This window comes from Centroberyx affinis, unplaced genomic scaffold (genome assembly GCF_046629955.1).
Source record: "Centroberyx affinis isolate AG114_WGS23_722 - 3 ecotype Tasmania unplaced genomic scaffold, CSIRO-AGI_Caff_v1 ptg000053l_1, whole genome shotgun sequence".
Lineage (NCBI taxonomy): Eukaryota > Metazoa > Chordata > Actinopteri > Beryciformes > Berycidae > Centroberyx > Centroberyx affinis.
In genome coordinates this window covers 76440-137387 of record NW_027278765.1, presented here as the reverse complement: position 1 = coordinate 137387, position 60948 = coordinate 76440, and the positions used below count along the sequence as shown (strand labels likewise).

The window sequence follows — 60948 nt, the reverse complement described above, 5'->3', positions numbered from 1 at the left end:
TTCACCAACATAACTTTATGTTTAGACAGTTTATCACAAAATAGTTGACATAAGTCACAGTAGGCCAGTAGTATTAGACCTTACAAGCAAGACCTGCTTTCTTCTTCTCCTGTCATCGTCCTGCTGTCTATATGTTGCATGGATTGTCCAGATTGTAAGCAGGACATGTGTGAGTGTGTGTACATATGAATACACACTGCTGTATACAGTGATGTAGTGGTAAATACAAAAGATCATCATAAGGCAAACAACCACCAAAATAAACAAAAATCTAGTATATTTTCAGAAAAACATTGTTTTTTTTCCCCATTAGAAGACCTTATCTTCATACAAAAGACTGTGAAATTCATATTGATTTCTGTCAGTTAACAAATAAAAAGGTGGGTAAACTAAGACTGTCTGTGTTTACCCTCCACTACATCCCTGCCTTGATGTTTTTACAACAGTCACTGCAATCCATTAGTGGCTGCCAGCCAAGCAGACACATGATACACAGATATGGAGATGCATTAGCAGATGCAGATGAAGCTGGTCACTTTACTGCAGAGAGGAGAGGCTCATCCTCACATTTATGCAAACTGACTGACAGACTGTTGCAGGTCATTCCCCTGTCTCTCTCCACTGTAGACGATCCAATAAAGTTGAAAAGCCATTAAAAAAAACAACAGCATGGCTTCTTGGTGCCACTCTGTTCACTGACTCACACAGTGTAATGCTTATGACAACACATTCTATGCTGAGGTCACTTCCCTTCACTCGGGAAAGGAAAATATGTGCATTTCAAATGATAAGGAATCATACAATTATTTGGAAATTTTAGATAGATAGGTAGATAGATAGATATCAAAGGAAGGAGGCAAGGACCTTGATTTATAAAATAACCTACATCAAATCTGTTCTCATATGTGTGTCACATGACATATCACTCATACGCGTGACTGAACAAAACTTTTTCTCAAACTTGACCTGGAAATGATCAGATGAATTCTTCATGGTTTTCCAGGCTTTTCAGGCCTGTGGAAGAAAACCTGTTGATTGAGCAAGTGCACAAAGACAATGTTGCTTGTAAAAAGCAACAAATGATTGAAAAGTGGGAGGTTGCCATCTTAGTCATGACAAAGCTGTTTCAGTGAAGAAAGTTACAAGGATAGAGATTGATTGGTAAATGTTATCCATTCACACTGTCCTTCAGTCTTTCCATCTAAACATTCACTTCATTCATACATTTAACCAGTTCCATTAACAACAGGATTGTCCTTCATTCTTTCCATCTTCACTAGTGTTTCTTCTTTGGTAACACTGCTGCTTCATTTGACTTTTGATTCCACATCTGCTCTAAACATTAAGACTGCACTTTGTTGTGTTTTAGGGGGAAAATGGCCTCAGTTATACTGTCATATTAGTTTCACATTTTCTCTAGCAGCTTTCATAGACTTCCTGGAATGAATACACAAGAAATATTTCATTCATTCTTGGAAAAAAAAAACTTTATTCATTTTTGCAAACATTCACTTTGTTCACACATCCAATCACTAAAGCCTGGTAAAGGACTCTGGTTCAGTCTTTCCATCTACATATTAACTTCATCCACACAATCAATCTGTTAAACCAATATGTCATCACTGTGGAGGAAAACAATGAATGCTCTCCCTATTGATTATAATAATAATGATTACATTTGTAGTTCACTTTTCTCAACAAAGTTACAAGGGGCCAGGAACAAAATCAACATGTTAACAACTATTCAGCTATAATAAAGGGGAGACTTCTAGTGCTGCTCCATTAAGGCCCATGCAGTGGAACAGAAATAGCAGAAAATATTACAGCAACAATACAAATATACAACAGACATAAGGACTATATAGACCACACAACAGTTTATGTTTTCATATGAATAAATGTCAGTTTGGATACTCTCTATCACTGACTGATAAAACACAAAGAAAAGGAAAGAAAAAGAAAAGAGCGCCACCTACAGAAAGTCAAACTGCATCAACAGAAAATCCAAGGAAAAAGACGTGACAGTCCCGCCCACACTGTTTGATTGACAGGTGGGAACTGGGAAGTGCAGTGCAAAAACACCAAAGCAATGAGCGCTGAGCAACAAAGACGGAGACAAAAAATAATTTAAAAAAACAGAAAAAAACAGAATCTCACACATTGCTACTTTAATCACTCCTGTCTACTTGAGCTTACACAACTCAGCAGTGGCTCCATAATTACCAAGCCTAAATCCAGGATGGAGAGGCTGAGTGAATGTGGTCTGGACTCTGTGGAGGAGAGTCATGTTTTCAGAGACGCTGTAGAAGGACAGAATACCTGCTCTGTGATCCAGGTACACTCCTACTCTGGAGGACAGAGGGCCTGGGATGGGAGTTGTGATCTTGTTATGTATGAATTGATAACTATTGTTGTAATCATGTAATGCCCAAGACTTGTCACTGAATCTAAATTTACTTTCATCCCCTGTTCTGCTAATATCTTTATATGCGACTGCTATTGAAACTCCCTTCCCACTCCTCTTCACCTCCCAGTAACAACGTCCAGTCAGACTCTCTCTACTCAGGACCTGCCACCAGTTAATGAATCTGTCTGGGTGACTAAAATATAACTGTTCCTCTCTCATACATGTTACTTTTCTGTTCCCATCAGATAATGACAGCAGTGTGTTTGCTGTGTTTGGATCCAGTGTGATCTGATGTGAATATTGTAAGAATTCAGCTCTGGTCTTGGGCTCTGGTTGTGGCAGTAAAACATCCACTTCAGTCACTGTCCATGAGATCTTAGGCCATTCCTCTGTAAGAATGCCCTGTAGTTTATCTCTGGCCTCTGACACAGCTGCAGTCACATCCTCAAAGTAGCGCAGAGGACGGATATTGGTGCCGGGTGAGTCTGTAGATTCACTGAGACGTGACAGCGAGGGGTAACTGTGTAGAAAATGGATGTGATCCTCTGTGTGTGAGAGCTGCTCCAGCTCAGCGTCTTTCCTCCTCAGCTCAGCGATCTCCCGCTTCAGCTTCTCCTGAAGTTCTTCGGCCCGACTCGCTTCCTCTTTCTGCCGGGATCTGATCCGCTCCTTCGCATCAGAGCTTCTCTTCTCAATGAACCGGACCAGCTCAGTGAAGATCTTCTCACTGTCCTCCACCGCTTTATCAGCAGAGCCATTGATAGCCTCCGCCTGCTGTTGAAGCACCTTCACGTCTTTCTCTCTGTCCTGGATTCTCTGCTGGATTTTTTGCCGACTCACCCCGAGCTCTTTCTGCCTCTCGGTCCTTTCTGCTGCAACTGAGACTTTTTTGTGGCCTTCATGTTCATCCATGGAGCAGAGATAACAGATACACTGCTGATCAGTACGGCAGAAAACCTTCATCACCTCGTCATGACGAGCGCAGATGTTCTCCTGAAGCTTTACAGTGGCTTCCACCAGCTTGTGTTTCTTTAATGGAGCAACATCATAGTGAGGCTGGAGGTGCTGCTCACAGTAAGAGACCAGACACACCAGACAGGACTTGAGGGCTTTCAGCTTTCTCCCAGTGCAGACATCACAGGCCACATCTCCAGGTCCGGCATAGCAGAGATCAGGAGGAGCAGCTTGAAGTCCTGTCTTCCTCAGTTCCTCCACCAACTCTGCTAACATGGTGTTTTTCACCAGGACAGGCCTTGGTGTGAAGGTCTGTCTGCACTGGGGGCAGCTGTGGATTTTCCTCTGATCCTCTTCATCCCAGCAGCTTTTAATACATGCAGTAGCTGTGCCCACAGGGAATAGTCACCGGATCCTTCAGTAGATCCAGACAGATGGAACAGCAGAGTTTTGCCCCGTCCAGCTGAATTCCTCGCTGCGCCATTTCACTTCTCAGTGACAGTGAGTGTCAGATAGTTTCACTTTCTCTCATCAGAAGGAAGTTGGGCTCTGATCCAAACCAAACCTCTGTTCCTTTTCTTCATGTTCATGTGCTGATCTGCAGTGAATGGGCTTGTCAGCTCTTGCACTTCACAACATGCTCTTTACACCCATCTTTAAACTGGCAGATCTGTGAAAGGGGAGGGAACAGGAAATATGTGGGCAGAATGGAACTGGCTGTATTTGACTCCAGGAAGTAAAGGGAGGGGTTATCGGGGTTTGCTTGATTCCAGGAAGAGGAGCGGTTTTGAAGAGGCAGCGTGTGCTTAGCCCTTGTTTACAATATGAAGTGAAGATTATGACAAATAAAAATGGAATAGTTAAACTTGGGGTCAGTGATCTCAATGGGATATTAAAAAAGCACACAACTTTTGCTCTCTCTCTTTCTCTCTCTCTCTCTCTCTCTCTCTCTCTCTCTCTCTCTCTCTCATGCGTGGGCGTTTGCTGAGTGTGTGGAGAGTGTGTCAAATGGTGGTTGTGTGTTTTTACTTAAAGGTTATCAGGTTTTGCTTCATTTGCTTCAGTTTTATGTGTTCCTGTATGTATAGGCTAGTACACAAATGTTGTGTGTGTGTGTGTGTGTGTGTCTGTGAGAGAGAAGCTACATAATATAATACTGGGTTCTCAGTGGGGTACACACTGAGAACCACATCAGTTTTTCTCCAGGTAAATCCACTGCATTTGCTACTTGAGAGATTAAATTATATTGATTTCTTGGGAAGGTTTAGATTGTTACTCTTAGTTAATAGCACAAATAAAGAAGCTTTTTCAAAATAAATGTTTTTTTATCTCTAATCTCTCCTCATCTTTTACTTTATTTTTGAATGTTTATAATAATTTAATCTTTGAAACACAATGTATTGTTCATATAGGCTAGGTATTGCAGTAATCGTTACTGTCACTTTAAGAAACTCCCTTGCAACAACACACAGTGCTATGGCTTCATCAAATAAGAAACACAAGAGCCAATGAATTAGAATGAGTTCCTGAAAAGAGATGTAGGCCGACGGTTTTAATCAAAACGAATCTGATAAAGAAAATAAAAAAGGACCTTCTTGGAGACATTATGGTGGTTTTTGTTCAGAAAGTTGAACTACATGAAATCACATTGAAATGGTGGTTACTAATTCACTGCTTTGCAAGAAGAACACAACGTTTTTCTTCACAAGTGTGAGATATTCCTTCATCACTTCACACTAGTACAGCAGGTCTTCCTTGGACTTTACGTCTGGGAATGTCTGCTTCAGCACAGGCTTTCATTTTATCATTTTCCATGTTGTCATGTTAAAGACAGACAGTAATGCTGTAAATTCATGCTCAAGCCTCAAAGCCTTTTCCTTTCTGTCCACTAGGTGGCCTCACTTCATTTCTCAATGTACTAGCTGTATCCCTCCTGAACTCCGACTAAATGATGTTCACTTCACTGTCTACAGGACACAGAATACACATTCACATTCACCAACATAACTTTATGTTTGGACAGTTTATCACAAAATGGTTGACATAAGTCACAGTAGGCCAGTAGTATTAGACCTTACAAGCAAGACCTGCTTTCTTCTTCTCCTGTCATCGTCCTGCTGTCTATATGTTGCATGGATTGTCCAGATTGTAAGCAGGACATGTGTGAGTGTGTGTACATATGAATACACACTGCTGTATACAGTGATGTAGTGGTAAATACAAAAGATCATCATGAGGCAAACAACCACCAAAATAAACAAATATCTAGTATATTTTCAGAAAAACATTGCTTTTTTTCCCATTAGAAGACCTTATCTTCATACAACATATGAGTTTGATTCTACGAAACTATGAATTTATGAATGAATTCATATTGATTTCTGTCAGTTAAAACAAAAAAAAAGGTGGGTAAACTAAGACTGTCTGTGTTTACCCTCCACTACATCCCTGCTTGGATGTTTTTACAACAGTCACTGCAATCCATTAGTGGCTGCCAGCCAAGCAGACACATGATACACAGATATGGAGATGCATTAGCAGATGCAGATGAAGCTGGTCACTTTACTGCAGAGAGGAGAGGCTCATCCTCACATTTATGCAAACTGACTGACAGACTGTTACAGGTCATTCCCCTGTCTCTCTCCACTGTAGACGATCCAATAAAGTTGAAAAGCCATTAAAAAAAACAACTCTCTGTTCACTGACTCACACAGTGTAATGCTTATGGCAACACATCCTATGCTGAGGTCACTTCCCTTCACACGGGAAAAGAAAATATAATTATTTCAAATCATAAAGAATTACACAATTATTTGGAGATTTTAGATAGATAGTGTTGTGGAAATTCTGCAATAAAGGAGAGCGACAACAAACTTGACGTTGTCGGCAGGATAACTCGAGTGAATCCACCTGGACTCAGCGCTGACGGAGGAAGCTGTGCGCACGGTTGGGGTTAGAGTCCCGGTCACCCAACCTCCTCTGACAAACAGAGTGGAGAAGGGGAACCTGAAGCCTGAGGACGGAGCCGTGACACCGCAGTCATCCTGAACCTTTGGTGGAAGGAGAGGCACGGCACATTGTCATTTCTGGTAAGGTCAGCTGAGGAAGTGTGTTAAATTAGGAAAACACTGAAAGGAAGATTCTTGCACAGGGTGTATAACTGACGAGTTACTAGGGCAGGTCAGGAGACCGCTAGAGAATCTGGGTATATACCGAGGGGTGAATTAGGGCCACCCAACACCAGTAGGTCAGGAGACCATTAGATGAAAATCTAACAGTACTGGTAGGTCAGGAGACCACAAATTTAAAAGACAAAAGGGGATCCAATAATAGCAAAAAATTAAGGGACGTCCAGGAGGAAGAGAGAAAGAATACAAATGGTCCAAATGCCCAGTTTATGGAAAAGAATTTTCTGGGCAGTTGTGGACAGTTGGCGTTATGGGTAAAAGAGTGTGTTTTTCCCCCAGGGGGAAGTTTCAGTGTGAGACAGATAATACAGTTGAAGAAAATGTTAGAACAAAGGGAACAGGAAAGCAATGATACTCATAATAATATGTCTAAGAAAAAACAAAAGACTCACCAGCCGTTTAAAGCTGATTGGAAGGCATTTATGGAATGACATAATGAAGCTGTGGCCAGGGACAGAAAAAGTGAGACAGGGAAAGGTCAAACTAAACTGTCTCAGTGTCTGAAGTATGCAGATCCCGACCTTGACCCAACTCCGCCGCGGACCCAGCCACCACCGCCACCGGAGGAACCAGTGCCAGAAGAAAACCAAGGGCCGACAGGAGGTGTTGAACCCAGTGCGCCCTCAGAAACTCCCGGACCATCATCAACGAACTGGTTCGCGGGGCTCTTCAGCCCCCCTAAGACAAGGTCAGGAGCATCATATGGATCAGGCGAACAGTCGGCAGTCCAGATGCCAATCATCGAAGTGGCAGGCGGCGACGGGGCAGCCATGCTGGTTTAAAGACCATGGACAATGACTGAGATGAAGGAGGTAATGAAAGACTTACCCCCTCACCACAACAACAGTCCTGAATTTGTGAGACAATTGGAGGTCATGATCGCCCAGTTTAAACCCACCACCCAGGAAATGAGACAACTCCTCATGACTACCCTGGGATTGGGATGGGCCAGAGTAGAGGGAAATTTTCCCCTAGATGACATCCGCCAGTAGGTGGCAGGAGACAACGCCGCTTACAACGGGCCAGTGACTGAGTTAATGAACCGCATCAGAGACGCCTATCCAGTGAAAATGAACATCAGAAATCTGGCTGAATGTCACCAAGAACCAAAAGAAGGTGTCCGGAATTTCCTGGCCAGGCTAACTGAAGCCCACAACCTATACAGTGGCCTGCAAGCGCCAGCGGCGGGTGCAGGAGAACCAGATCTGACCCCATGGGAGGCCCACCTGAGAGACCGCTTCCTCATGGGACTCCGAAAGGACATTCGCGACCACGTTCGCACACACTGTGTGAACTGTGACACCGGGTGACTGACAGACATTGAAAACCATGCAGTCCATGCTGAAAAACTGTTCACTGAATGAGACAACAAGAAAAACACGAAAGATCAACAACGTCTCCAACTGGCCCAAATAGCACTCCTGGAGGGAGCAGCAGACAGAGGAGAAGGAAGAGGGCGAGGCCAAAGTCGAGGGGGACGGGGAGGACGAGGTGGAGGCCGTGGAAGAGGCAGAGGAAAGCCTGACAACGATGGAACCTGCTTCATCTGTGGTTCCAAGGACCATTGGGCCAAGAACTGTCCAAAGAAAAAGGGAAGAGAGAAGGGCAATGGTGGAGATTGACAGGACGCGGAGTCGGGGACAGGTCGGGAGGAATCTGCAGAAACAGCGACACGTGAGAACACCCAAACACTAACACAAATATTTTCAGAATGTCAGAACTTAAGAACTTAATTCAATTGGCAATTGAACATTTAGAACAAAAAGAAAATAGTGAAGCTGGTCAGGGAACGTTCACTTATTTGACACAGCTTACAAGGTTATGCCCAAAGTGACACTAATGGTCTCAGGTCAAATGATATCATTTCTGGTGGACTCAGGCTGACAGATAACGCGCCTGGGTCAGTGAATGATTTCCTGGTACAGCAAGCTCACACACACATGCCTTCCAAAAGGGGAACAGATTTCATGAAAAAGTTACATTGCACGACCACATATCAGAAGGAGCAGACGAAAGTTTTGAAAAAGATTGGTTCAGAAAAGGACAGGAGAGAGATAAATTAACTACAGATTGGCTATATTGGCGACCAAATAGGTGTGCAGTAGGGGTCATATTGACGGACACCCTGAAAAATACATTTTTCAATGTATGGGATTCCACGCCTCACATCTCCCTGGCCAAAGCCATGAATCAGAGATGGGAGGACCTGGGCCCATGGGTAAAAAGTGTAGAAAAGAAAAATATTGGAAAGATACTAAAACATCTGGGGCACAATATAATGAGAATTTTGACACCTATAGGAAAAGATGTCAAACAACCTTTTATGCTAAAAGAACTGTTGAACTGGTGCCAGAAGGGAAGCCTCACACAATGATGATGCTACAAGCCCTAACACCAGATTCACCTGAATTATCTAGTGTGCCGCAGACATTGTGGGCTCAACACAAATATGATGTTGGGTTATTAATTGGAGCTCAACCGGTTGAGGTAATGCCAAAGTCAACATACAGGCCCTGTAAACACCAATACCCGCTAAAACAAGAAGCCATAGATGGCATAACACCAGATTTGAATCACTAGTGAAAGCCGGCATAATAGTACCATGTGAAACTTCTCCTGTCAGAACACCAATTTTTCCTGTTAAAAAGATCAGAGCTGAAGGTGCCCCCGTGGAGTGGCGCTTCGTGCAAGATTTGCAAGCAGTAAACGATGCAGTGCGCGCTCGTGCACCTAATGTTCCGAACCCCCACACCATCTTATCACAAGTTCCACCTGAGAGTAAATTTTTCTCAATAGTGGACCTGGCAAATGCATTTTTCAGCATCCCGGTGTATCCAGATTCACAGTACTGGTTTGCTTTCTCATTTCAGGGTAAAACCTGGACATGGATGCGCCTATGTCAAGGTTACAATGAAAGCCCTGCAATTTATAACACAGCATTAAAAGAATGTCTTAATTCATTGGTTTTGCCAGCAGGAAGCGCGTTGTTACAATATGTTGATGATTTGATGGTGTGTTCTCCAACAGAGGAAGCATGCAAACAAGACACACTTGCGCTGTTGCAACACCCTAGCCAAAACAGGAAATAAAGCAAGCTTGAGTAAATTACAGTGGGTGCAATCCAAGATAAAGTTCCTGGGACATGACATAAGTGGGGAGGGCAAATCCTTATCCCCTGATCAAGTCCAGGCTATACAGCAGCTGCCTAAACCACAAACTAAAAGACAGGTTATGAGTTTCCTGGGAATGACATCATACTGCAGACAGTGGGTTCCAAATTATGCTGAAATAGAAGCACCATTAGCAGGAATAGCCCACGGTAAAGGACTGACCCCGACTCAGACAGTGACTTGGACACCAGAGGCAGAAAAAGCCTTTGTAGACCTTGAAGTGGCGTTACAAACGACGCCCACCCTAGGTTTACCTGACATGACCAGACTGTTCATACAGACTGTGGACGAAAGACAAGGGTTTATGACATCAGTACTGCTACAAGAGCATGGGGGTAAAATGAGACCAGTAGCGTACTTCTCATCCAAACTTGATGTTGTAGCCGCAGGGCTACCAAAATGCCTTAGAGCAGTAGCTGCAGCGGAGGCAGCAGTCACAGCATCCAGGGATCTGGTGGGTTATAATAATCTTACTCTCCTAGTTCCTCACACTGTGTCTATCATATTGCTTGAACAAAAGACCGCACATCTGTCTGCTGCCAGGTGGTTGAAGTACAACACAATACTGCTTGAAATGCCTAACATAACTGTTAAAAGATGTACTGTGCATAACCCTGCTACTCCTCTCCCAACTCCAGAGGATGGCGAGCCTCACGACTGTGTTGCAGCAATAACTGAAGTTTGTTCCCCCAGGCCGGACATGCAGGAAGTTCCCCTCCAGAATGCTGACTTAGAGCTGTTTGTGGATGGATCAGCTTCTTGCAACCCAGACACAGGCCTAAATCAAGCAGGCTATGCTGTGGTAACGTTACATGACACATGGAGGCAGAACCTCTGCCTGGCAATTACTCGGCACAAGCAGCCGAACTAGTGGCCATAACAAGAGCCAATGTGTTGGCTAAGGGCAAAATAGTTAACATCTATACTGATAGTCGTTATGCCTTTGGAGTAGTGCATGATTTTGGCACATTGTGGAAACACAGAAAATACTTAACATCCACAGGAAAACCAATTGCGCATCACAAACTAGTGTCTGAATTGCTTGAAGCTATCCAGTTGCCTGCACAAGTTGCAGTATGCAAGTGTGAGGCTCACACTAACCGAACAGACTCTGTTTCACAGGGAAACGCAAGGGCAGATGCAGCCGCCAAGGCAGCAGCCACACAGCAGATAACAACCATTTGCTTAGCCGAGTCAGAGCTGCCTGTAACACCAGTCGCTGAGTTACAGGAACTGCAAAGCATAGCATCAAAAGAGGAAGTCGCTCTGTGGGAAAAGAGTGGGTGTGCACAGAAAGATAAGGTATGGTATGGCCCTGATGACAAACCATGTCTGCCTAAATACTTATTCCCTTTCTATGCTAAGTTGACACATGGTAAATATCATGTGTCAAAAGCGGGGATGTATCAGGAATTAAGTAGATACTGGTACACAAAAGGCTTCACAAATTACTCACAAAAATTTTGTAAACAATGTGTAATCTGTGCTAAAAGCAACGCTGGGAGAAGACAGCAAATGCCTCCCAGCGCATATCCACCACCAGACAAGCCATTTGATCACCTTCAAATGGATTTCATTGAAGTCACACCAAGTGAAGGAAAGAAATATCATCTGGTAATAGTGGACATGTTCTCAAAATGGGTGGAAGCATTCCCTACATCAAAAGCAGATGCTGGAGCCGTAGCAAAGGCCCTAATAAGGGAAATTATTCCACGATGGGGAATACCAGTAAAAACCAGTAGCGACAACGGGACACATTTTGTGAACACGGCCTTAAGGCAGGTGGGAGAGTATTTGGGCAATGACATGAAACAACAATGTGCATACCACCCACAGAGTGGTGGCGCGGTAGAAAGAGAGAATGGCACCCTCAAAAACAAATTGGCAAAATGTTGCGAAGAAACAGGTTTGAATTGGACAAAGGCACTACCCCTAGTGTTAATGCAAATGAGAGCTAGACAGCGTAACAGGAGTGGGCTAAGTCCCTTCGAAATCCTGTTCGCTCGACCTCTCAACACGGGGATAGGGCCCACAACTGACCTATGTGAAGATGAAATGTTACGTTATTGTGCAAACCTCTCCTCTATGCTTTCTACTATCCATAGACAGGTTAAGGATGCCCTACCACAGCACACCGCTACACCTCTACATGACCTGAAGCCAGGAGACTGGGTCGTGGTGAAGACCTCCAAGCGGAAGAATTGGAGGCCCCAGAGGTGGAACGGACCATTCCAGGTGTTGCTGACCACGGAGACGGCAGTTAAGATCGCTGAGAGGGTTACCTGGATCCATGCCAGCCACTGCAAGAGAGTTAACCTAGACTCTCCACCAAGCGCAGATCAAACTCAATAACACACGTCTCCCAAACAATCAACAACGTAACACATTATCTGGGGTGAGCAGAGGCTACACTGCTGATAAGATGGCGCCAACAAACAGACCATGGCACCCGTTCAGACACCCAGGATGGAGCTTGAGAGGCACAACAGGTTGCTTACTCTTATTGTCCATAATGATACTTTTGCCCATCCTGGTCATATTTGAACGACCATGGGAAGACCGATCCCGTGTAGGCCCCAATTCCACACACCTACACATAACACATCCAGCCAATCACACTAGACGATCACTGAAAGTTGCAAGGAGAACAAACACATCCGATAGCCACTGGTACCAATATGCCCGATATACTGCACGAAGCCATAGCAATTATTCCTGTATTGTCTGCCTGAAGTCCTATGTGACACTGCTCCTCACCCCCACACCTTACAATTACACTGCCTGCGCCAGTTGGTTAAAGAACCAAAATACCAGCTCAACTGACTACTGTGCAGCCCAATGCTTGGACCACTATGGGTCCAGTCGATATCCACAGGCAGCCTCCAACGGGTGTCAGCAGTGGGGATTTAAATTCCTGAAGGACCCCCCACTGCCACCACGAGTAAGTCTGATGGTATTGCATAGCTCCCAGTTTGAATGCTATGAGGCTAAAGCAGGCAACACCAGCGTAGGCAGTTTTACAGGACAGTGCACTCACCTATGGTTAGTGAATCACACAGACACTACCGGCATCTTGGAAGATCAACTGAACAGCACCAGCGTCACCTCAGTGCCAGCAGCAAAAGCGCTAATCTGGGCAGATCGCACAGTGGCAGACATGCTCTGGTATTGTGGAAGAAAACTCCGCAACACTCTACCCCCGGGATGGAAAGGGCGCTGCGTGAGAGTCATGCTGACAATGCCGGCCAAGGTGATTCCCACCTCACCTACCCCCACATCACGTAGATGGTGTAGGAGCACGTTCCAGGAGGATCCCAGAATATGGATTGACTCCATAAGGGTCCCCCGAGGAGTCCCAGATGAGTATAAGGCTAGGAATCAGGTGGCAGCAGGGTTTGAGTCCGTCTTGTGTTTGTGGTGCACCATTAATAAGAATGTGGATTGGATAAATTACATTTATTTTAATCATCAGAGATTTGTTAATTACAAACGAGATGCGCTGATCGCCCTAGGTGAGCAAACACATGCCACATCCCAAATGGCATCGCAGAATAGAATGACCTTAGACATGTTGCTAGCAGAGAAGTTTTGCACCATGTTCGGTGATACCTGTTGCACATTCATTCCTAATAACACTGCACCCGATGGCTCCTTCACCAAAGCCATGACGAAGTTGGAAACTTTGGCGGTCGAATTGAAAGAAAATGCCGGACACGGTAGGTGGGACCCGGACTGGTTCGAGGGCACGTTTGGCAAATGGGGAGCCCTCCTGGCCAAAGTGGGCATAGGTATAGGGTTCCTCCTCTTGGCCATACTAGGATGTTGCATCTTTCCTTTTGTCAAAGGACTGCTTCTGAAAACAATTGGACAATACACACGCATATCCCAAATAGATGAATTTTCCGATTCCGGATTGGATTCCTCCCTATCAGGGGGTGGACAGTTTTGAAGAAGAAGATACTATTGTGTGAATAATGAATGTGTCACAAATAAAGCTTAAACGAATCGTTTCCTTATGGGATAAAACATAATCTGTCTGATCATGCCTTGCAAACCTTAAGCTGTGTGCGCTTTACAGATTTCTCTATAGCTAATTTTGAATTGTGTAAAATGTTTTTGGATACAGAAATACACTCAGTGGGACCACTGAAGTGTGAAAGAATTTCTTATCTATTAAGAGGGCAATATTGTTTGTGTTTTAAGGGAAAGATTTTTTATTGGAATCATGCACTCTGGACAAATTTTTACTATACTTTTAAATGATGATGTGTTATGGTGCTCTCATACAGACCTAAGAAGAGCTGGAGCCACACTTAGTGACTCAGGTATCAACAAAAACAGCATTTATGCATTATTGTGTGTGTTAACATACCAGACATTAGTCTGAGAAGGGTTTCCTAACACCCAGATATTTTAATGCCAGATTTCTTATACATCTGAGGAGGTTTCTTAGAACCTGGGGTTTCTTAACACCCTGTTACTTTTATATTTTCATACATTTGTATTTTTATAATTGTGTGAGCATTTATATGCTCAAAGTGGGGAGTTGTGCTGGAAAAATACAACTTAGACTGTGTACTCTACTGTACAAGTGGAAAACTGTATAAAGTTTCTGTATAATCACTTGTGTGACAAGGCCACAACAAGGCCACGACAGGTCACGTCGTGTCCGCATGAGCAGAACAAGTTTGAACGAGATCACCGCTCCCCAAGTGTCAGCTTGTCTGCTGTCTAGACTCTAGAGTCTAGACTCTATCCCTTATCTCTAGACTCTAGAGACTCTAGAGATAAGGGATAGGAGGAAGCTGTGATTGGGGTGTAGGTGTGAAACTGTTAGACTGTCTGAGGCGTAAATAGACAGACGACACGACTGGAGGAGATTATACTTTGTAGCAGTTCCTTTTCTTACAGGCTCACTGAGGTGTATAAATATACTGTGCTGAGAGCAGATCATTGCTCATTGCTGTGGGGACCTTTGCTCTCTGTATGCTTGAGCCCATTTATAAATGCTAAAATAAAACCAGAAAGACAAGTTTGTTGTTGCTCTCCTTTATTGCAGAATTTCCACAACAGATAGATAGATAGATAGATAGATAGATAGATAGATAGATAGATAGATAGATATCAAAGGAAGGAGGCAAGGACCTTGATTTATAAAATAACCTGCATCAAATCTGTGCTCATATGTGTCACATGACATCACTCATATGTGTGACTGAACAAACTTTTTTCACACATTTTATGCGATTCCCAAACTTGACCTGGAAATGATCAGATGAATTCTTCATGGTTTCCCAGGCTTTTCAGGCCTGTGGAAGAAAACCTGTTAATTGAGCAAGTGCACAAAGACAATGTTGCTTGTAAAAAGCAACAAATGATTGAAAAGTGGGAGGTTGCCAGCTTAGTCCTCCATGAAAAAGCTGTTTCAGTGAAGAAACTTACAAGGATAGAGATTGATTGGTAAATGTTATCCATTCACACTGTCCTTCAGTCTTTCCATCTAAACATTCACTTCAGTCATACATTTAACCAGTTCCATTAACAACAGGATTGTCCTTCATTCTTTCCATCTTCACTAGTGTTTCTTCTTTGGTAACACTGCTGCTTCATTTCACTTTTGATTCCACATCTGCTCTAAACATTCAGACTGCACTTTGTTGTGTTTTAGGGGGAAAATCGCCTCAGTTATACTGTCATATTAGTTTCACATTTTCTCTAGCAGCTTTCATAGACTTCCTGAAATGAATACACAATAAATATTTCATTCATTCTTGGAAAAAAACTTTATTCATTTTTGCAAACATTCACTTTGTTCACACATCCAATCACTAAAGCCTGGTAAAGGACTCTGGTTCAAACTTTCCATCTACATATTAACTTCATCCACATAATCAATCTGTTAAACCAGTATGTCATCACTGTGGAGGAAAACAATGAATGCTCTCCCTATTGATTATAATAATAATGATTACATTTGTAGTTCACTTTTCTCAACAAAGTTACAAGGGGCCGGGAACAAAATCAACATATTAACAACTATTCAGCTATAATAAAGGGGAGACTTCTAGTGCTGCTCCATTAAGGCCCATGCAGTGGAACAGAAATAGCAGAAAATATTACAACAATACAATTATGCAACAGACATAAGAACTATATAGACCACACAACAGTTTATGTTTTCATATGAATAAATGTCAGTTTGGATACTCTCTATCACCGACTGATATAACACAAAGAAAAGGAAAGACAAAGAAAAGTTTGATTGACAGGTGGGAAGTGGGAAGTGCAGTGCAAAAACACCAAAGCAATGAGCGCTGAGCAACAAAGATGGAGAAAAAAAATAATATAAAAAAACATAAAAACCAGAATCTCACACATTGCTGCTTTAATCACTCCTGTCTACTTGAGCTTACACAACTCAGCAGCGGCTCCAAAATACTGAAACCACATTCCAGGATGGAGAGGCTGAGTGAATGTGGTCTGGACTCTGTGGAGGAGAGTCATGGTTTCAGAGATGCTGTAGAAGGACAGAATACCTGCTCTGTGATCGAGGTACACTCCTACTCTGGAGGACAGAGGGCCTGGGATGGAAGTTTTGATATTGTTATGTATGAATTGATAACTATTTTTGTAATCATGTAATGCCCAAGACTTGTCATTGTATCCAAATTGACGTTCATTCCCTGTTCTGCTAATGAAGCATCGCGTTAGTTCAGGCAGGGCACGGACGTCACGCGTTGCTAGTCATCTACCAGCTGATCACCACACACACCAATCATACTCCATTCTCATAACAAGGCGGTCTATTTAAATGGCCTCCTCCTACACTGATTCCTGCTTCACAACTGCTGCACACTCTGCTGCTTGGTAAAGCTTTATGCTACTGCTGCTGTTACTGGTCATGTTGCTGTTCCTACCTGCTACAAGTTGCCGCTGGTCGCGCTGATTTCTCGGGCTCAAGATGTCTCACTTTCGTCAGATGAAGAATCTCAGGAGGCAGCACCATCGGCTTCCAAACCCACTGTCGGAGCTTCCATCTCGCAAAATACAGTCTTGTAATACCGCTTCAAGAAGGCATTGTCAAGGAAAGAATGGCGTTTGCGCGACTCATCCTGCCGCGACACTGCCGCGACTCTCGCAAAGGAGCGAGAGTCCGAACTCTGATTACTTCGAGCCGACGGCCGGTCATTATATCCAGCTCTCACTCGGTCGTGAATGTCCGCTTCAAGCCTGGAAACCGGTCTTTTCCTGCCAGCGTCAGCGGCCATTAGACCCCACCGTGGACCAGGGCATTCCCATGGGATTTCATTGCAAACAATGACGTCATGGTGCCGATAAGGATGCTGGGAGTTGTAGTTCCCATTGCTCCACTTCACCTAAGCTGAGTATTTGCATTGAATATTTGCTCTTATTATGGTGCAAGCATGCATCATTATGGCTGGCTGGGCGAGCTCCATTTTCGATTCAGTGTTGCTGTGTATTTAAGCATAATGCTGACATGCTGCTGCTTAGCTGGGATTGTAAGCTTGTACTACAATTGCTTGTTGCTTTACATGGGTCTGCAATAGTTCAATGCAGCTCATTTTAGTGAGAAGCAATTTTTTGTTTTGGGGGATTTTTTGCGCTCCTTAAAGAATCTCTCCCTTATATTCGACTGGACTCTTGATATTGTCTCAGCTCAAAGCCATGAGTGCATATAGCCTAATTGATACTATTGCTGTCGTCAATAAATTGCATATGACATAAGAGATGCTGCATAAGGTGGTTGACTGGGTTTCACTGCTCTGATTTAGGTAGTATGACCTCACACGGGATGCATGCTTGCATCCCTCCCAAGAAGCAGTAGGTGATAGCTGAGGTCTGCAGCAGGCTTGCTGCTCACATAGATATTTCACATAACTGTAGGATGGCCTCTTTCAGGATGCATGCTTGCATCCTTATTCTTCAGATAATGAATTTCTGAGGTCTGCAGCAGGCTTGCTGCTACACATAGGTATTACACATAACAGTAGAATGACCTATCAGGATGCATGCTTGCATCCTTTCATGTAGGCTCGTCTGGTGCCACTGCTTGAGGTCTGCAACAAGCTTGTTGCTACACATTGATCTTTCATTATTGATCAGCTGGTAACTTACTAAGAATCGGCTGCACCAGTTATGTTGCCATATGGTTCTGTTTGGGGGATTTGCATGGCGCCCCTGCTATACCTTCAGCATGCTTGCCGGGTAAGCAGGGAGCTGCTCGAGCAGGGCCATATCCGCCAAATATAACTGTATTACCATTAGTTGCAATTAATGGGTTCATCTGTGACTAAAGTGTTCCTGACTGAAATGAAGCATCGCGTTAGTTCAGGCAGGGCACGGACGTCACGCGTTGCTAGTCATCTACCAGCTGATCACCACACACACCAATCATACTCCATTCTCATAACAAGGCGGTCTATTTAAATGGCCTCCTCCTACACTGATTCCTGCTTCACAACTGCTGCACACTCTGCTGCTTGGTAAAGCTTTACCTCCACCTCCCCAGCCTCCACCTGTTATAGTCTATGCAATCGAGCCACGGTGGCTCTTAAATGTCAACACTACTGAGTATTGCTGCTCTGGCTCTGCTCTGTCCACTCCCATGGGGGGATTTGCATGGCGCCCCTGCTATACCTTCAGCATGCTTGCCGGGTAAGCAGGGAGCTGCTCGAGCAGGGCCATATCCGCCAAATATAACTGTATTACCATTAGTTGCAATTAATGGGTTCATCTGTGACTAAAGTGTTCCTGACTGAAATATCTTTATATGCGACTGCTACTGAAACTCTCTTCCCACTCCTCTCCACCTCCCAGTAACAACGTTCAGTCAGACTCTCTCTACTCAGGACCTGACAGCAGTTAATGAATCTGTCTGGGTGACTAGAATATAACTGTTCTTCTCTCATACATGTTACTTTTCTGTTCCCATCAGATAATGACAGATATGTGTGTGCTGTGTTTGGATCCAGTGTGATCTGATGTGAATATTGTAAGAATTCAGCTCTGGTCTTGGGCTCTGGTTGTGGCAGTAAAACATCCACTTCAGTCACTGTCAATGAGATCTTAGGCCATTCCTCTGTAAGAATGCCCTGTAGTTTATCTCTGGCCTCTGACACAGCTGCAGTCACATCCTCAAAGTAACGCAGAGGACGGATATTGGTGCCGGGTGAGTCTGTAGATTCACTGAGACGTGACAGCGAGGGGTAACTGTGTAGAAAATGGATGTGATCCTCTGTGTGTGAGAGCTGCTCCAGCTCAGCGTCTTTCCTCCTCAGCTCAGCGATCTCCCGCTTCAGCTTCTCCTGAAGTTCTTCGGCCCGACTCGCTTCCTCTTTCTGCCGGGATCTGATCCGCTCCTTCACATCAGAGCTTCTCTTCTCAATGAACCGGACCAGCTCAGTGAAGATCTTCTCACTGTCCTCCACCGCTTTATCAGCAGAGCGATTGATAGCCTCCGCCTGCTGTTGAAGCACCTTCATGTCTTTCTCTCTGTCCTGGATTCTCTGCTGGATTTGTTGCCGACTCACCCCGAGCTCTTCCTGCCTCTCGGCCCTTTCTGCTGCAACTGAGACTTTTTTGTGGCCTTCATGTTCATCCATGGAGCAGAGATAACAGATACACTGCTGATCAGTACGGCAGAAAACCTTCATCACCTCGTCATGACGAGAGCAGATGTTCTCCTGAAGTTTTACGGTGGCTTCCACCAGCTTGTGTTTCTTTAATGGAGCTACATCATAGTGACGCTGGAGGTGCTGCTCACAGTAAGAGACCAGACACACCAGACAGGACTTGAGGGCTTTCAGCTTTCTCCCAGTGCAGACATCACAGGCCACATCTGCAGATCCGGCATAGCAGAGATCAGGAGGAGCAGCTTGAAGTCCTGTCTTCCTCAGTTCCTCCACCAACTCGGCTAACATGGTGTTTTTCACCAGGACAGGCCTTGGTGTGAAGGTCTGTCTGCACTGGGGGCAGCTGTGGATTTTCCTCTGATCCTCTTCATCCCAGCAGCTTTTAATACAGCTCATGCAGTAGCTGTGCCCACAGGGAATAGTCACCGGATCCTTCAGTAGATCCAGACAGATGGAACAGCAGAATTTTGCCCCGTCCAGCTGAATTCCTCGCTGCGCCATTTCACTTCTCAGTGACAGTGAGTGTCAGATAGTTTCACTTTCTCTCAACAGGAAGAAGTTGGGCTCTGATCCAAACCAATCCTCTGTTCCTTTTCTTCATGTTCATTTGCTGATCTGCAGTGAATGGGCTTGTCAGCTCTTGCACTTCACAACATGCTCTTTACACCCATCTTTAAACTGGCAGATCTGTGAAAGGGGAGGGAACAGGAAATATGTGGGCAGAATGGAACTGGCTGTATTTGAGTCCAGGAAGAAGAGGGAGGGGTTATCAGGTTTTGCTTGATTCCAGGAAGAGGAGCGGTTTTGAAGAGGCAGTGTGTGTTTAGCCCTCGTTTACAATATGAAGTGAAGGTTATGACAAATAAAAATGGAATAGTTAATCTTGGGGTCAGTGATCTCAATGGGATATTAAAAAAACACACAGCTTTTTCTCTCTCTCTCTCTTCTCTCTCTCTCTCTCTCTCTCTCTCTCTCTCTCTCTCTCTCTCTCTCTCTCTCTCTCTCTCTCTCTCCTCTCTCTCTCTCTCTCTCTCTCTCTCTCTCTCTCTCTCTCTCTCTCTCTCTCTCTCTCTCTCTCTCCACACACACACGTGGGCGTTTGCTGATTGTGTGGAGAATGTGTCAGACGGTGGTTGTGTGTTTTTACTTAAAGGTTATCAGGATTTGCTTCAGTTTTATGTGTTCCTGTACATATAGGCTAGTACACAAATGTGTGTGTGTCTATGAGAGAGAGGCTACATAATATAATACTGGGTTCTCAATGGGGTACACACTGAGAACCACATCAGTTTTTCTCCAGGTAAATCCACTGCATTTACTACTTGAGAGATTCAATTATATTCATTTCTTGGGAAGGTTTAGATCGTTACTCTTAGTTAATAGCACAAATAAAGAAGCTTTTTCAAGATAAATGCTGATTTATCTCTAATCTCTCCTCATCCTTTATTTTTGAATGTTTATAATAATTTAATCTTTGAAACACGATGTATGGCTTCATCAGATAAGAAACACAAGAGCCAATGAATTAGAATGAGTTCCTGAAAAGAGATGTAGCCCAACAGTTTTAATCAAAACGAATCTGATAAAGAAAATAAAGTCAGTTACAGTGCATAGGCTAGGTATTGCAGTAATTGTTGTTGTCTATTTAAGAAACTACGCTGCCTGTGTTCTGTCCTCATGCATTTGTTTACTTACTTACTGAAGGCTAATGTTTATCCGGTATATTATAAATGTATTGTTGATGCCAAAAAAGGACTGGAGACATATGGTGGTTTTTGTTCAGAAAGTTGAACTACAAATCACATTGAAATGGTGGTTGCTAATTCACTGCTTTGCAACAAGAACACAATGTTTTTCTTCACAAGTGTGAGATATTCCTTCATCACTTCACACTAGTACAGCAGGTCTTCCTTGGACTTTATGTCTGGGAATATGTCTGCTTCAGCACAGCTTACATTTTATCATTTTCCATGTTGTCATGTTAAAGACAGACAGTAATGTTGTAGGAAAGCCACAAGGGGGCAGTATCATCATATTTTAGCTGCAGGCTCACACCAGCACTAAATTCATGCTCAAGCCTCAAAGCCTTTTCCTTTCTGTCCACTAGGTGGCCTCACTTCATTTCTCAATGTACTAGCTGTACCCCTCCTGAACTCTGACTAAATGATGTTCCCTTCACTGTCTACAGGACACAGAATACACATTCACATTCACCAACATAACTTTATGTTTGGACATACATATTTGGAATACACACTGCTGTATACAGTGATGTAGTGGTAAGTACAAAGGATCATCATATGGCAAACAACCACCGAAAAAAACAAAAATCAATTATATTTTCAGAAATCATTAATTTATAATTTTTTTCCATTCAAAGACCTTATCTTCATATAACTTTTGAGTTTAACTCTGTATGTAAACTATGAATTTATTAATGAATTCATATAGATGTATGCCAGTCTAGAAAGGTGGTAAACTAACAAATAAAAAAGTGGGTAAACGATTGTCACTACAATCCATTAGTGGCTGCCAGCCAAGCAGACACATGATACACAGATATCAGAATCAGCTTTATTGTCAGCTTGTATGTACACATACAAGGAACTTAACTCCGGTTTTTTGTTGCTAAGTAATATATACAGCTAAAAACAAGGACAACAAGATGAACACTGTGGAGATGCATTAGCAGATGCAGATGAAGCTGGTCACTTTACTGCAGAGAGGAGAGGCTCATCCTCACATTTATTCAAACTGACTGACAGATTGTTACAGGTCATTCCCCTGTCTCTCTCCACTGTAGACGATCCAATAAAGTTGAAAAAGCCATTAAAAAAAACAACAGCATGGCTTGTTGGTGCCTCTCTGTTCACTGACTCACACAGTGTAATGCTTATGGCAACACATCCTATGCTGAGGTCACTTCCCTTCACACGGGAAAAGAAAATAGAATTATTTCAAATTATAAAGAATTATACAATTATTTGGAGATTTTTAGATAGATAGTGTTGTGGAAATTCTGCAATAAAGGAGAGCAACAACAGACTTGGAGTTGTCGGCAGGATAACCCGAGTGAATCGACCCAGACTCAGTGGTGACGGAGGAAGCTGTGCGCACAGTCGGGGTTAGAGTCCCGGTCACCCAACCTCCTCTGACAAACAGAGTGGAGAAGGGGAACCTGAAGCCTGAGGACGGAGCCGTGACACCGCAGTTATCCTGAACCTTTGGTGGAAGGAGAGGCACGGCACATTGTCATTTCTGGTAAGGTCAGCTGAGGAAGTGTGTTAAATTAGGAAAACACTGAAAGGAAGATTCTTGCACAGGGTGTATAACTGACGAGTTACTAGGGCAGGTCAGGAGACCCCTAGAGAATCTGGGTATATACCGAGGGGTGAATTAGGGCCACCCAACACCAGTAGGTCAGGAGACCATTAGATGAAAATCTAACAGTACTGGTAGGTCAGGAGACCACAAATTTAAAAGACAAAATGGGATCCAATAATATTAAAAAATTAAGGGATGTCCAGGAGGAAGAGAGAAAGAATACAAATGGTCCAAATGCCCAGTTTATGGAAAAGAATTTTCCGGGCAGTTGTGGACAGTTGGCATTATGGGTGAAAGAGTGTGGTTTTCCCCCAGGGGGAAGTTTCAGTGTGAGACAGATAATACAGTTGAAGAAAATGTTAGAACAAAGGGAACAGGAAAGTAATGATACTCATAATAATATGTCTAAGAAAAAACAAAAGACTCACCAGTCATTTAAAGTTGATTGGAAGGCATTTATGGAATGGAATAATGAAGCTGTGGCCAGGGACAGAAAAAGTGAGGCAGGGAAAGGTCAAACTAAACTGTCTCAGTGTCTGAAGTATGCCGATCCCGACCTTGACCCAACTCCGCCGCGGACCAAGCCGCCACCGCCACCGCCGGAGGAACCAGTGCCAGAAGAAAACCAAGGGATGACAGGAGGTGTTGAACCAACTCCGACGAGGGTGTATCCCAGCCTCAACCCTTTCTACAGTGACCAAGAAAAGATTCAACCCCCTCCATATTCTCCGGTTTCCCCTGGGGCCCTGACAAGGGACCCAGCAGAACTAACCTGCCTCCTCCCATCTCCATCTAAACAAACACCCAGTGTGCCATCAGAAACTCCTGGACCATCATCAACGAACTGGTTCGCGGGGCTCTTCAGCCCCCCTAAGACAAGGTCGGGAGCATCATATGGATCAGGCGACCAGTCGGCGGTCCAGATGCCAATGATCGAAGTGGCAGGCGGCGACGGGGCAGCCATGCTGGTTTACAGACCATGGACAATGACTGAGATGAAGGAGGTAATGAAAGACTTACCCCCTCACCACAACAACGCTCCTGAATTTGTGAGACAATTGGAGGTCATGATCGCCCAGTCTAAACCCACCACCCAGGAATTGAGACAACTCCTCATGACTACCCTGGGATTGGGATGGGCCAGAGTAGAGGGAAATTTTCCCCTAGATGACATCTGCCAGTACGTGGCAGGAGACAACGCCGCTTACAACGCGCCAGTGACTGAGTTAATGAGCCGCATCAGAGATGCCTATCCAGTGAAAATGAACATCAGAAATCTGGATCGAAAGATCAACAACGTCTCCAACTGGCCCAAATAGCACTCCTGGAGGGAGCAGCAGACAGAGGAGAAGGAAGAGGGCGAGGCCAAAGTCGAGGGGGACGGGGAGGACGAGGTGGAGGCCGTGGAAGAGGCAGAGGAAAGCCTGACAACGATGGAACCTGCTTTATCTGTGGTTCCAAGGACCATTGGGCCAAGAACTGTCCAAAGAAAAAGGGAAGAAAGAAGGGAAATGGTGGAGATTGACAGGACGCGGAGTCGGGGACAGGTCGGGAGGAATCTGCAGAAACAGCGACACGTGAGAACACCCAAACACTAACACGAACATTTTCAGAATGTCAGAACTTAAGAACTTAATTCAATTGGCAATTGAACATTTACAACAAAAAGAAAATAGTGAAGCTGGTCAGGGAATGTTCACTTATTTGACAAACACAGCTTACAAGGTTATGCCCAAAGTGGCACTAATGGTCTCAGGTCAAATGATATCATTTCTGGTGGACTCAGGCGCCACCGAATCTGTAATTCAAGAAAATCAATTGTTTCCAAAACCATGAGAACAATTGGGGCTAATGGGGACGGGGTAACAGAAAAATACACCACACCACTAACTGTGGAAGATGAATTTGTGGGACGCTTAAAGCATTCCTTTTTGCTGTCCACATGCTGCCCCATCAATTTGATGGGACGAGGCTTAATGTGTCGATTGGGAATAGTCTTGATAGCAACTGAATCAGGGATTCAAATTTCTAGCGTAGCGTAACTTGTCAAATGGTAAAATACGACTCCAGACCGTTATTGCATGCCTATGAGTGGCAGCTGATAGATAACGCGCCTGGGTCAGCGAATGATTTCCTGGTACAGCAAGCTCAGACACACATGCCTTCCAAAAGGGGAACAGATTTCATGAAAAAGTTACATTGCACTGCACACATATCAGAAGGAGCAGACGAAAGTTTTGAAAAAGATTGTTTCAGAAAAGGACAGGAGAGAGATAAATTAACTACAGATTGGCTATATTGGGGACCAAACAGGTGTGCAGTAGGGGTCATATTGACGGACACCCTGAAAAATAAATTTTTCAATGTATGCGATTCCACGCCTCACATCTCCCTGGCCAAAGCCACGAATCAGAGATGGGAGGACCTGGGCCCATGGGTAAAAAGATGTAGAAAAGAAAAATATTGGAAAGATACTAAAACACCTGTACAATATAATGAGAATTTTGACACCTATAGGAAAAGATGTCACACAACCTCTTATGCTAAAAGAACTGTTGAACTGGTGACAGAAGGGAAGCCTCACACAATGATGATGCTACAAGCCCTAACACCAGATTCACCTGAATTATCTAGTGTGCCGCAGACATTGTGGGCTCAACACAAATATGATGTTGGGTTATTAATTGGAGTTCAACCGGTTGAGGTAATGCCAAAGTCAACATACAGGCCCTGTAAACACCAATACCCACTAAAACAAGAAGCCGTAGATGGCATAACACCAGATTTGAATCACTAGTGAAAGCCGGCATAATAGTACCATGCGAAACTTCTCCTGTCAGAACACCAATTTTTCCTGTTAAAAAGATCAGAGCTGAAGGTGCCCCCGTGGAGTGGCGCTTCGTGCAAGATTTGCAAGCAGTAAACGTGCTCGTGCACCTAATGTTCCGAACCCCCACACCACTCTTATCACAAGTTCCACCTGAGAGTAAATTTTACTCAATAGTGGACCTGGCAAATGCATTTTTCAGCATCCCGGTGTATCCAGATTCACAGTACTGGTTTGCTTTCTCATTTCAGGGTAAAACCTGGACATGGACGCGCCTATGTCAAGGTTACAATGAAAGCCCTGCAATTTATAACACAGCATTAAAAGAATGTCTTGATTCATTGGTTTTGCCAGCAGGAAGCGCGTTGTTACAATATGTTGATGATTTGATAGTGTGTTCTCCAACAGAGGAAGCATGCAAACAAGACACACTTGCGCTGTTGCAACACCCTAGCCAAAACAGGAAATAAAGCAAGCTTGAGTAAATTACAGTGGGTGCAATCCAAGGTAAAGTTCCTGGGACATGACATAAGTGGGGTGGGCAAATCCTTATCCCCTGATCGAGTCCAGGCTATACAGCAGCTGCCTAAACCACAAACTAAAAGACAGGTTATGAGTTTCCTGGGAATGACATCATACTGCAAACAGTGGGTTCCAAATTATGCTGAAATAGAAGCACCATTAGCAGGAATAGCCCACGGTAAAGGACTGACCCCGACTCAGACAGTGACTTGGACACCAGAGGCAGAAAAAGCCTTTGTAGACCTTAAAGTGGCGTTACAAACGACGCCCACCCTAGGTTTACCTGACATGACCAGACCGTTCATACAGACTGTGGACGAAAGACAAGGGTTTATGACATCAGTACTGCTACAAGAGCATGGGGGTAAAATGAGACCAGTAGCATACTTCTCATCCAAACTTGATATTGTAGCCGCAGGGCTACCAAAATGCCTTAGAGCAGTAGCTGCAGCAGAGGCAGCAGTCACAGCATCCAGGGATCTGGTGGGTTATAATAATCTTACTCTCCTAGTTCCTCACGCTGTGTCTATCATATTGCTTGAACAAAAGACTGCACATCTGTCTGCTGCCAGGTGGTTGAAGTACAACACAATACTGCTTGAAATGCCTAACATAACTGTTAAAAGATGTACTGTGCATAACCCTGCTACTCCTCTCCCAACTCCAGAGGATTGCAGCAATAACTGAAGTTTGTTCCCCCAGGCCGGACATGCAGGAAGTTCCCCTCCAGAATGCTGACTTAGAGCTGTTTGTGGATGGATCAGCTTCTCGCAACCCAGACGCAGGCCTAAATCAAGCAGGCTATGCTGTGGTAACGTTACATGACACATGGAGGCAGAACCACTGCCTGGCAATTACTCGGCACAAGCAGCCGAACTAGTGGCCATAACAAGAGCCAATGTGTTGGCTAAGGGCAAAATAGTTAACATCTATACTGATAGTCGTTATGCCTTTGGAGTAGTGCATGATTTTGGCACATTGTGGAAACACAGAAAATACTTAACATCCACAGGAAAACCAACTGCGCATCACAAACTAGTGTCTGAATTGCTTGAAGCTATCCAGTTGCCTGCACAAGTTGCAGTATGCAAGTGTGAGGCTCACACTAACCGAACAGACTCTGTTTCACAGGGAAACGCAAGGGCAGATGCAGCCGCCAAGGCAGCAGCCACACAGCAGATAACAACCATTTGCTTAGCCGAGTCAGAGCTGCCTGTAACACCAGTCGCTGACTTACAGGAACTGCAAAGCATAGCATCAAAAGAGGAAGTCGCTCTGTGGGAAAAGAGTGGGTGTGCACAGAAAGATAAGGTATGGTATGGCCCTGATGACAAACCATATCTGCCTAAATACTTATTCACTTTCTATGCTAAGTTGACACATGGTAAAGATCCTTTGTCAAAAGCGGGGATGTATCAGGAATTAAGTAGATACTGGTACACAAAAGGCTTCACAAATTACTCACAAAAATTTTGTAAACAATGTGTAATCTGTACTAAAAGCAACGCTGGGAGAGGACAGCAAATGCCTCCCAGCGCACATCCACCGCCAGACAAGCCATTTGATCACCTTCAAATGGATTTCATTGAAGTCACACCAAGTGAAGGAAAGAAATATCGTCTGGTAATAGTGCACATGTTCTCAAAATGGGTGGAAGCATTCCCTACATCAAAAGCAGATGCTGGAGCCGTAGCAAAGGCCCTAATAAGGGAAATTATTCCACGATGGGGAATACCAGTAAAAATCAGTAGCGACAACGGGACACATTTTGTGAAAACGGCCTTAAGGCAGGTGGGAGAGTATTTGGGCATTGACATGAAACAACAATGTGCATACCACCCACAGAGTGGTGGCGCGGTAGAAAGAGAGAATGGCACCCTCAAAAACAAATTGGCAAAATGTTACGAAGAAACAGGTTTGAATTGGACAAAGGCACTACCCCTAGTGTTAATGCAAATGAGAGCTAGACAGCGTAACAGGAGTGGGCTAAGTCCCTTCGAAATCCTGTTCGCTCGACCTCTCAACACGGGGATAGGGCCCACAACTGACCTATGTGAAGATGAAATGTTACGCTATTGTGCAAACCTCTCCTCTATGCTTTCTACTATCCATAGACAGGTTAAGGACGCCCTACCACAGCACACCGCTACACCTCTACATGACCTGAAGCCAGGAGACTGGGTCGTGGTGAAGACCTCCAAGCGGAAGAATTGGAGGCCCCAGAGGTGGAACGGACCATTCCAGGTGTTGCTGACCACGGAGACGGCAGTTAAGATCGCTGAGAGGGTTACCTGGATCCATGCCAGCCACTGCAAGAGAGTTAACCTAGACTCTCCACCAAGCGCAGATCAAACTCAGTAACACACGTCTCCCAAACAATCAACAACGTAACACATTATCTGGGGTGAGCAGAGGTTACACTGCTGATAAGATGGCGCCAACAAACAGACCATGGCACCCGTTCAGACACCCAGGATGGAGCTTGAGAGGCACAACAGGTTGCTTACTCTTATTGTCCATAATGATACTTTTGCCCATCCTGGTCATATTTGAACGACCATGGGAAGACCGATCCCGTGTAGGCCCCAATTCCACACACCTACACATAACACATCCAGCCAATCATACTAGACGATCACTGAAAGTTGCAAGGAGAACAAACACATCCGATAGCCACTGGTACCAATATGCCCGATATACTGCACGAAGCCATACCAATTATTCCTGTATTGTCTGCCTGAAGTCCTATGTGACACTGCTCCTCACCCCCACACCTTACAATTACACTGCCTGCGCCAGTTGGTTAAAGAACCAAAATACCAGCTCAACTGACTACTGTGCAGCCCAATGCTTGGACCACTACGGGTCCAGTCGATATCCACAGGCAGCCTCCAATGGGTGTCAGCAGTGGGGATTTAAATTCCTGAAGGACCCCCCACTGCCACCACGAGTAAGTCTGATGGTATTGCATAGCTCCCAGTTTGAATGCTATGAGGCTAAAGCAGGCAACACCAGCGTAGGCAGTTTTACAGGACAGTGCACTCACCTATGGTTAGTGAATCACACAGACACTACCGGCATCTTGGAAGATCAACTGAACAGCACCAGCGTCACCTCAGTGCCAGCAGCAAAAGCGCTAATCTGGGCAGATCGCACAGTGGCAGACATGCTCTGGTATTGTGGAAGAAAACTCCGCAACACTCTACCCCCGGGATGGAAAGGGCGCTGCGTGAGAGTCATGCTGACAATGCCGGCCAAGGTGATTCCCGCCTCACCTACCCCCACATCACGTAGACGGTGTAGGAGGACGTTCCAGGAGGATCCCAGAATATGGATTGACTCCATAGGGGTTCCCCGAGGAGTCCCAGATGAGTATAAGGCTAGGAATCAGGTGGCAGCAGGGTTTGAGTCCGTCTTGTGTTTGTGGTGCACCGTTAATAAGAATGTGGATTGGATAAATTACATTCATTTTAATCATCAGAGATTTGTTAATTACACACGAGATGCGCTGACCGCCCTAGGTGAGCAAACGCAAGCAAACAATGCCACATCCCAAATGGCATGGCAGAATAGAATGGCCTTCGACATGTTGCTAGCAGAGAAGGGTGGGGTTTGCACCATGTTCGGTGATACCTGTTGCACATTCATTCCTAATAACACTGCACCCGATGGCTCCTTCACCAAAGCCATGACAAAGTTGGAAACTTTGGTGGTCGAATTGAAAGAAAATGCCGGAAACGGTAGGTAGGACCCGGACTGGTTCGAGGGCACGTTTGGTAAATGGGGAGCCCTCCTGGCCAAAGTGGGCATAGGTATAGGGTTCCTCCTCTTGGCCATACTAGGATATTGCATCTTTCCTTTTGTCAAAGGACTGCTTCTGAAAACAATTGGACAATACACACGCATATCCCAAATAGATGAATTTTCTGCATATTCCCCAGACTTGTGCCCGATTCCGGATTGGATTCCTCCCTATCAGGGGGTGGACAGTTTTGAAGAAGAAGATAATATTGTGTGAATAATGAATGTGTCACAAATAAGTGAAAGCTTAAACGAATCATTTCCTTATGGGATAAAACATAATCTGTCTGATCATGCCTTGTAAACCTTAAGCCGTGTGCGCTTTACAGATTTCTCTATAGCTAATTTTGAATTGTGTAAAATGTTTTGGGATACAGAAATACACTCAGTGGGACCACTGAAGTGTGAAAGAATTTCTTATCTATTAAGAGGGCAATATTGTTTGTGTTTTAAGGGAAAGATTTTTTATTGGACACATTTTTACTATACTTTTAAATGATGATGTGTTATGGTGCTCTCATACAGACCTAAGAAGAGCTGGAGCCACACTTAGTGACTCAGGTATCAACAAAAACAGCATTTATGCATTATTGTGTGTGTTAACATACCAGACATTAGTCTGAGAAGGGTTTCTTAACCCCCAGATATTTTAATGCCAGATTTCTTATACATCTGAGGAGGTTTCTTAGAACCTGGGGTTTCTTAACACCGTTACTTTTATATTTTCATACATTTGTATTTTTATAATTGTGTGAGCATTTATATGCTCATAGCGGGGAGTTGTGCTGGAAAAATACAACTTCGACTGTGTACTGTAATGTAAGAGTGGAAAACTACTAAGTGTCTGTATAATCACTTGTGTGACAAGGCCACAACAAGGCCACGACAGGTCACGTTGTGTCCGCATGAGCAGAACCAGTTGAACGAGATCACCGCTCCCCAAGTGTCAGCTTGTCTGCTGTCTAGAGATAAGGGATAGGAGGAAGCTGTGATTGAGGTGTAGGTGTGAAACTGTTAGACTGTCTGAGGCGTAAATAGACAGATGACACGACTGGAGGAGATTATACTTTGTAGCAGTTCCTTTTCTTACAGGCTCACTGAGGTGTATAAATATACTGTGCTGAGAGCAGATCATTGCTCATTGCTGCGGAGACCTTTGCTCTCTGTATTCTTGAGCCCATTTCTAAATGCTAAAATAAAACCAGAAAGACAAGTTTGTTGTTGCTCTCCTTTATTGCAGAATTTCCACAACAGATAGATAGATAGATAGATAGATAGATAGATATCAAAGGAAGGAGGCAAGGACCTTGATTTATAAAATAACCTGCACCAAATCTGTGCTCATATGTGTCACATGACATATCACTCATATGTATGACTGAACAAAATCTTCACATTCTATGCGATTCCCAAACTTGACCTGGAAATGATCAGATTAATTCTTCATGGTTTTCCAGGCTTTTCAGGCCTGTGGAAGTGAGCAAGTGCACAAAGACAATGTTGCTTGTAAAAAGCAACAAATGATTGAAAAGTGGGAGGTTGCAGCTTAGTCCTCCATGACAAAGCTGTTTCAGTGAAGAAAGTTACAAGGATAGAGGTTGATTGGTAAATGTTATCCATTCACACTGTCCTTCAGTCTTTCCATCTAAACATTCACTTCATTCATACATTTAACCAGTTCCATTAACAACAGGATTGTCCTTCATTCTTTCCATCTTCACTAGTGTTTCTTCTTTGGTAACACTGCTGCTTCATTTGACTTTTGATTCCACATCTGCTCTAAACAGTAAAGGTCCTATATGTAACTTTTACAAAGTTTTTTATTGCCAATGTGTGAACGGGTTGTAACGTAACTTAAAAAATGAGACCTCAGCCGACTTTCTCCGTTGCCTGTAACAGTGTGTAAAGCTACATTCTGTGTGAAGGACTCGGGCCGTTTTTTCCGGGAGAGTCCAACGGATGTGACGTTATGCGCGCTCCCGTGGCTAGTCTCTTCAGCTTCACTACTTCTATAGCTTGCTTGCTCGTAACGTAATACTTGGATATGTTACGCTGGGAGAGTGGATATGTTAGTTGGCTAGCTTGCCAAATCACTTCACCAGCTAACGTGATCCATGATACTAAATTATGTTACTTACTAATTACTAGCCAAGAGCGATGCAAGGCAGCGGCGCACACGGGACAAGTTTGCCTTCAGGGCTTTCTGGTAGAAAGCCTTAGGGTAACCCTAACCCCTACCTAAACCATAACCGTGGATTTCTGTCAGAAAGGCTTTCTGGCAGAAAGCCCTGAAGGCAAACTTCTCCCGTGTGCGGCAGCGGCGGCCAAATAACGTTATCTAACTGTACACAAAGCTATGCTAAGTTTAGCCAGCTAGCTGTAACTTAGCTACGCTGCATGGATCTGGCGTTTGTACAGTGAACTACAATGCTGATTTACAGTAACGGTGAAATAAACAATGGTAAGCTGTAATGACACAGCAAGGTGAACTACAGTCATTCAAGAAATGATGAATACATATAACATTACATATTCTGTGTAGTTCACTAACAGTTAGCGTTATTGCAGATAACAGATAGCGACATTGCTGAGCCTCACGGTGAAACTATTGCTGTTTTCACATATGAAAACTGGCTAGCAAGCTAACGCCAACCTATAATGTTATAAATACAGCCAATGTAACGTTATCACCCGACAAAGTTCACACATAGTCACAGTTCCTCCTCACAAAAACACAGCACTGAAAACATACTTAACCTACATATAACTTCAATTAATAGCCCGAGAGAGAGAGAGAGAGAGAGAGAGAGATTTTTTCTTCCACAATTAGGAAGAAAAAACTAAATTACAACAACAAACGATTGGAGGAAATTGAAAATGCCTTAGATCAAAATCAATTTTGGGAAATGTGGAATAGCTTGGGCACCACAAAACCGCAAGCATCACCTATTCAAGATGCTGACATCTGGATAAATCATTTTGAAAATCTCTATAAAGATGTCCCACTAAATAAAATGAGTCAATATCTCATCAAAGAAAAACTCCAAATATTAGAATCAACAATTAAAAACAACCAAAACCCACTGGACTTCCCAATTACACAGGAAGAATTGGCCAAAAATATTAAATGTCTCCAAACAAAAAAAGCCTGCGGACCAGACAGAATTAGAAATGAAATGCTCAAAAATAGCACTCCTGAACTGCAAGATGTGGTGCTAAAGCTATTCAACATCATACTGTGTTCTGGCTGTTTTCCTGACACCTGGTCTCAAGGCCTGATTTCTCCCATCTATAAATCTGGGGACAAAATGGACCCCAATAACTACCGTGGGATCTGTGTCAGTAGCTGCCTGGGGAAATTACTCTGTAGTATCCTAAATAAAAGAATACTAAATTTCCTTGACCAACATAATGTAATCAGTAAAAATCAAATTGGCTTTATCCCCAAACATCGGACCACAGATCATATATATACCCTCCACACGCTCATTCAAACACATGTACACCGAACGAAAAATGGACAAATATTCACTTGTTTCATTGATTTCAAAAAAGCGTTTGATTCTATCTGGCAAGATGGACTCTATTACAGACTTCTTAAGTGTGGTATAGGGGGAAAGATCTATGATATTATTAAATCAATGTACTTAGAAAACAAATGCAGTATCAAAATTGGAAACAAACGTACCAAATTCTTCACCCAAAGACGAGGCGTCCGCCAAGGATGCAACCTGAGTCCAACACTGTTTAATATCTATATAAATGAACTGGCAGTACAGTTGGACCAAAGTGCAGCTCCAGGTCTTTTTCTCCTAGACAGAGAAGTTAAATGCCTGTTTTATGCAGATGATTTGGTTTTGCTGTCTCCAACAAAACAAGGGCTCCAGCAACAATTAGACGTGCTACAAGAATACTGCCACAACTGGGCCCTGGCAGTAAATCTAAAGAAAACCAATATCATGATCTTCCAAAAGAAGCCCAGGTGTCAGGAGACCAGACACCAGTTTACCATAGGAAGTACCACTATAGACCACACCATGAGCTACACCTACCTCGGTCTTACAATTACAGCCTCAGGGAGTTTCAGCTTGGCAGTGAATGCACTAAAAGAAAAAGCTCGAAGAGCCCTTTATGCAATAAAAACAAAACTTTATAATATCCAAATTCCGATTAAAATCTGGCTTAAAATATTTGACAGTGTGATCAAGCCTATTGTGCTTTATGGTAGTGAAGTATGGGGTCCACTCAGTCATCACAGCTACACTCAATGGGACAAACACCCAACAAAAGCCTTACATGCAGAATTCTGCCGCAACGTCCTCCATATTCAAAGGAAAACACCTACAAATGCATGTAGAGCAGAACTAGGTAGATATCCATTAGCAATTAACATCCACAAACAGGCACTAAAATTTTGGAACCACCTAAGATCTAGCCCTAAAGAGAGCCTCCACTTTAAAGCCTTTCAAACCCAAGAGCTGAACCCACAACAGAGTCCGCTGTGTCAGTTGGTGCTGAGACAAACTGCTCCTGCACAGAGAAACCCAGACCAGGCTCACACAAACACTGCTTTCCAAACACCAATTTGAGTTAACCAAATTATTAAGCAATACAAAGAAACCTATTTGGAACATTGGAATAAAGAAACTAAAAGCCAAAGTAGATTAGAATGTTATCTGACCCTAAACAGAGAATATAAATTGGCAGAATATCTCTCTACTGTCAGAGATAGGAAACAGAGACAGATCCTCACCAGATACAGGCTCAGTGACCACCAATTGGCAATCAGGAAGACATAAGAAATCATGGCAACCAAAAGACAACAGAACATGTGGTCACTGTTCGACAGGTGAGGTCGAGACGGAGATGCACTTCCTCCTAAAATGTGAAAAATTCAAATCAGCCAGAGAAATCTACTTTAACAAGTTCAACTCCCAAGTCTCCCACTTCAGAGAGCTTGATGATCAATCAAAGCTGCGACTTCTACTAGGAGAGGGAAACACAGCAGACCTAGCGGCTCAGTTTGTAGAAACTTGCCACAACCTGAGGAACAGTGAGTGACCAATACACTTTTATTTTATTTTATTTATTTTTCTCTTTGAATGTTATTGTGTACTGCATATAAAATGTGTGTAACCCTTGTTACCAACAAACATTAATTCCTTCACATAGTTTACTGATCCTCACTCTGTGATGGAGGCTCTGGGTACGGGAGCTGAACACGCAGCAACCCAGTTCCTCTGTCCAGGCACTGACTCACACACACACACACACACACACACACACACACCTAGACTGATATTCATCTTGATGCTTTGGCAATATTGTCTGTGAACTTTCATGCCAATAAAGCACATTGAATTGAATTGAATTGAGAGAGAGATGGTAGAGCGAGCTAGAGAGAGAGAGAGAGATGGTCGAGCGAGCTAGAAAGTGAATGAAGAGAGGGAGCGGTAGTAGCGAGAAAGCCGGTGAATCAGAGAAATAAAACATTATTTTCTGATTGTTTCACAGCGGTTACGTTCTAAAGCACAGAGAGAGAGAGGGAGAGAGAGAGAGAGAGCCCTGTATCAAAATAACGGTAGCCTACCTTAGAAAAGATCAACAGAGAAATGTCTTGCTGCTGCTTCTCCTGAGTTTTGTTCAGCAAATTTGACAACTGACAGCTTGAATTTCAGGTCGTACTTTTTTCTCTGTGCCACCATGGCGATCAGCAAATGTGACTGACATTTGAATGCAAGTAAAAAAAAAAAAAAAGAAACTGCTTCCTCATCTATCAACATGATGCCGGTCCATCACGTTCATGTGGTCACTGTTTTGGCCGATACACAGGATGCTCGCTCGCGCCTACGGAGTGCGGGCACATGCGCGAGCACGAGCAACAGGATGCTGACTGCAGTTACCTTAACGGCCACAGGTGTCACTAATTACAAGCATTTTCTGAATCTTACAAACAGTACCTTTAGGACTGCACTTTGTTGTGTTTTAGGGGGAAAATCACCTCAGTTATACTGTCATATTAGTTTCACAATTTCTCTAGCAGAAAAACTCATAGGCTTCCTGGAAAAAACTTTATTCATTTTTGCAAACATTCACTTTGTTCACACATGCACAATCACTAAAGCCTGGTAAAGGACTCTGGTTCAGTCTTTCCATCTACATATTAACTTCATCCACACAATCAATCTGTTAAACCAATATTTCATCACTGTGGAGGAAAACAATGAATGCTCTCCCTATTGATTATAATAATAATGATTACATTTGTAGTTCACTTTTCTCAACAAAGTTACAAGGGGCCGGGAACAAATTCAACATGTTAACAACTATTCAGCTATAATAAAGGGGAGACTCCTAGTGCTGCTCCATTAAGGCCCATGCAGTGGAACAGAAATAGCAGAAAATATTACAGCAACAATACAAATATACAACAGACATAAGGACTATATAGACCACACAACAGTTTATGTTTTCATATGAATAAATGTCAGTTTGGATACTCTCTATCACCGACTGATATAACACAAAGAAAAGGAAAGAAAAAGAAAAGAGTGCCACCTACAAAAACTCAAACTGTGTCAACAGAAAATCCAAGGAAAAAGACATGACAGTCCCGCCCACACTGTTTGATTGACAGGTGGGAAGTGGGAAGTGCAGTGCAAAAACACCAAAGGAATCAGCGCTGAGCAACAAAGATGGAGACAAAAAATAATATAAAAAAACGTAAAAACCAGAATCTCACACATTGCTGCTTTAATCACTCCTGTCTACTTGCGCTTACACAACTCAGCAGTGGCTCCATAATAATAAAGCCTAAATCCAGGATGGAGAGGCTGAGTGAATGTGGTCTGGACTCTGTGGAGGAGAGTCATGGTTTCAGAGACTCTGTAGAAGGACAGAATACCTGCTCTGTGATCCAGGTACACTCCTACTCTGGAGGACAGAGGGCCTGGGATGGAAGTTTTGATCTTGTTATGTATGAATTGATAACTATTGTTGTAATAATCTAATGCCCAAGACTTGTCATTGTATCCAAATTGACTTGCATTCCATGTTCTGCTAATGTCTTTATATGCGACTGCTACTGAAACTCCCCTCCCACTCCACTCCACCTCCCAGTAACAACGTCCAGTCAGACTCTCTCTACTCAGGACCTGACCGCAGTTAATGAATCTGTCTGAGTGACTAGAATATAACTGGTCTTCTCTCATTAATGTTGCTTTTCTGTTCCCATCAGACAATGACAGCCGTGTGTCTGCTGTGTTTGGATCCAGTGTGATTTGATGTGAATATTGTAAGAATTCAGCTCTGGTCTTGGGCTCTGGTTGTGGCAGTAAAACATCCACTTCAGTCACTGTCCATGAGATCTTAGGCCATTCCTCTGTAAGAATGCCCTGTAGTTTATCTCTGGCCTCTGACACAGCTGCAGTCACATCCTCAAAGTAGCGCAGAGGACGGATATTGGTGCCGGGTGAGTCTGTAGATTCACTGAGACGTGACAGCGAGGGGTAACTGTGTAGAAAATGGATGTGATCCTCTGTGTGTGAGAGCTGCTCCAGCTCAGCGTCTTTCCTCCTCAGCTCAGCGATCTCCCGCTTCAGCTTCTCCTGAAGTTCTTCGGCCCGACTCGCTTCCTCTTTCTGCCGGGATCTGATCCGCTCCTTCACATCGGAGCTTCTCTTCCCAATGAACCGGACCAGCTCAGTGAAGATCTTCTCACTGTCCTCCACCGCTTTATCAGCAGAGCGATTGATAGCCTCCGCCTGCTGTTGAAGCACCTTCACGTCTTTCTCTCTGTCCTGGATTCTCTGCTGGATTTGTTGCCGACTCACCCCGAGCTCTTTCTGCCTCTCGGTCCGTTCTGCTGCAGCTGAGACTGTGTCGTGGCCTTCATGTTCATCCATGGAGCAGAGAAGACAGATACACTGCTGAGTACGGCAGAAAACCTTCATCACCTTGTCATGACGAGAGCAGATGTTCTCCTGAAGCTTTACGGTGGCTTCCACCAGCTTGTGTTTCTTTAATGGAGCTACATCATAGTGAGGCTGGAGGTGCTGCTCACAGTAAGAGACCAGACACACCAGACAGGACTTGAGGGCTTTCAGCTTTCTCCCAGTGCAGACATCACAGGCCACATCTCCAGGTCCGGCATAGCAGAGATCAGGAGGAGCAGCTTGAAGTCCTGTCTTCCTCAGTTCCTCCACCAACTCTGCTAACATGGTGTTTTTCACCAGGACAGGCCTTGGTGTGAAGGTCTGTCTGCACTGGGGGCAGCTGTGGATTTTCTTCTGATCCTCTTCATCCCAGCAGCTTTTAATACAGCTCATGCAGTAGCTGTGCCCACAGGGAATAGTCACCGGATCCTTCAGTAGATCCAGACAGATGGAACAGCAGAGTTTTGCCCCGTCCAGCTGAATTCCTCGCTGCGCCATTTCACTTCTCAGTGACAGTGAGTGTCAGATAGTTTCACTTTCTCTCATCAGAAGGAAGTTGGGCTCTGATCCAAACCAAACCTCTGTTCCTTTTCTTCATGTTCATGTGCTGATCTGCAGTGAATGGGCTTGTCAGCTCTTGCACTTCACAACATGCTCTTTACACCCATCTTTAAACTGGCAGATCTGTGAAAGGGGAGGGAACAGGAAATATGTGGGCAGAATGGAACTGGCTGTATTTGACTCCAGGAAGTAAAGGGAGGGGTTATCGGGGTTTGCTTGATTCCAGGAAGAGGAGCGGTTTTGAAGAGGCAGCGTGTGTTTAGCCCTTGTTTACAATATGAAGTGAAGATTATGACAAATAAAAATGGAATAGTTAAACTTGGGGTCAGTGATCTCAATGGGATATTAAAAAAGCACACAACTTTTGCTCTCTCTCTTTCTCTCTCTCTCTCTCTCTCTCTCTCTCTCTCTCTCATGCGTGGGCGTTTGCTGAGTGTGTGGAGAGTGTGTCAAATGGTGGTTGTGTGTTTTTACTTAAAGGTTATCAGGTTTTGCTTCATTTGCTTCAGTTTTATGTGTTCCTGTATGTATAGGCTAGTACACAAATGTTGTGTGTGTGTGTGTGTGTGTGTCTGTGAGAGAGAAGCTACATAATATAATACTGGGTTCTCAGTGGGGTACACACTGAGAACCACATCAGTTTTTCTCCAGGTAAATCCACTGCATTTGCTACTTGAGAGATTAAATTATATTGATTTCTTGGGAAGGTTTAGATTGTTACTCTTAGTTAATAGCACAAATAAAGAAGCTTTTTCAAAATAAATGTTTTTTTTATCTCTAATCTCTCCTCATCTTTTACTTTATTTTTGAATGTTTATAATAATTTAATCTTTGAAACACAATGTATTGTTCATATAGGCTAGGTATTGCAGTAATCGTTACTGTCACTTTAACAAACTCCCTTGCAACAACACACAGTGCTATGGCTTCATCAAATAAGAAACACAAGAGCCAATGAATTAGAATGAGTTCCTGAAAAGAGATGTAGGCCGACGGTTGTAATCAAAACGAATCTGATAAAGAAAATAAAGTCAGTTACAGTGCATATAGGCTAGGTATTGCAGTAATTGTTACTGTCTCTTTAAGAAACTACGCTGCCTGTGTTCTGTCCTTGTGCATTTGTTTACTTACTTACTGAAGGCTAATGTTTATCCGGTATCATATAAATGTATTGTTGATCCTAAAAAAGGACCTTCTTGGAGACATTATGGTGGTTTTTGTTCAGAAAGTTGAACTACATGAAATCACATTGAAATGGTGGTTGCTAATTCACTGCTTTGCAACAAAAACACAACGTTTTTCTTCACAAGTGTGAGATATTCCTTCATCACTTCACACTAGTACAGCAGCTCTTCCTTGGACTTTATGTCTGGGAATGTCTGCTTCAGCACAGGCTTTCATTTTATCATTTTCCATGTTGTCATGTTAAAGACAGACAGTAATGTTGTAGGAAAGCCACAAGGGGGCAGTATCATCATATTTTAGCTGCAGGCTCACACCAGCACTAAATTCATGCTCAAACCTCAAAGCCTTTTCCTTTCTGTCCACTAGGTGGCCTCACTTCATTTCTCAATGTACTAGCTGTATCCCTCCCGAACTCTGACTAAATGATGTTCACTTCACTGTCTACAGGACACAGAATACACATTCACATTCACCAACATAACTTTATGTTTATATACATATTTGGAATACACACTGCTGTATACAGTGATGTAGTGGTAAGTACAAAGGATCATCATATGGCAAACAACCACCGAAAAAAACAAAAATCAAACATATTTTCAGAAATCATTAATTTATTATTTTTTTTCCATTCAAAGACCTTATCTTCATATAACTTTTGAGTTTAACTCTGTAATGTAAACTCTGAATTTATTAATGAATTCATATAGATGTATGCCAGTCTAGAAAGGTGGTAAACTAACAAATAAAAAAGTGGGTAAACGATTGTCACTACAATCCATTAGTGGCTGCCAGCCAAGCAGACACATGATACACAGATATCAGAATCAGAATCAGCTTTATTGGCCAAGTATGTACACATACAAGGAATTTAACTCTGGTTTTTTCGTTGCTCTCAATGTACTTACACAGAATAAATATACAGCTAAAAACAAGGACAACAAGATGAACACTGTGGAGATGCATTAGCAGATGCAGATGAAGCTGGTCATTTTACTGCAGAGAGGAGAGGCTCATCCTCACATTTATTCAAACTGACTGACAGACTGTTACAGGTCATTCCCCTGTCTCTCTCCACTGTAGACGATCCAATAAAGTTGAAAAAGCCATTAAATAAAACAACAGCATGGCTTGTTGGTGCCTCTCTGTTCACTGACTCACACAGTGTAATGCTTATGGCAACACATCCTATGCTGAGGTCACTTCCCTTCACTCGGGAAAAGAAAGTATAATTATTTCAAATTATAAAGAATTATACAATTATTTGGAGATTTTAGATAGATAATGTTGTGGAAATTCTGCAATAAAGGAGAGCAACAACAAACTTGGCGTTGTCGGCAGGATAACTCGAGTGAATCCACCTGGACCTGGAGTGCTGACGGAGGAAGCTGTGCGCACAGTCGGGGTTAGAGTCCCGGTCACCCAACCTCCTCTGACAAACAGAGTGGAGAAGGGGAACATGAAGCCTGAGGACAGAGCCGTGACACCGCAGTTATCCTGAACCTTTGGTGGAAGGAGAGGCACGGCACATTGTCATTTCTGGTAAGGTCAGCTGAGGAAGTGTGTTAAATTAGGAAAACACTGAAAGGAAGATTCTTGCACAGGGTGTATAACTGACGAGTTACTAGGGCAGGTCAGGAGACCGCTAGAGAATCTGGGTATATACCGAGGGGTGAATTAGGGCCACCCAACACCAGTAGGTCAGGAGACCATTAGATGAAAATCTAACAGTACTGGTAGGTCAGGAGACCACAAATTTAAAAGACAAAATGGGATCCAATAATAGTAAAAAATTAAGGGACGTCCAGGAGGAAGAGAGAAAGAATACAAATGGTCCAAATGCCCAGTTTATGGAAAAGTATTTTCCGGGCAGTTGTGGACAGTTGGCGTTATGGGTGAAAGAGTGTGGTTTTCCCCCAGGGTGAAGTTTCAGTGTGAGACAGATAATACAGTTGAAGAAAATGTTAGAACAAAGGGAACAGGAAAGTACTCATACTCATAATAATATGTCTAAGAAAAACCAAAAGACTCACCAGTCGTTTAAAGCTGATTGGAAGGCATTTATGGAATGGCATAATGAAGCTGTGGCCAGGGACAGAAAACTGAGGCAAGGAAAGGTCAAACTAAACTGTCTCAGCGTCTGAAGTATGCAGATCCCGACCTTGACCCAACTCCGCCGCGGACCCAGCCACCACCGCCACCGCCGGAGGAACCAGCGGGACGACAGGAGGTGTTGAACCAACTCAGACGAGGGTGTATCCCAGCCTCAACCCTTTCTACGGTGACCAAGAAAAGATTCAACCCCCTCCATATTCTCCGGTTTCCCCTGGGGCCCTGACAAGGGACCCAGCAGAACTAACCTGCCTCCTCCCATCTCCATCTAAACAAAGGGTTTGAGTCTGTCTTGTGTTTGTGGTGCACCATTAATAAGAATGTGGATTGGATAAATTACATTTATTTTAATCAGTATAGATTTGTTAATTACACACGAGATGCACTGACCCCCCTAGGTGAGCAAACACATGCCACATCCCAAATGGCATGGCAGAATAGAATGGCCTTAGACATGTTGCTAGCAGAGAAGGGTGGGGTTTGCACCATGTTCGGTGATACCTGTTGCACGTTCATTCCTAATAACACTGCACCCGATGGCTCCTTCACCAAAGCCATGACGAAGTTGGAAACTTTGGCGGTCGAATTGAAAGAAAATGCCGGAAACGGTAGGTAGGACCCGGACTGGTTCGAGGGCACGTTTGGCAAATGGGGAGCCCTCCTGGCCAAAGTGGGCATAGGTATAGGGTTCCTCCTCTTGGCCATACTAGGATGTTGCATCTTTCCTTTTGTCAAAGGACTGCTTCTGAAAACAATTGGACAATACACACGCATATCTCAAATAGATGAATTTTCTGCATATTCCCCAGACTTGTGCCCAATTCCGGATTGGATTCCTCCCTATCAGGGGGTGGACAGTTTTGAAGAAGAAGATAATATTGTGTGAATAATGAATGTGTCACAAATAAGTGAAAGCTTAAACAAATTGTTTCCTTATGGGATAAAACATAATCTGTCTGATCATGCCTTGCAAACCTTAAGCCGTGTGCACTTTACAGATTTCTCTATAGCTAATTTTGAATTGTGTAAAATGTTTTGGGATACAGAAATACACTCAGTGGGACCACTGAAGTGTGAAAGAATTTCTTATCTATTAAGAGGGCAATATTGTTTGTGTTTTAAGGGAAAGATTTTTTTTTGGATCATGTGTTCATGCACTCTGGACAAATTTTTACTATACTTTTAAAGTGGATACAGACAACTTTTCAACTTTCCCCCTGTTGTCCCCCTCTAGCGTTTCCAAGTGGTATTGTATGGAATCAGATTTGTGCCAATAGAATCAAACAAAACTTCTTAAATATCAAACAAAAATAAGAATTTGAGAGAGAATAAAACTCACTGAAGCAAAAAAATCTCATCTCAAAAGTAAAACTTATAACTTGAAAACAAATTATTGGTGTGCTTTTGTTTACAGTTCCCTCTGCTTCTTTCTCACTGATCAGACTTTTGCAATCACTGTCGGCTTTGCGGTTACGCTGCCAGCTCTCTCGTTTGCACTGCCTGACTTTTTGTTTGCAGTTCTGATACAAACCTCTCGCGTGAGCGGGTTGTTTCAGGGGTGCGTCCCCATTGGCTAATGAGTTTTTGAGCGACAGCTCAGTGCCCCGGATGTTTCGGACTACACCATAAACAGCAGCACCGGGTATTCCGCTAGCTAACTTACTGGATTAATTCCTACATAAACTGTAAGTATTGATCATATATGTTGTCTGTGCTGTACTAGACGTTTTGTTGTTTTGTTGTGTCAAGTTAGAAATAAAGCTAAGCTTTGCTATGTAAGTTAGCTTTCACCTAATTAACATTAGCTAACTTGCTACCTATAATGATTGCTAGCTAAGTAGCTAAGGCTACATCCACACAATTAGCTGATACTTAGCCTGATCAGCCACCGTCAGTAATCAATACAAACACACATTATTAAACCATTAATCAAACCAATAACTAACAGCAGTCAACGTCAGACAACCTTATCATACTTATATTATAAATTCCTTACGTGTCCGTAAAATCACATAACTCTAGAAACACAAGATAAAAGGCGTCATATGTAGACAGTCCTCTTGTCAACTCGGCATCAAATAATCCCTAAAGATAAACTGTATTTCCGTACAAACTTTACATTTTGGATTTTGTGGATGTAGCCTACTGTGTACATGCGTGTGCCTGAACGGGCACACACCTGTTTTCATTTCTGGTTAGATATGTAAGTGCATGCAATTATAGCTTTTGTTAAAAAGCACCCTAATTTGATATACTTAGAACACAATGGGAACAGGACTTAGGCCCTCCACTTCTAAACGAGACTTGGAATGCAATTCTCGAGCAGATACATGCTTCATCTCCTTGCAGCAGACATGGGCTCATACAATTTAAGATTGTGCATCGTATCCACTTTACAAAAGCCAAATTAGCTAAAATTTACCCAAATCTGGACCCCACCTGTGATAAATGTAAATCTGCACTGGCCACTTTAATTCACATGTTTTGGTCATGCCTTTGTCTGCATGCATTTTGGGATTCAATTTTTAAATCCCTGAGTGAAGCCTATAACATATTAATTGAACCAGATCCTCTGACCGCCATTTTTAGTGTGAAACCAGAGAATGCTACCTGGTCAAGACATATTTATAATGTAGTTGCCTTTACTTGCTTGCTAGCTCGCCGAATTATCCTGTTTAACTGGAAAGATCCTAAACCCCCTTCCCATGCCAGGTGGCTGAAGGACGTTATGTTCCATTTAAAACTAGAAAAGATTAAATTTACCCTAAGGGGGAAAAAGGCTGAGTTCAGGAAAACGTGGACCCCATTTATATCTTATTTCACTACTGTTACTGGGATATCAAATTGGAATGACTCATAGTGCTCTCTTTATGTAGTAATGCAAGAACGTGTGGATCACTGTGTGTAGCTGTATGTATGATTCCATTCTCTTTCTTTTTTTTCTCTCTAGTTATACATCTTTGTGTAATTTCCTTTATTATTGCCATTGTTATTATTATTTTTTTTAGTCAGTAGTGGACAGTTGTAGCCCACTGGGATGGGACTGGGGGTAGGACTGGGTGGTGGGGTGGATTGGGAGGATGAGTAGGAGAGATCAGGGGGTTGGGAAAGGGGAGGGCAGTTTTATATTTTGTATATTATATGATGATCTTGTATTATGTATACCAGAACCTTTTGAAAATTCAATAAAGAGATGTTTAAAAAAAAAAAAAATTATTAAAAAAAAAAAAAATTTGTTTGCCATGGGAATCAGTGGAGGCTGAGTGAGGCATTAGCCAATGGAGCTGTCCATTGTTATCTTAACTGTCATCTTCTTCTCTCTGTAGAAAAATGTAACCTTGTGGGACCTGAGCAGGACCCGAACAGACCTACGATGCAGTCCCAGGTAGGCCAGTATATGGTCTATTATAACAGGTTATGATCCAGCTAATACATCACAATGTCACTAACGCTACAAGTTTGCACCTATGATCCAAGTTAAGAACTGAACAAAAGCAAGCAAAATAAATGTATGATTTGCTCTCTGGTGTAGTTTGTGTGGTTGGTTTGTCCAAGCTACCGAATTTTAGCATTATTTAAAGTTTGCGGAACAGACTACAGGAATCAGCATACTAATACACCTCTGATATGTTGTTACATAAATTTAATTGTGCCCTCTCCTCTCTATTTTGCTCCATTCTGTCCCTCAACATACTCCTCCTGTCCCCTTATCGCTCTCTCTTCTTCTCTCCCTCTCCTCCAGTACTTGTCTCTGGATGGCTGCTGTCTCATCAGCCTGTGTGTTCCAGTGGAGTTGGTCAGGACAGTCCTGCTGCACCTGTAGCAGCACCTCCCCTCCTCCTCCTGCCTGCCTGACCTTTTGTGCTCCCACTGACACAGAAAACACCTCCGGCTGCACCAAGGAGACGCAGCAGGCCTGGAGCTGACACCAAACAAACCCAAAATATTGCCAATGATAATAGAATTTAACAGATTTTTTTCACTAGCAAAACTTGCATTTGAGTTGCATAATGCAAACCTGTCTTAATACACGGTTTACACAGGACTCCATTTGATCAGAGAATTTGATATTTATGTCATGGCCACATGTTGTGAGGCGACTCACCTTTGATCCAGTGTAGTTGAATCTTAAATCAGGGTGTGCAGCATCATAATAATGACTACAAGCAATACTATCTCTACATTGAGGCAACAGCATGTTCATTAACTTGGACTATGTGGTCTAGATATGTGGCTTTAGTCAATATTGTCAGAAAGTACTCACAAAGAAGACATTCAAAAATGTATCAGTATATATTCTTGTAACACTGGCTTGTATAATTAAAAACGCTGTTAGTAACACAATAATGATATTTGTGACTTGAAAAACATGTAATTAGATGTTGGAAATGCTGCTGTAATAACCAAGGTAAGATGGAGAAAAGTAATTTGAGGGCAGTTCACTACAATGTGATGATGACAGATAAGACAATTTGTTATATGTAATGTAAAGTAATACACATTTATTTCAAAATAAAAGTGTTACAATGGGCTAAACATTCTAAGCCATATTAAGCATTACTAGATAGTCTCAGATACAAATAAGACCAATCATCTATGGACTGAAACACTAATTTGTAATAGCTCCAGTCCATAGAGGGCAGCTGTAATTTGTCAGTACAAGGTAAGATTCAGCAAGGGGAAGACATCTACTGTAGGTGTTACTGTAACAAAGTGAACATGCTTACTTCCATTATATGAACCAAGCTCCTGGTTTGTTAAAAGATTTATCATCAGAAAGGATCACAAACAACAAAAAGTGATCTTAAACAAAAAACATGCCACCGGAGCATATAAAACTGCCTCGCTTGATGTGCTGAAAGTGAGATAAAAAAAAAAGATGGGGATGCTTGTATCATACCTTACAACCGTCTTTGATGAGTACCCAAATAAGTAAATTGTATACACTATGAACAACACTATGTCTGAATACATAGCAATTTACTAGTGAAAAGGCCAGAACACAGCATAAATAAGTTAATTTCTCTTTGCACAAACACTGGGAGCATTTTCCAGAGAAGTGTCATGTTCCTGAAGAGCAGGAGTTTCTGTAACAGAAGAAAGTTCAGTAAGTATCTGAGGCTTAGTGTCTTACAGAGAACAGTTTGCATACAAACATCAACATCATGATGATTACATGACATGGTGAAAACATTCATTTGTGAAGCACTTACTACAGTGCACAGGTGAAAAAGATGTTACCAAGTCATTGCTGTCTGGCCAATGTATGAACCATCTCACATTGAAAATGCTCTACATTAAGTTCAAACTAAACCAGAGGGGTATTCCACAAAGGAGGCTAAAAGTGGGAAATACTGACTAGTTACCTCTAACAAATCAATTTTGAATTAATTGGTTCCACAAAGCCAACGTAATCAGGGTAATTCAAGGCTGTTTTGAACAATCAAGATAATTGTGTACTATAGTATACATATAGCTATACTTTTAAATTACACATTCATGTCTGAGTGTTTAACCTATGCATGTGCAAACATTTCATATGTATGTATATGAGTATACAGGAGTATACATGTATGTGTTTAATGGTTTAATAATGTGTGTTTGTATTGATTACTGACGGTGGCTGATCAGGCTAAGTATCAGCTAATTGTGTGGATGTAGCCTTAGCTACTTAGCTAGCAATCATTATAGGTAGCAAGTTAGCTAACGTTAATTAGGTGAAAGCTAACTTGCATAGAAAAGCTTAGCTTTATTTCTAACTTGACACAACAAAACAACAAAACGTCTAGTACTGCACAGACAACATATATGATCAATACTTACAGTTTATGTAGGAATTAATCCAGTAAGTTAGCTAGCGGAATGCCCGGTGCTGCTGTTTATGTTGTAGTCTGAAACATCCGGGGCACTGAGCTGTCGCTCAAAAACTCATTAGCCAATGGGGACGCACCCCTGAAACAACCCGCTCACGCGAGAGGTTTGTATCAGAACTGCAAACAAAAAGTCAGGCAGTGCAAACGAGAGAGCTGGCAGTGTAACCGCAAAGCCGACAGTGATTGCAAAAGTCTGATCAGTGAGAAAGAAACAGAGGGAACTGTAAACAAAAGCACACCAATAATTTGTTTTCAAGTTATAAGTTTTACTTTTGAGATGAGATTTTTTTGCTTCAGTGAGTTTTATTCTCTCTCAAATTCTTATTTTTGTTGATATTTAAGAAGTTTTGTTTGATTCTATTGGCACAAATCTGATTCCATAGTATTGTTGTTTGCGCTGCTGTTGCAAAGACAACTGGATCGCTTTCTGTTAGAGCCTAGCTCTGTGCAATAGAACAAACCATCTGTCTGCTTATCAACTCCTTGATCAACACAATATAGTAACTTTCACCACTGCTCATTTTAGAAAGGCCACTGCAAGAAAACGTATTCGTTGTTTAGATTATCAAACGGACAATGGATCATTTGTTTGTTTCTGGCTGCTAGCGTTAGCGTTAGCAACATTGCTAACGCTAGCTACGATAGCTAACGCTAGCAGCCAGAAACAAACATCTAACTATGTTTGTTCTAGAAACAAACATAGATGTATGTTTCTGGCTGGTCCTGCTTCCTTGTAGCTCCTGGTTCGTTTTCTGGCTGCTAGCGGCTAACGCTACCGCTAGCAGCCAGAAACGTTAGCAACATGCCTAATGCTACCACCAGCAGCCTGCTACTGTCCAAACTACTAAGTTACTGTCCAAAGCAAGAAACAATCCCAATTTGAACTAGAGACCCCGATCTCAGTGCTATGATAGAGGGTAGTGTTTCCACTGTCACTGCGGTTGTTCCACCGTCCGCCATTTCCGCTACTGGGGATAGCTACCTTTTTTCTTTTTTTTTTTTTTTTTTTTACTGGGGATAGCTACCGGACCTCTGTTGGTTGCGCAATGGATGACGCACTTCCTTTGTGCCATAAGTCGAGCCTTCCTTCTCCCGGGAGATCATACCAAGGAGGTTCTATATTAACTGGAGGCTGAACGGAAAAATGGCCGCCCATTCATTTGAACGTAAGCTGCTCACCCAGCGCATACGCCAAAAAAGTTTTTTTCTTCCTGGTTTACTTCCATGATGTGCGATGTGATGTGTGATGTGATCAAAGGAAGGAGGCAAGGACCTTGATTTATAAAATAACCTGCATCAAATCTGTGCTCATATGTGTCACATGACATCACTCATATGTGTGACTGAACAACATTTTTTCACACATTTTATGCGATTCCCAAACTTGACCTGGAAATGATCAGATGAATTGGATGGAAGAAAACCTGTTTATTGAACAAGTGCACAAAGACAATGTTGCTTGTAAAAAGCAACAAATTGAAAAGTGGGAGGTTGCCAGCTTAGTCCTCCATGACAAAGCTGTTTCAGTGAAGAAAGTTACAAGGATAGAGATTGATTGGTAAATGTTATCCATTCACACTGTCCTTCAGTCTTTCCATCTAAACATTCACTTCATTCATACATTTAACCAGTTCCATTAACAACAGGATTGTCCTTCATTCTTTCCATCTTCACTAGTGTTTCTTCTTTGGTAACACTGCTGCTTCATTTGACTTTTGATTCCACATCTGCTCTAAACATTAAGACTGCACTTTGTTGTGTTTTAGGGGGAAATGGCCTCAGTTATACTGTCATATTAGTTTCACATTTTCTCTAGCAGCTTTCATAGACTTCCTGAAATGAATACACAAGAAATATGTCATTTATTCTTGGAAAAAACTTTATTCATTTTTGCAAACATTCACTTTGTTCACACATCCAGTCACTAAAGCCTGGTAAAGGACTCTGGTTCAGTCTTTCCATCTACATATTAACTTCATCCACACAATCAATCTGTTAAACCAGTATGTCATCACTGTGGAGGAAAACAATGAATGCTCTCCCTGATTATAATAATAATGATTACATTTGTAGTGCACTTTTCTCAACAAAGTTACAAGGGGCCGGGAACAAAATCAACATATTAACAACTTTTCAGCTATAATAAAGGGGAGACTTCTAGTGCTGCTCCATTAAGGTCCATGCAGTGGAACAGAAATAGCAGAAAATATTACAGCAACAATACAAATATGCAACAAACATAAGAACTATATAGACCACGCAACAGTTTATGTTTTCATATGAATAAATGTCAGTTTGGATACTCTCTATCACTGACTGATATAACACAAAGAAAAGGAAAGAAAAAGAAAAGAGCGCCACCTACAGAAAGTCAAACTGCATCAACAGAAAATCCAAGGAAAAAGACGTCACAGTCCCGCGCACACTGTTTGATTGACAGGTGGGAAGTGCAGTGCAAAAACACCAAAGCAATGAGCACTGAGCAACAAAGACGGAGACAAAAAATAATTTTAAAAAAACATAAAAAACAGAATCTCACACATTGCTGCTTTAATCACTCCTGTCTACTTGAGCTTACACAACTCAGCAGTGTTTCCAGTATAATAACCAAGCCAAAATCCAGGATGGAGAGGCTGAGTGAATGTGGTCTGGACTCTGTGGAGGAGAGTCATGGTTTCAGAGATGCTGTAGAAAGACAGAATACCTGCTCTGTGATCCAGGTACACTCCTACTCTGGAGGACAGAGGGCCTGGGATGGAAGTTTTTATCTTGTTATGTATGAATTGATAACTATTGTTGTAATAATCTAATGCCCAAGACCTGTCATTGTATCCAAATTGACTTGCATTCCATGTTCTGCTAATGTCTTTATATGCGACTGCTACTGAAACTCCCCTCCCACTCCACTCCACCTCCCAGTAACAACGTCCAGTCAGACTCTCTCTACTCAGGACCTGACAGTTAATAATGAATCTGTCTGAGTGACTAGAATATAACTGGTCTTCTCTCATTAATGTTGCTTTTCTGTTCCCATCAGACAATGACAGCCGTGTGTCTGCTGTGTTTGGATCCAGTGTGATTTGATGTGAATATTGTAAGAATTCAGCTCTGGTCTTGGGCTCTGGTTGTGGCAGTAAAACATCCACTTCAGTCACTGTCCATGAGATCTTAGGCCATTCCTCTGTAAGAATGCCCTGTAGTTTATCTCTGGCCTCTGACACAGCTGCAGTCACATCCTCAAAGTAGCGCAGAGGACAGATATTGGTGCCGGGTGAGTCTGTAGATTCACTGAGACATGACAGCGAGGGGTAACTGTGTAGAAAATGGATGTGATCCTCTGTGTGTGAGAGCTGCTCCAGCTCAGCGTCTTTCCTCCTCAGCTCAGCGATCTCCCGCTTCAGCTTCTCCTGAAGTTCTTCGGCCCGACTCGCTTCCTCTTTCTGCCGGGATCTGATCCGTTCCTTCACATCGGAGCTTCTCTTCCCAATGAACCGGACCAGCTCGGTGAAGATCTTCTCACTGTCCTCCACCGCTTTATCAGCAGAGCCATTGATAGCCTCCGCCTGCTGCTGAAGCACCTTCACGTCTTTCTCTCTGTCCTGGATTCTCTGCTGGATTTGTTGCCGACTCACCCCGAGCTCTTTCTGCCTCTCGGTCCTTTCTGCTGCAGCTGAGACTGTGTTGTGGCCTTCATGTTCATCCATGGAGCAGAGAAGACAGATACACTGCTGAGTACGGCAGAAAACCTTCATCACCTTGTCATGACGAGAGCAGATGTTCTCCTGAAGCTTTACGGTGGCTTCCACCAGCTTGTGTTTCTTTAATGGAGCTACATCATAGTGAGGCTGGAGGTGCTGCTCACAGTAAGAGACCAGACACACCAGACAGGACTTGAGGGCTTTCAGCTTTCTCCCAGTGCAGACATCACAGGCCACATCTCCAGGTCCGGCATAGCAGAGATCAGGAGGAGCAGCTTGAAGTCCTGTCTTCCTCAGTTCCTCCACCAACTCTGCTAACATGGTGTTTTTCACCAGGACAGGCCTTGGTGTGAAGGTCTGTCTGCACTGGGGGCAGCTGTGGATTTTCTTCTGATCCTCTTCATCCCAGCAGCTTTTAATACAGCTCATGCAGTAGCTGTGCCCACAGGGAATAGTCACCGGATCCTTCAGTAGATCCAGACAGATGGAACAGCAGAGTTTTGCCCCGTCCAGCTGAATTCCTCGCTGCGCCATTTCACTTCTCAGTGACAGTGAATGTCAGATAGTTTCACTTTCTCTCATCAGAAGGAAGTTGGGCTCTGATCCAAACCAAACCTCTGTTCCTTTTCTTCATGTTCATGTGCTGATCTGCAGTGAATGGGCTTGTCAGCTCTTGCACTTCACAACATGCTCTTTACACCCATCTTTATACTGGCAGATCTGTGAAAGGGGAGGGAACAGGAAATATGTGGGCAGAATGGAACTGGCTGTATTTGACTCCAGGAAGTAAAGGGAGGGGTTATCGGGGTTTGCTTGATTCTAGGAAGAGGAGCGGTTTTGAAGAGGCAGCGTGTGTTTAGCCCTTGTTTACAATATGAAGTGAAGATTATGACAAATAAAAATGGAATAGTTAAACTTGGGGTCAGTGATCTCAATGGGATATTAAAAAAGCACACAACTTTTGCTCTCTCTCTTTCTCTCTCTCTCTCTCTCTCTCTCTCTCTCTCATGCGTGGGCGTTTGCTGAGTGTGTGGAGAGTGTGTCAAATGGTGGTTGTGTGTTTTTACTTAAAGGTTATCAGGTTTTGCTTCATTTGCTTCAGTTTTATGTGTTCCTGTATGTATAGGCTAGTACACAAATGTTGTGTGTGTGTGTGTGTGTGTGTCTGTGAGAGAGAGGCTACATAATATAATACTGGGTTCTCAGTGGGGTACACACTGAGAACCACATCAGTTTTTCTCCAGGTAAATCCACTGCATTTGCTACTTGAGAGATTAAATTATATTGATTTCTTGGGAAGGTTTAGATTGTTACTCTTAGTTAATAGCACAAATAAAGAAGCTTTTTCAAAATAAATGCTTTTTTATCTCTAATCTCTCCTCATCTTTTACTTTATTTTTGAATGTTTATAATAATTTAATCTTTGAAACACAATGTATTGTTCATATAGGCTAGGTATTGCAGTAATCGTTACTGTCACTTTAAGAAACTCCCTTGCAACAACACACAGTGCTATGGCTTCATCAAATAAGAAACACAAGAGCCAATGAATTAGAATGAGTTCCTGAAAAGAGATGTAGGCCGACGGTTGTAATCAAAACGAATCTGATAAAGAAAATAAAGTCAGTTACAGTGCATATAGGCTAGGTATTGCAGTAATTGTTACTGTCTCTTTAAGAAACTACGCTGCCTGTGTTCTGTCCTTGTGCATTTGTTTACTTACTTACTGAAGGCTAATGTTTATCCGGTATCATATAAATGTATTGTTGATCCTAAAAAAGGACCTTCTTGGAGACATATGGTGGTTTTTGTTCAGAAAGTTTAACTACATGAAATCACATTGAAATGGTGGTTGCTAATTCACTGCTTTGCAACAAGAACACAACGTTTTTCTTCACAAGTGTGAGATATTCATTTTCCATGTTGTCATGTTAAAGACAGACAGTAATGTTGTAGGAAAGCCACAAGGGGGCAGTATCATCATATTTTAGCTGCAGGCTCACACCAGCACTAAATTCATACTCAAACCTCAAAGCCTTTTCCTTTCTGTCCACTAGGTGGCCTCACTTCATTTCTCAATGTACTAGCTGTATCCCTCCCGAACTCTGACTAAATGATGTTCACTTCACTGTCTACAGGACACAGAATACACATTCACATTCACCAACATAACTTTATGTTTATATACATATTTGGAATACACACTGCTGTATACAGTGATGTAGTGGTAAGTACAAAGGATCATCATATGGCAAACAACCACCGAAAAAAACAAAAATCAAACATATTTTCAGAAATCATTAATTTATTATTATTTTTTCCATTCAAAGACCTTATCTTCATATAACTTTTGAGTTTAACTCTGTAATGTAAACTCTGAATTTATTAATGAATTCATATAGATGTATGCCAGTCTAGAAAGGTGGTAAACTAACAAATAAAAAAGTGGGTAAACGATTGTCACTACAATCCATTAGTGGCTGCCAGCCAAGCAGACACATGATACACAGATATCAGAATCAGAATCAGCTTTATTGGCCAAGTATGTACACATACAAGGAATTTAACTCTGTTTTTTTCGTTGCTCTCAATGTACTTACACAGAATAAATATACAGCTAAAAACAAGGACAACAAGATGAACACTATGGAGATGCATTAGCAGATGCAGATGAAGCTGGTCATTTTACTGCAGAGAGGAGAGGCTCATCCTCACATTTATGCAAACTGACTGACAGACTGTTACAGGTCATTCCCCTGTCTCTCTCCACTGTAGACGATCCAATAAAGTTGAAAAGCCATTAAAAAAAAACAACAGCATGGCTTGTTGGTGCCTCTCTGTTCACTGACTCACACAGTGTAATGCTTATGGCAACACATCCTATGCTGAGGTCACTTCCCTTCACTTGGGAAAAGAAAATATAATTATTTCAAATTATAAAGAATTATACAATTATTTGGAGATTTTAGATAGATAGATAGATAGATATCAAAGGAAGGAGGCAAGGACCTTGATTTATAAAATAACCTGCATCAAATCTGTGCTCATATGTGTCACATGACATATCACTCATATGTGTGACTGAACAAAACATTTTCACACATTTTATGCGATTCCCAAACTTGACCTGGAAATGATCAGATGAATTCTTCATGGTTTTCCAGGCTTTTCAGGCCTGTGGAAGTGAGCAAGTGCACAAAGACAATGTTGCTTGTAAAAAGCAACAAATGATTAAAAAGTGGGAGGTTGCGAGCTTAGTCCTCCATGACAAAGCTGTTTCAGTGAAGAAAGTTACAAGGATAGAGATTGATTGGTAAATGTTATCCATTCATACTGTCCTTCAGTCTTTCCATCTGAACATTCACTTCATTCATACATTTAACCAGTTCCATTAACAACAGGATTGTCCTTCATTCTTTCCATCTTCACTAGTGTTTCTTCTTTGGTAACACTGCTGCTTCATTTCACTTTTGATTCCACATCTGCTCTAAACATTAAGACTGCACTTTGTTGTGTTTTAGGGGGAAAATGGCCTCAGTTATACTGTCATATTAGTTTCACATTTTCTCTAGCAGCTTTCATACACTTCCTGGAATGAATACACAAGAAATATTTCATTCATTCTTGGAAAAAAAACTTTATTCATTTTTGCAAACATTCACTTTGTTCACACATGCAATCACTAAAGTCTGGTAAAGGACTCTGGTTCAATCTTTCCATCTACATATTAACTTCACATTCAATCTGTTAAACCAGTATGTCATCACTGTGGAGGAAAACAATGAATGCTCTCCCTACTGATTATAATAATAATGATTACATTTGTAGTTCACTTTTCTCAACAAAGTTACAAGGGGCCGGGAACAAAATCAACATATTAACAACTATTCAGCTATAATAAAGGGGAGACTTCTAGTGCTGCTCCATTAAGGCCCATGCAGTGGAACAGAAATAGCAGAAAATATTACAGCAACAATACAAATATACATCAGACAAGAAAAAGAAAAGAGCGCCACCTACAGAAAGTCAAACTGCATCAACAGAAAATCCAAGGAAAAAGACGTGACAGTCCCGCCCACACTGTTTGATTGACAGGTGGGAAGTGGGAAGTGCAGTGCAAAAACACCAAAGGAATCAGCGCTGAGCAACAAAGATGGAGACAAAAAATAATATAAAAAAACGTAAAAACCAGAATCTCATACATTGCTGCTTTAATCACTCCTGTCTACTTGAGCTTATACAACTCAGCAGTGGCTCCATAATAATAAAGCCTAAATCCAGGATGGAGAGGCTGAGTGAATGTGTTTGTTCAGAAAGTTGAACTACATGAAATCACATTAGAAATGGTGGTTGCTAATTCACTGCTTTGCAAAAAGAACACAACGTTTTTCTTCACAAGTGTGAGATATTCCTTCATCACTTCACACTAGTACAGCAGGTCTTCCTTGGACTTTACGTCTGGGAATGTCTGCTCCAGCACAGGCTTTCATTTTATCATTTTCCATGTTGTCATGTTAAAGACAGACAGTAATGTTGTAGGAAAACCACAAGGGGGCAGTATCATCATATTTTAGCTACAGGCTCACACCAGCACTAAGTTCATGCTCAAATCTTAAAGCCTTTTCCTTTCTGTCCACTAGGTGGCCTCACTTCATTTCTCAATGTACTAGCTGTATCCGTCCTGAACCCTGACTGAATGAATTTAGCTTCACTGTCTACAGGACACAGAATACACATTCACATTCACCAACATAAGTTTATCTTTGGACAGTTTATCAAAAAATGGTTGACATAAGTCACAGTAGGCCAGTAGTATTAGACCTTACAGGCCAGACCTCCTTTCTTTTTCTCCTGTCATTGTCCTGCTGTCTATATGTTGCATGGATTGTCCAGATTATAAGCAGGACATGTGTGAGTGTGTGCACATGTGAATACACACTGCTGTATACAGTGATGTAGTGGTAAATACAAAAAATCATCATAAGGCAAACAACCACCAAAATGAACAAAAATCTAGTATATTTTCAGAAAAACATTGTTTTTTCCCATTAGAAGACCTTATCTTCATACAACATATGAGTTTGACTCTATGAAACTATGAATTTATGAATGAATTCATATTGATTTCTGTCAGTTAACAAATAAAAAGGTGGGTAAACTAAGACTGTCTGTGTTTACCCTCCACTTCATCCCTGCCTGGATGTTTTTACAACAGTCACTGCAATCCATTAGTGGCTGCCAGCCAAGCAGACACATGATACACAGATATGGAGATGCAGATGCAGATGAAGCTGGTCACTTTACTGCAGAGAGGAGAGGCTCATCCTCACGTTTATGCAAACTGACTGACAGACTGTTACAGGTCATTCCCCTGTCTCTCTCCACTGTAGACAATCCAATAAAGTTGAAAAGCCATTAAAAAAAACCAACAGCATGGCTTGTTGGTGCCTCTCTGTTCACTGACTCACACAGTGTAATGCTTATGGCAACACATCCTATGCTGAGGTCACTTCCCTTCACTCAGGAAAAGAAAATATCTGCATTTCAAATGATAAGGAATCATACAATTATTTGGAGATTTTAGATAGATAGATAGATAGATAGATAGATATCAAAGGAAGGAGGCAAGGACCCTGATTTATAAAATAACCTGCATCAAATCTGTTCTCATATGTTTGTCACATGACATATCACTCATATGTGTGACTCAACAAACTTTTTCCACACATTTTATTCGATTCCCAAACTTGACCTGGAAATGATCAGATGAATTCTTCATGGTTTTCCAGGCTTTTCAGGCCTGTGGAAGAAAACCTGTTTATTGAGCAAGTGCACAAACACAATCTTGTAAAAAGCAACAAATGATTGAAAAGTGGGAGGTTGTGAGCTTAGTCCTCCATGACAAAGCTGTTTCAGTGAAGAAAGTTACAAGGATAGAGATTGATTGGTAAATGTTATCCATTCACACTGTCCTTCAGTCTTTCCATCTAAACATTCACTTCATTCATACATTTAACCAGTTCCATTAACAACAGGATTGTCCTTCATTCTTTCCATCTTCACTAGTGTTTCTTCTTTGGTAACACTGCTGCTTCATTTCACTTTTGATTCCACATCTGCTCTAAACATTAAGACTGCACTTTGTTGTGTTTTAGGGGGAAAATGGCCTCAGTTATACTGTCATATTAGTTTCACATTTTCTCTAGCAGCTTTCATACACTTCCTGGAATGAATACACAAGAAATATTTAATTCATTCTTGGAAAAAAACTTTATTCATTTTTGCAAACATTCACTTTGTTCACACATCCAATCACTAAAGCCTGGTAAAGGACTCTGGTTCAATCTTTCCATCTACATATTAACTTCATCCACACAATCAATCTGTTAAACCACTATGTCATCACTGTGGAGGAAAACAATGAATGGTCTCCCTGATTATAATAATAATGATTACATTTGTAGTTCATTTTTCTCAACAAAGTTACAAGGGGCCGGGAACAAAATCAACATATTAACAACTATTCAGCTATAATAAAGGGGAGACTTCTAGTGCTGCTCCATTAAGGCCCATGCAGTGGAACAGAAATAGCAGAAAATATTACACCAACAATACAAATATGCAACAAGCATAAGAACTATATAGACCACACAACAGTTTATGTTTTCATATGAATAAATGTCAGTTTGGATACTCTCTATCACCGACTGATATAACACAAAGAAAAGGAAAGAAAAAGAAAAGAGCGCCACCTACAGAAACTCAAACTGCATCAACAGAAAATCCAAGGAAAAAGACGTCACAGTCCCACCCACACTATTTGATTGACAGGTAGGAAGTGGGAAGTGCAGTGCAAAAACACCAAAGCAATGAGTGCTGAGCAACGGAGCAAGACGGAGACAAAAAATAATAAAAACCCCCCAGAAAAAAACAGAATCTCACACATTGCTACTTTAATCACTCCTGTCTACTTGAGCTTACACACCTCAGCAGTGGCTCCAGAATAATAAAGCCTAAATCCAGGATGGAGAGGCTGAGTGAATGTGGTCTGGACTCTGTGGAGGAGAGTCATGGTTTCAGAGACGCTGTAGAAGGACAGAATACCTGCTCTGTGATCCAGGTACACTCCTACTCTGGAGGACAGGGGGCCTGGGATGGGAGTTGTGATCTTGTTATGTATGAATTGATAACTATTGTTGTAATCATGTAATGCCCAAGACTTGTCATTGTATCCAAATTGACGTTCATTCCCTGTTCTGCTAATATCTTTATATGCGACTGCTATTGAAACTTCCTTCCCACTCCTCTCTACCTCCCAGTAACAACGTCCAGTCAGACTCTCTCTACTCAAGACCTGACAGCAGTAAGTGAATCTGTCTGGGTGACTAGAACATAACTGTTCTTCTCTCATAGATGTTGCTTTTCTGTTCCCATCAGTTAATGACAGATATGTGTTTGCTGTGTTTGGATCCAGTGTGATTTGATGTGAATATTGTAAGAATTCAGCTCTGGTCTTGGGCTCTGGTTGTGGCAGTAAAACATCCACTTCAGTCACTGTCAATGAGATCTTAGGCCATTCCTCTGTAAGAATGCCCTGTAGTTTATCTCTGGCCTCTGACACAGCTGCAGTCACATCCTCAAAGTAGCGCAGAGGACGGATATTGGTGCCGGGTGAGTCTGTAGATTCACTGAGACGTGACAGCGAGGGGTAACTGTGTAGAAAATGGATGTGATCCTCTGTGTGTGAGAGCTGCTCCAGCTCAGCGTCTTTCCTCCTCAGCTCAGCGATCTCCCGCTTCAGCTTCTCCTGAAGTTCTTCGGCCCGACTCGCTTCCTCTTTCTGCCGGGATCTGATCCGCTCCTTCACATCGGAGCTTCTCTTCCCAATGAACCGGACCAGCTCGGTGAAGATCTTCTCACTGTCCTCCACTGCTTTATCAGCAGAGCCATTGATAGCCTCTGCCTGCTGCTGAAGCACCTTCACGTCTTTCTCTCTGTCCTGGATTCTCTGCTGGATTTGTTGCCGACTCAGCCCAAGCTCTTTCTGCCTCTCGGTCCTTTCTGCTGCAGCTGAGACTGTGTCGTGGCCTTTATGTTCATCCATGGAGCAGAGATAACAGATACACTGTTGATCAGTACGGCAGAAAACCTTCATCACCTCGTCATGATGGGAGCAGATGTTCTCCTGAAGCTTTATGGTGGCTTCCACCAACTTGTGTTTCTTTAATGGAGCTACATCATAGTGAGGCTGGAGGTGCTGCTCACAGTAAGAGACCAGACACACCAGACAGGACTTGAGGGCTTTCAGCTTTCTCCCAGTGCAGACATCACAGGCCACATCTCCAGGTCCGGCATAGCAGCGATCAGGAGGAGCAGCTTGAAGTCCTGTCTTCCTCAGTTCCTCGACCAACTCTGCTAACATGGTGTTTTTCACCAGGACAGGCCTTGGTGTGAAGGTCTGTCTGCACTGGGGGCAGCTGTGGATTTTCTTCTGATCCTCTTCATCCCAGCAGCTTTTAATACAGCTCATGCAGTAGCTGTGCCCACAGGGAATAGTCACCGGATCCTTCAGTAGATCCAGACAGATGGAACAGCAGAACTTTGTCCCGTCCAGCTGAATTCCTCGCTGCGCCATTTCAGTTCTCAGTGACAGTGAATGTCAGATAGTTTCACTTTCTCTCAACAGGAAGACGTTGGGCTCTGATCCAAACCAAACCTCTGTTCCTTTTCTTCATGTTCATGTGCTGATCTGCAGTGAGTGGGCTTGTCAGCTCTTGCACTTCACAACATGCTCTTTACACCCATCTTTTAACTGGCAGATCCGTGAAAGGGGAGGGAACAAGGAAATATGTGGGCAGAATGGAACTGGCTGTATTTGAGTCCAGGAAGAAGAGGGAGGGGTTATCAGGTTTTGCTTGATTCCAGGAAGAGGAGCGGTTTTGAAGAGGCAGCGTGTGTTTAGCCCTCGTTTACAATATGAAGTGAAGATTATGACAAATAAAAATGGAATAGTTAAACTTGGAGTCAGTGATCTCAATGGGATATTAAAAAAGCACACAACTTTTGCTCTCTTTCTCTCTCTCTCTCTCTCTCTCTCTCATGCGTGGGCGTTTGCTGAGTGTGTGGAGAGTGTGTCAAATGGTGGTTGTGTGTTTTTACTTAAAGGTTATCAGGTTTTGCTTCATTTGCTTCAGTTTTATGTGTTCCTGTATGTATAGGCTAGTACACAAATGTTGTGTGTGTGTGTGTGTGTGAGAGAGAGCGAGGCTACATAATATAATACTGGGTTCTCAATGGGGTACACACTGAAAGTATTCTGTGCTATTGTCTGGTCTGTTGGTATGGTAATTATGATTGCACACAAAAACAGACTGGGTAGAATTGTAAAGACGTGGTAAAATCATAGGCGAGCAGCAGAGAGATCTAGCTCATTTATACTCAATCAGACTGAATAAAATGGCAGATAAGACTGATACAGACATTTCCCACCCTCTTAACCATGAGTTTGAGGTTCTACCATGTGGACGCAGGTTCAGATGTCCACAGTCTAAACAAATAGAACCAGGAACTCATTTATCCCTTCAGCCTTCACTCAGTTAAACAGCCAGTGGAGATAAGCTGGAGCCATAAAAACAGCTAGCTCCAGTTCTACATACTATGAACAATATGCACTTTAACCCTGAGGCTGCTTCTTTTTTTTTTTTTTGAGATTGCTTGTTTTTACTTTTTTCATTACTAC

At 42.6% G+C, this 60948-nt stretch overlaps 6 protein-coding genes across 17 annotated transcripts; 1 reads left to right on the top strand and 5 right to left on the bottom strand.

Moving 5' to 3' along the window:
* Positions 1–1160: 1160 nt before the first annotated feature.
* On the bottom strand, positions 1161–3845 carry LOC139643807 (tripartite motif-containing protein 16-like). Its single transcript, XM_071519080.1, has 2 exons — positions 3739–3845; positions 1161–3677 (listed from the first exon to the last, which is right to left on the bottom strand). Exons 1-2 carry the CDS (start codon positions 3843–3845, stop codon positions 2183–2185), a joined length of 1602 nt encoding a protein of 533 aa, XP_071375181.1. The 3' UTR covers positions 1161–2182.
* A 10979-nt stretch (positions 3846–14824) lies between these two features.
* On the bottom strand, positions 14825–19873 carry LOC139643693 (tripartite motif-containing protein 16-like). 12 transcript variants are annotated; one of them, XM_071518964.1, is made up of 3 exons: positions 18497–19873; positions 18367–18371; positions 14825–16407 (listed from the first exon to the last, which is right to left on the bottom strand). In XM_071518964.1, exons 1-3 carry the CDS (start codon positions 19871–19873, stop codon positions 16119–16121), a joined length of 1671 nt encoding a protein of 556 aa, XP_071375065.1. In that variant the 3' UTR covers positions 14825–16118. The 12 variants fall into 12 exon arrangements, with proteins under 12 accessions (XP_071375065.1, XP_071375099.1, XP_071375021.1 ...); XM_071518998.1 differs by lacking the exon at positions 18367–18371 and adding an exon at position 18213 and having other exon boundaries at positions 14825–16402; XM_071518920.1 differs by lacking the exon at positions 18367–18371 and adding an exon at positions 16925–16941 and having other exon boundaries at positions 14825–16410.
* A 5530-nt stretch (positions 19874–25403) lies between these two features.
* LOC139643756 (retrovirus-related Pol polyprotein from transposon 17.6) lies at positions 25404–28406 on the top strand. The gene is given in 3 exon segments (XM_071519024.1): positions 25404–25476; positions 25479–25962; positions 28160–28406. Coding segments are annotated over 3 exon segments (804 nt in total).
* A 7504-nt stretch (positions 28407–35910) lies between these two features.
* LOC139643682 (E3 ubiquitin/ISG15 ligase TRIM25-like) lies at positions 35911–38288 on the bottom strand. The gene has a single exon (XM_071518909.1). The coding sequence runs from the start codon at positions 38276–38278 to the stop codon at positions 36614–36616; it is 1665 nt and encodes a 554-aa protein (XP_071375010.1). The 5' UTR covers positions 38279–38288; the 3' UTR covers positions 35911–36613.
* Positions 38289–48999: 10711 nt separating this feature from the next.
* Positions 49000–51786, bottom strand: LOC139643797 (E3 ubiquitin/ISG15 ligase TRIM25-like). Its single transcript, XM_071519069.1, has one exon. The coding sequence runs from the start codon at positions 51741–51743 to the stop codon at positions 50076–50078; it is 1668 nt and encodes a 555-aa protein (XP_071375170.1). The 5' UTR covers positions 51744–51786; the 3' UTR covers positions 49000–50075.
* Positions 51787–57107: 5321 nt separating this feature from the next.
* Positions 57108–59859, bottom strand: LOC139643833 (E3 ubiquitin/ISG15 ligase TRIM25-like). The gene has a single exon (XM_071519111.1). The coding sequence runs from the start codon at positions 59842–59844 to the stop codon at positions 58177–58179; it is 1668 nt and encodes a 555-aa protein (XP_071375212.1). The 5' UTR covers positions 59845–59859; the 3' UTR covers positions 57108–58176.
* Between the last annotated feature and the right edge of the window lie 1089 nt (positions 59860–60948).

Excerpts from the sequence above, each read along its gene's own strand:
- LOC139643807 (XM_071519080.1), bottom strand. The coding sequence starts at position 3,845 with ATGGCGCAGCGAGGAATTCAGCTGGACGGGGCAAAACTCTGCTGTTCC. Across the intron at positions 3,678-3,738 it reads TGTGGGCACAGCTACTGCAT|ACAGACCTTCACACCAAGGC; the intron begins GTATTAAAAGCT and ends CCCCCAGTGCAG.
- LOC139643693 (XM_071518920.1), bottom strand. The coding sequence starts at position 19,873 with ATGGCGCAGCGAGGAATTCAGCTGGACGGGGCAAAATTCTGCTGTTCC.
- LOC139643682 (XM_071518909.1), bottom strand. The coding sequence starts at position 38,278 with ATGGCGCAGCGAGGAATTCAGCTGGACGGGGCAAAACTCTGCTGTTCC.
- LOC139643797 (XM_071519069.1), bottom strand. The coding sequence starts at position 51,743 with ATGGCGCAGCGAGGAATTCAGCTGGACGGGGCAAAACTCTGCTGTTCC.
- LOC139643833 (XM_071519111.1), bottom strand. The coding sequence starts at position 59,844 with ATGGCGCAGCGAGGAATTCAGCTGGACGGGACAAAGTTCTGCTGTTCC.